The sequence below is a fragment of the Helianthus annuus genome, chromosome 14 (assembly GCF_002127325.2).
Source record: "Helianthus annuus cultivar XRQ/B chromosome 14, HanXRQr2.0-SUNRISE, whole genome shotgun sequence".
Lineage (NCBI taxonomy): Eukaryota > Viridiplantae > Streptophyta > Magnoliopsida > Asterales > Asteraceae > Helianthus > Helianthus annuus.
Genome location: NC_035446.2, coordinates 5,215,127 through 5,287,215, shown reverse-complemented (window position 1 = coordinate 5,287,215; position 72,089 = coordinate 5,215,127). Strand labels below are relative to the sequence as shown.

Sequence of the window (72,089 nt, the reverse complement as noted above, 5' to 3'; positions counted from 1 at the left end):
GCACTCCAAATGTCCGAAAGCTGTGCAACGACCTACATGTGCTAATTCTATTAGACGGATGGCCGTGCTTTAGCTTCATAGTTTAATTTTCGGGAAACAGTTAGACAACCGTTCCTTGTATATATTTGGTAGTTAATCTCCTTCCCAAGGATGGGGGAATTAATACATGTGCGTTTATAATATTAAGTCTCACTTAATATATTTTATTTCTCATTCCAAAATATAATTATTTTTCTCAAAAATAATATATTTTCTCTTCGCATAATACTTTCCAAAATAATACGTTGACAATATCCGCATTTATGAATATTTCCGTATAAAGCGTAAGTTACGTTTTGGCGATTTAGTGGTAATAATAATTACCGTTGTAACTTATATGTTTGTCGTGTAGGCGTTGGTATTATTTTGGGTTCGACAAAGTTTGTAAATATTATTTTTACTCTAAAAATAATATTTTTATATTTTCACAAAATAATCATAAACAGTGTGGTGAAAAAATATATTTATCGAATAAATATTTACCACGTTTAGTTTTGTGAAAAATCCCACCTCCGATTATTTAGTAATTAAAGTCATAGCGAAATATATTTGAAAACATCTCAAAATAGTTTAACACTTGCAAATAATTCTAAGTGTTAGATTTTAGAAAAAATTTCGCCAGAGTTTCCCCTGTAACTGGAGGTGGCCACGCTTTCAAGCGTATCATTTTCTTTTACAAAATCACTTCAACAATTTCTTTAATCAACCAATCAAGTTCCGATACTTCAAACCAGTTTTAACACATCGATCTTGTAGACTAGTATGTAAAGTCGTGTTGTTACATGAACTTGTAATTTTTCCGAAAGTCGTAATGTAGATCACTTTATATTTAGTGGATCTATGTATAAAATAGTTTAGTCTTGTAAAAACCCCGTTTTTGGAACAAATCATTCTTTACAACTTCCCGACAACTTTTGTAAAAATTGTTATTTTGTCGGATCTTTCGTTTCACAAGTGTTTATACACTTGTAGTTTGTAAAAATCATATTTGTTAACATGTCATCCAACTTTTATAAAACATGATTTTCTCGACACTTGGTTCTACGAATATACCACTTGTACATACGTAGATCGGCTCGTTTTAAATACTATTTTACAAGTCAAAATACTTTTACACAAGTTCATGTTTCTCGTGTGGTGGAGTTTCACCTTTTAACCCTTGTACCAATAGAAACAAGCGTATGTCGAGATTCGTGATCTTAACAAAGTCGGGTTAAACGATGATAAGAGCCACCACAACGTAGATCGGGCCTCAATAATCAACATATTCGAATACTACGACATTTACACATGTTATGAGCTTTTAACCAACAATATTCGATTTTTAGTAGCCTTTAAAGATTCAAAACGCATGATTCCGACTTTTAACTGTTAAGAATCATATTAACCACTTTAGATACGATCAAGAGCGAGTTTTAAACGTTATACCTCTAGCTCTGGGCTAGGGAAGATCTTTGGCGAAAATGGCGTGGATAAAAGCAAATGGGTGAGGTCCTTCAACTTCCGCTTGCTTCAAGCTTCCTTATACGTGATCCGTAAGCCTTGTATAAGCTTGGAATGGAGAGATCAAAAGCCGACAATGGAGGTGTGTGGGTGGGGAGTTACGGCCGAGAGTGGGAGAGAGCAAGAGAGAGTGTGGGTGTTGGTGAAATGGTTGTGTAAACTCTTGTGTGTTAAGTGTTGATTTTATAGACAAAAGTTTGATCATCGTCCAACGGTTTACAAGTTCTCTAGATATCCACAACATCAAATAAAATATTCAAAAGCTTGTACCCTCTTGTCCCTAGGTTTGGCCGATCTCTTTAAGGGGGGGGGGGGTATCCGGTTGGTTTTCAATCATACAGTTAGAGTTCAGTTTAGTTAAGTCGGTTAACTTTAGGGATTAACCCCGTTAGTTGCATGACGCGTTATAAAGCGGGTGTTAGGGTAATCAGGGACCCTAACTGGCTTAGAAAAAAGACTAATAATATTTCTGGCAATATTTTTATGTTCCGGGTATAGTCCGGTTGTTTGGTTGGGTAGTAATCCGTTAAAGTGCTTAAGTAATCCTTTAAGCGTCATAAATAATATTTTTAGCGACACAATTTATTCTGTAAAGTGTCAGGAATATTTCCCCATGTTTTGGCACTTTATTAATTAGCTAGAAGCTAGTGTGTTGATAAAAGTGCTGTGGTTCGTGCTCAGAGTACGTTTTAGGCACATCCAATCTCTGTATCTTATTCCTAAAGACGCAGTTTAACAACCCTTGTATCCCTACACACACTAAGGGTGTAGTAAAATATTTCTGGCTCATTCAGGCCTTTAGAGGCAGTGTCTGCCTGATGCTGGCTATATCAGCATGTTCAATAGGTTATCCGTTCAAATGCTACTGTGCTTTTGTGCATCATGTTTGTCACTAGAGTTCAGTAAGTAAATAATGTAGCGACGGAAATCAAAGTATGATGCAGATATGTACATGTATCAACAGTCAAGTAGCAGTTTATCAGAAATCTCAGTTAAGCACAGTAATTAGGCAACAATTAATAGTTAATTAACTCGTACGGATACCTGGTTTAGTGAGGGTTGTCACATTCTCCCCCGTTAAATAAATTTCGTCCCGAAATTTTAAATTCTGCTTGTAGAAACAGGGTTCTCAGGAAATAAGTGGGGGTATTTCTCTTTCATTCGGTCTTCACGCTCCCAGGTGAATTCAGGACCATGTCTAGCATTCCAACGAACTTTGACGAGCTTGACACTGCTCCGGCGGGTCTTGTTCACTTTCCAATCCGTGACCTCGACAGGTTCTTCGACGAAGTGGAGCGTGTCATCAACATGAATTTCGTCGGTAGGAATGGCAACGTTAACTTGAGTTGGACTTCTCTTTAGATTGGATACATGAAATGTATCGTGAACATTATTCAGTTCGGCAGGTAGATCCAACTTGTATGCTACGGTCCCAATTCTTTCCAAAACCTTGAAAGGACCAATGTAGCGCGGATTCAACTTCCCACGCTTCCCAAAGCGTGCCACACCCTTCCAGGGTGATACCTTCAACAAAACCATATCCCCAACCTCAAACTCCTGAGGTTTCCTTTTCAGATCTGCGTAGGTCTTCTGACGGTCACGAGCCGCATTAATGCGATCTCGGATTTGCGCAATCTTATCTGTAGTTTCCTGAACTACATCGGGACCTACCAATTGTCTGCGTCAGCCCAACAAAGCGGCGACCTGCACTTGCGCCCATATAAAGCTTCAAACGGCGCGGCACCAATACTGGTGTGGTAGCTGTTGTTGTATGAAAACTCAACCAGGGGTAAATGCTTATCCCAGCTACCGCCCAAATCCATCACACATGCTCTCAGCATGTCTTCTAACGTCTGAATCGTCCGCTCGCTTTGTCCGTCGGTCTGCGGGTGAAAAGCTGTGCTCATATTCAGCTTTGAGCCAAAAGCTTTCTGGAAGGATTGCCATATCCTCGATACGAACCTCCCGTCTCTATCAGAAATAATCGAGAGAGGTACTCCATGGCATGTAACAATCTCTCTCATGTAGATTTCAGCCAATTTGCTTGTATTATCCTTCTCGCGGATAGGTAAGAAGTGTGCTGACTTTGTTAATCGATCCACTATCACCCAGATAGTGTCATGGCCTTTTGGCGTTCTTGGCAACTTTGTAATAAAATCCATGGAGATTTGTTCCCACTTCCACTGGGGAATTTTTGGTTGCTGCAGAAGTCCCGAAGGCTTCTGGTATTCCGCCTTAACTTTGGCGCATGTCAAACATTTGCTCACGTAAATAGCAACATCGCCCTTCATCCTAGGCCACCAGTAATAATCCTTAAGATCCTGGTACATCTTATCCGCTCCAGGGTGGATAGAGCACCGCGACTTGTGAGCTTCATCAAAGATAACCTCTCTTAAACCACCAAACAGAGGAACCCAAATCCTTTTCTCAAAACACAACGTTCCTTCCCTGTTTGGCACCAATATCTTCTCCATCCCACGGAGATATTCTTCCTCAAGGTTTCCCTCCTTGAGAGCTTCCTTCTGTGCTGCACGAATGCGCGAGGAAAGGTCGGTTTGAATTATCATTTCCATAGCCCTAACCCTTATGGGCTTGATTCTCTCTTTACGACTTAGGGCATCAGCGACCACATTCGCCTTCCCTGGATGATACTTGATCTCGCAGTCGTAATCGTTCAACAACTCGACCCATCGCCTTTGCCTCATATTCAACTCCTTCTGATTGAATATATGCTGGAGGCTCTTGTGATCTGTGAAGATTGTGCACTTTGTACCGTAAAGGTAGTGTCTCCAGATCTTCAAAGCAAAAACCACTGCGCCTAGCTCCAAATCATGCGTGGTATAGTTCTTTTCATGCACCTTCAGTTGGCGTGATGCGTAGGCGATAACCTTTTGACGTTGCATCAACACACAACCCAATCCTTGACGCGATGCGTCGCAGTATACCACAAAATCGTCAGCTTGTTCAACTCTCTGTAGTCGATACACATACGGAAACTACCGTCCTTCTTCTTTACAAACAAGACCGGAGCTCCCCAAGGCGAGAAGCTTGGTCGGATAAATCCCTTGTCTAACAACTATTGAAGTTGTGTCGACAGTTCCTGCATCTCAGACGGAGCAAGTCTGTAAGGTGCCTTAGCCACAGGCGCGGCGCCTGGAACTAAGTCGATGCGAAACTCCACTTGCCTTTGAGGCGGCAAGCCAGGCAAGTCTTCAGGAAAGATTTCTGGGTATTCCCTCACGACAGGGATGTCTTCGATCTTCGGCTCAGCAGCCTTTTTATCCACAATGTGTGCCAGAAAAGCAACACATCCTTTCTGCAAACACTTCCTTGCTTTCAGGCAGCTAATCATCCTCAACGGCGTCTCACGCTTCTCCCCATGAACAACAATGGTCTCACCATCATCGGTCGGAATACGAATTATCTTCTCGTGACAAACTATCCCGGCCTTGTTACTCGATAACCAATCCATCCCTACTACCACGTCGAAGCTCCCCAACTGGACTGGTAGTAGATCAAGAGCAAACTCACGTTCTCCCAACTCTATCACGCAACCTCGAATCACCTCGTTAGCTTCTACTAACTTCCCATTTGCTAATTCGATCGAGTACGGAATATCTAACTTACTAGCGGCTAAACCAAGCATATTCTTAAATTCTAATGATACGAAGCTATAATCGGCGCCAGTATTAAATAGAATAGATGCAAAGGTTTTGGTTGTTAAAGAACATACCAGTAATCATGCCTGGATCCTGGCATGCTTCACAAACTCCGATGCTGGGTGTTCCTTCACGGTCTTGTTTCAACTTCGGGCATTCTTTCTTAAGATGTCCAATGTCCCCACAATGGAAGCATCCTAGCACTCGGCCATTTCCTTTCCTGCTTCCACCTTGAGCGTTGTTATGGTTTTCTCCCTGTCTGGGACTCTTCATCCCACAACCATCCTTGTTGTGCCCTTTTCTCCCGCTCCTAGGCTTCCGACATCCACATTCATGGTAATACTTGCACCCAGCACGTCTTGATTTAGGTTCTAAGTAAATCTTATCATTGGCCTGTCTGTTGTTAGGGCAATCTTTCTTGAAATGCCCTTTGTCTCCACAGTCAAAACAACCTCGAATAGATCTTTGTTCATCATTATTTGTTCGGGTATCTTCGGTAAGCTTCCTTTTGTTCTTTCCAGATGACTCTACCTGAGTCTCCCTATCAGGGTTTGCAAGTTTTTCTAGTCTAATGGCTTCCGTAACGAGTGCCAAACTCATCTTGCTTGCAGCAATAGTTGTTGGTGGCGTAGATGCTGCCATCAAGCTCAGGACTTGTGGTGCCAGTTCCCAGATGAACTGTCCCAATTTCCTCATTTCTGGTTCCGCTAAGTGGGGAATAACTCGTGCCAAGTCATGAAGTCTTTGCATGTATCCCAACATTTTTGGACCTTCCATTATCAGGCTCTGGAATTCCCCTTCCAACTTCTGGGTTTCCTCTTGGGAGCAATACTTCTCATGCATCATTCCCTTCAGTTCATCCCATGATAGTGCATATGCTGCGGTTTCGCCCTTCATTTGAACCTGAAGGTACCACCATAGTCGAGCTCCATCTTGAAACAACCCAGAAACGTATAGGACTTGTTGTTCTGGCGTACAACCACTCATTCGAAAGATGGTATCCATACTTTCAATCCATTTCACAAAAGCTATGGCACCTCCAGTGCCGTCGAACTTCGGAGGCTTGTAGTTGAGGAAGTGCCAGTAGGAACAACCGTTATTTTCCGAGGTACCTCTGCTAGGTTCAGAGCGTAGGGCCTCGTGTTGTGCTAGAACTGCAGCAATTATCTCTTGAAGTTCCGCCTCTGAGGTGGGCATGCGCATTTCGCGTCTTGGTGGCATCTTCTAAAAGATGTTTCACGTAGGTTAGGTCGTAGCAGGTAAAATGTACGTATGTATTCAACAATATCAGCACATAACATCTCATGCTATCAATAAATCAGTCACATAACATCTCATATCATAGAACATAAACCATAGATCAAGCATCACAAGTGATGAGAATACTGCGATTGCATTACCACAAATCGAGACCACAGTGTAAAGCGTATACGTACATAACTGTATCATACAACAATAGTGACTTAGTAAGGGACGACCCTAGGCAAGTCGTGCGATTGCTGGACATGTTAAGGAATCTCTGGTCTCTCCATTTTCAAATTCCAGAACTCCACCTTAAGCTTCTGAATTCCAGTCCTAGAACAACATTTCTTCTCAATCATTTCCTTGAGCTCGTCCTAGCTCAGTGCATAAGCAGCATTCTGTGTCAAGACTTGACCCTGATGGTCCCACCATGAGATTGTGCCACCTAGAAATGACCCCGAGGTAAAGGTATCACTCTGTTTGGGGCGAACAGTTAGTCTTTCGTAGAATGGAGTCAATCTTTTCGGGCCAACGAACAAATGCAATGGCGCTTTCTGTTTCGTCGAAGTTCAAAGGCTTGCAGCTTGGGAACTGCTTATAGGTGCGGTCAGCTAGGGATTATTTCCAATAGTGCCATTGCTGTGCTAAAAGCGGAGAGCTTCATGTCGTGCAATTGCCTGTGAGTTGCGTTTTTGCAGCTCGGCTTCTATCCTTGGCAACATACTGGTGTTTGTGTCACGCCTGGGTGGCATTCTCTTCTGCCGAAATGGCATGAAGTGGGTTAGACAAATTTCCAATTGTCTATGAGATACATAGCACCATAAGCCATCATGTACTCACCCAATTTTACACATAAATATACTCATTGTATGGGTGGGGAAATAAATTTTCTGAGCCTCCACATAGGCTTGCCAATTTGGCTTGTTGCTTGAAATAGAATGAACTCGAGGCTTCATCGCCTTGGTCATTCGTGTTCGAGTTATTTCCTGCTACATTGGTTTTCATTAGCTTGGCCCGCAGAATCCACCAGGATTTCTGTGCACTACAAGTCGTTATTACGTGGGCCCCCGTAATAATAAATTGTCTTGCACAGTTACCCCAAATTTTCTCTCGTCCAAGCAGATGATCAACCAAGGAGCGACAGCAGGTGCATTGGCATGAACAAGGTCATGCTCTAATGCGGGGTCAAGAGCAATGCCTGGCTCAGGGCCACGGCTGGCTCTGGATCAACAAACTCTATCTCAAAATCAGCTGGATCAACCATCACAGGGGGTTACAGGATCCTCCAAGGGTTGGCCTAAGCGTATGAACTCAAGGTCATGGTCTGGGTCAAAACCAGATGGGAGAACAGGATTACCCTCAATACTGTGATCAAACTCAAAGCTATGTGCGGGAACCGGTGCAGCTGATGATGCCGTATCAGGGTCGGCGTCGTGTAAATGGTGCTGCACTCCCTAAATATGCGAAAATGCGGATGTCAGAAATTCAAATGAGTCTAGGACAGGGGAATGGGCATAAGTTTCCCCTGCAGGAGCGTCCGCAAGCAGTAGGTTAATACCAGCAGCAATAGGGCTTCGCCCTCAAATGGGTCCTCTTTCTAGTAGATCGTTATCGTCGTCAGAGGCCACGTCGGGGGGCGGGGGGCATATCAACAATGGGATAAGCGGCAAGGGGTACAGGAACAGGGATCACCACGAGTGGCAAATTCCCAACAAGATGGCCATCAGTAGGCTCTACTACGACATCAGGCAGCGCAAAAGGGGCTGAAAGTCGTCATCGTCTATGCCGGTAGTATCGGAAATGTACACCTCGTGCTCCGCTGCAACTATGTCGTCTGATACTATGGCCATGGGATTCGTAGTGTCCATCCTTCTAGTACATGGTGAAAGCATGACGTTTGTAACACAAACACATATACGTATAATAATCAATCATATATTCATGTAAACATGTAAGTCAACAATAAACAATCAAATAATTCTCCTAGTCCCACTAGCCTCCCAGTCTCCTAGACTGACATTCCTAGTCCCACTAGCCAAATTCCTCCCAGTCTCTAAGACTGCTCTATCATCCACCTCGACCTCTTAGATCGAGCCTCGGCCTCCAAGACCGAGCCTCAGCCTCCAAGACTGAGCCTAAAACAACAAACATCTACCTCGATCTCTAAGATCGAGCCTCGGCCTCCAAGACCGAGCCTCAGCCTCCAAGACTGAGCCTAACATAAATAACATCTACCTCGATCTCTAAGATCGAGCCTCGGCCTCCAAGACCGAGCCTCGGTCTTCAGGACTGAGCCTAATAATGAATAAATGAAATGTGCTCAACATTTGTTTGTAAAAATGTTTTGAATCTGGACTTAAGTGGTATGCAGAAAATGTTTTCGTGAGAGCCCTAGTGATCATAGTCTAGACTCGAGAAGGAATCCTAGTTCGCTATGATCAGAGCTCTGATACCAAGCTGTCACACCCTGGCTTTGCGGAAGCGTGGTTATTTGGTGTGACTTCTCAATACCATAGCTTAATCATAACAAAGCTATATGAATTTAAAATATGCAAGATCATCCATTGATAATAAAAATCAAAACATTGTCTTAACGGGTTAACACCCAACAACCATAAACTTGTCTAACATTTCAACCACAAACATAACATAAACATGATTCAAGGACTGTGACTTGTCCAGGAAAGAGCCACATTCCCCGAACCCTGGATGACCTTGAGCCTAATGCAGCGGAAAACAAGCCATACCGCGCCAGATCGTTAGTTTCCTGAAATACATGTAAGTTGAAAAATCAACAATAATGTTGAGCGAGTTCATGCGAAAGTGAGTATATAAACCTTTATCTTTATCAAAAACCTGGTATGTAGCAAATAAGGAAAAAGAGATCACCAATGGTTTGCAAGGCCATTGATATGTGTGAAGTGCAAGTAGGAAGACTCAAACCTAGCGGATTTATGCGTCGGGCACTAAGTCACCCCGAGGTCCGTTCAGCTGGACCTGGGGCTGGGCTCGCTACACCCAGATAGATCTACCGCTCCTGTCCCTCGGTCCTACTATGAGGATTAATGGCCTCAAGTTTCCGCCTACCCACTCACATGATCTAAGTAACCAACCTCCTTACGCTAATCATACCATGTATAAACATATTCATAATCATTGTAACATGTATTTCACCCCCGCAGTTTAGAAAACTGAAAACAGTTAAGAGAAAAGGGGGACATGAACTCACAGTCAGTGCGTCGCTAAATCAAGCACTCCAAATGTCCGAAAGCTGTGCAACGACCTACATGTGCTAATTCTATTAGACGGATGGCCGTGCTTTAGCTTCATAGTTTAATTTTCGGGAAACAGTTAGAGAACCGTTCCTTGTATATATTTGGTAGTTAATCTCCTTCCCAAGGATGGGGGAATTAATACATGTGCGTTTATAATATTAAGTCTCACTTAATATATTTTATTTCTCATTCCAAAATATAATTATTTTTCTCAAAAATAATATATTTTCTCTTCGCATAATACTTTCCAAAATAATACGTTGACAATATCCGCATTTATGAATATTTCCGTATAAAGCGTAAGTTACGTTTTGGCGATTTAGTGGTAATAATAATTACCGTTGTAACTTATATGTTTGTCGTGTAGGCGTTGGTATTATTTTGGGTTCGACAAAGTTTGTAAATATTATTTTTACTCTAAAAATAATATTTTTATATTTTCACAAAATAATCATAAACAGTGTGGTGAAAAAATATATTTATCGAATAAATATTTACCACGTTTAGTTTTGTGAAAAATCCCACCTCCGATTATTTAGTAATTAAAGTCATAGCGAAATATATTTGAAAACATCTCAAAATAGTTTAACACTTGCAAATAATTCTAAGTGTTAGATTTTAGAAAAAATTTCGCCAGAGTTTCCCCTGTAACTGGAGGTGGCCACGCTTTCAAGCGTATCATTTTCTTTTACAAAATCACTTCAACAATTTCTTTAATCAACCAATCAAGTTCCGATACTTCAAACCAGTTTTAACACATCGATCTTGTAGACTAGTATGTAAAGTCGCGTTGTTACATGAACTTGTAATTTTTCCGAAAGTCGTAATGTAGATCACTTTATATTTAGTGGATCTATGTATAAAATAGTTTAGTCTTGTAAAAACCCCGTTTTTGGAACAAATCATTCTTTACAACTTCCCGACAACTTTTGTAAAAATTGTTATTTTGTCGGATCTTTCGTTTCACAAGTGTTTATACACTTGTAGTTTGTAAAAATCATATTTGTTAACATGTCATCCAACTTTTATAAAACATGATTTTCTCGACACTTGGTTCTACGAATATACCACTTGTACATACGTAGATCGGCTCGTTTTAAATACTATTTTACAAGTCAAAATACTTTTACACAAGTTCATGTTTCTCGTGTGGTGGAGTTTCACCTTTTAACCCTTGTACCAATAGAAACAAGCGTATGTCGAGATTCGTGATCTTAACAAAGTGGTTAAACGATGATAAGAGCCACCACAACGTAGATCAGGCCTCAATAATCAACATATTCGAATACTACGACATTTACACATGTTATGAGCTTTTAACCAACAATATTCGATTTTTAGTAGCCTTTAAAGATTCAAAACGCATGATTCCGACTTTTAACCGTTAAGAATCATATTAACCACTTTAGATACGATCAAGAGCGAGTTTTAAACGTTATACCTCTAGCTCGGGGCTAGGGAAGATCTTTGGCGAAAATGGCGTGGATAAAAGCAAATGGGTGAGGTCCTTCAACTTCCGCTTGCTTCAAGCTTCCTTATACGTGATCCGTAAGCCTTGTATAAGCTTGGAATGGAGAGATCAAAAGCCGACAATGGAGGTGTGTGGGTGGGGAGTTACGGCCGAGAGTGGGAGAGAGCAAGAGAGAGTGTGGGTGTTGGTGAAATGGTTGTGTAAACTCTTGTGTGTTAAGTGTTGATTTTATAGACAAAAGTTTGATCATCGTCCAACGGTTTACAAGTTCTCTAGATATCCACAACATCAAATAAAATATTCAAAAGCTTGTACCCTCTTGTCCCTAGGTTTGGCCGATCTCTTTAAAGGGGGGGGGGTATCCGGTTGGTTTTCAATCATACAGTTAGAGTTCAGTTTAGTTAAGTCGGTTAACTTTAGGGATTAACCCCGTTAGTTGCATGACGCGTTATAAAGCGGGTGTTAGGGTAATCAGGGACCCTAACTGGCTTAGAAAAAAGACTAATAATATTTCTGGCAATATTTTTATGTTTCGGGTATAGTCCGGTTGTTCGGTTGGGTAGTAATCCGTTAAAGTGCTTAAGTAATCCTTTAAGCGTCGTAAATAATATTTTTAGCGACACAATTTATTCTGTAAAGTGTCAGGAATATTTCCCCATGTTTTGGCACTTTATTAATTAGCTAGAAGCTAGTGTGTTGATAAAAGTGCTGTGGTTCGTGCTCAGAGTACGTTTTAGGCACATCCAATCTCTGTATCTTATTCCTAAAGACGCAGTTTAACAACCCTTGTATCCCTACACACACTAAGGGTGTAGTAAAATATTTCTGGCTCATTCAGGCCTTTAGAGGCGGTGTCTGCCTGATGCTGGCTATATCAGCATGTTCAATAGGTTATCCGTTCAAATGCTACTGTGCTTTTGTGCATCATGTTTGTCACTAGAGTTCAGTAAATAAATAATGTAGCGACGGAAATCAAAGTATGATGCAGATATGTACATGTATCAACAGTCAAGTAGCAGTTTATCAGAAATCTCAGTTAAGCACAGTAATTAGGCAACAATTAATAATTAATTAACTCGTACGGATACCTGGTTTAGTGAGGGTTGTCACAACAAATCCGATAAATCACACGCCATAAGCAAACATAACCTCATATCTGTATGCAACAACACCTGTTAAGAAAGATCAAACTTTCAATTACCTAATTCATCAAACCTAACTCAAAAATCAACACTAAATCCAAAAAATCTCAGTCAAACGTTCACATTCACGAGTCAATACACACGATCCGATCAATCAACGTAACATGAACAACTAATTCGATTACACTAACTCTAAAATCACTAAATCTGAAATTAACAAAAAGAAGATGTAAGTAGAAAATGATGATTTTGGCTCTGAATCTGATGAAGAAGCTTGAATCTTCATGTCTTCAATCCGTGCAATCAAACACCCGCTCTGATACCACTTGTGAATTTGAATCCTGGATCGATTCCTTAACCGTTGAATGCGTACGAACACGTAAGTTGTGTGGAATCCAAAATACGCATGTGGATCAGACACTCAGATGTAATTATAAGTTGTTTTCTATTGATACTTTGACAGTACAAAACCATGAAAACAAACGAGCAGAGCTTCGCCTCAAAGTTGCTCAAAAGTTACAAATGAACAAGATCCTAAGCCTCTATATATAGACCCGGTGCCTTCGTACGAAGCCATGAGTGCCTTCGTACGAAGCTATAATCTTCTGTTTGTACAATGTTGTTGTCCCTTCGTACGAAGCCATAGTGAGTCCCTTCGTATGAAGCTGCTCCAATGCACTCTGACCTATTCAGCACCAGTCTTGTTTCATCTGTTTAAGCTACGATATGTGATTGAAGGAAGTGATAGACATTATGCACTCACAACGATAAGTCGTGTTCTTACCTGTTTCGTCAAGTCTGTTGTTGATTCTGTTGTTTATGATCCAAAACTTTAACAGAATCAAACCCACCGGTGACTCGAGTTCAGCTGCATTGTATAGAGACAACAGAATGGTTCTGTTGATCTACGGCGTCGTTAGGTAACTGTCGTCTGATTATCAACTGTGAGGTTAATTTTGGTAACTGTTGTTTCTGATCATCAACAGTTTCAGTTTTGTGATTAAATTGTTGCAACATGTAAATGATATTACTTTTTTATGATCATCAACTGTGAGGTTGATTTTGGTTGCCTCCGATCGGTGGTGACGGTTATCTGGGTTGTTGCAGGTTAAAGAGAAAGAATCGGGAAGAAGACATGGGCTTGGGGTAGGGTGGGTTGGTGGGCCCCACTTGTATTTTTTTTTTAATATTTTAATGTTTTATTTGTTATTTTTTAATAGTAAGAGCATGATAGTCATTTCATACCAACTTAACTGAGAAAACTAACTCCCGTCCACGTCAGGGATTATCTGAGAATGAAATGCAAAAGTTGAGGACCATAGGTGTAATTTTAGAAACTTAGAGACTAAAGATGAAGATAGAACAAACCACATAAATAATCCGAACACTTTTCTCTAAAATAACTATTATCAAAATTCAAATGAAAATAGATACATTGCATCAAAATTCAGATGAAAATAGATACATTGCATATGTGGATTCATGCGAAACAATATAATAAAAATTATTAGAAAAAGTAAAAGCGAAACAATGTAATAAAAATTATTAGAATAAAGTAAAATTAAATTAAAATTTAAAATATAAAATTATCATGTGAAAGGGTTGTAGTCTTGTAGATAGGGATGGAAGTCATGGAACAATGAATTAGAACCGAAACCCGAAAATTTCCTAAAAAAAGGGGTAATTAAGTGGTATTTGATTATGGAGTGAGAATGAAATTGGTTTTAAGAATTTTCATAGACGTAGTATTAAGTGGTATTTGATCTGATTACCCAAAATGTATACCCATTTGCTTGAATCATACCGTAAACAACTTTTTTTTTAAATTTTCATTTGTCCTTGATTAACAAAATAATCTATAAATGCACTATTTTTTCATTTTTATATTTCATATTTTCTTGCATATTAAAATTATGAGTTAAGTTCACGTACAAACAGCCTTATCATACAAAATGTATGAAAGACATGAAAAAACAAAAAAAAAAAAAAAAAAAAAAAAAAAACACGGTGGAATTTTCGTAATTATTTGCTCATAGGGTAGTTATCAAAATTACTCTACAAATGATCTTGTAGGGTAATTTTGATCTTGTAGAGTAATTTTGTAAAATGTTCTTATAAGGTAATTTTGAAACTTGCAAAGTAGTTTTGACGCACTTGTAGAGTAATTATGATACTCTACAAGATCAAAATTACTATACAAGATCATTTGTAGAATAATTACGATCTTGTAAGATCAAAATTACTCTATAAGATCAAAATTACCCTACAAGAACATTTTACAAAATTACCCTATAAGATCAAAATAACCCTACAAGAACATTTTACAAAATTGCCTTACAAGATTAAAATTACCTTACAAGATCATTTGTAGTTAATTTTATTTTTGATATACTCTATGATTAAATAATTACGAAAATGTCATCACGTTTTTTTTTTTTTTCTTTTTTTTTGTATTTTCACCCTATTCATATATTTTGTATGATAAGGATATTTGTATTTGATATTTTGTCTTAAATAAACATTAAACGGTTAAAAGGTATTGTGAACTTTGAGGAGCGCTTTAGCTCTCTAACTCTCAATCCTAACATATATACGTACCCGTAGATGTATATGATACGTGACTGATAATTAATTATCCAAAAGATACAAATTACAAACTTGTTTCTATGCCTTCCGGTGTAAATGTAATTCAAATGTATTCGCACCCCTATAAAAATTATTGAGTCCGTCACTACATGTAAATCTATCAAGTTCCAAGTGAGCTAGCCCTATTAAAAAAATGCGTAAATTATTTTTTATGTCCCTGTGTATTATTGGTTTTAACTAGTTGAGTTCAAAAGCAAAAAGTTTAACGACCTGAGTCCCCATAAGCATTTTCTTTAACCATTTGAGTCCAAATTTCTAACCCAGTTAGAATTTTATTGTTAAATTTTGTTAAATGACCAAATTACCCGTATAAAACACATAAAACACAGACCCCTTTTTCCTCTACTCTTCTTCTCCAAGTTTAGAAACCCTACTTCTCAAATCCTTCTCTCTGCAATCTTATCTCCTCCATACACACACCTGCGGCCATCACTCTCGTTCTTTCCCGCCGGCGCCGGTTAACTGGCAAGCCGACACCCAAACCCTCACCTTCATATACCACCTATACCCCCCCCCCTCGATCTTTGTTACTCCAACACACACCCACCACTCACCTTCTTCCTGTATCTATAACAACCACACCACCCCAATGAGTTCCCGACGGCGGCGGCAGACGGAGAGAAAGATCAAGATAAGAGGGGAAAATAAGAGAAACGAGATGCGGAGCCGGCGAGCGCCGTTTTCCGGTAAGACATTTGATTTTGTTCCCCGATTCTTTTCGATGAAGATGATGGTGAATAATGTTGTTGTTATTGATATTGATGACGGGTGGAAGATGATTGGTGGTGGTGGTGGCCACTGTTATTGAATTGTCGAAGTCAAGAGCAGACCTATGTATAGAGTAGGCTTAGGTTAAAAAGAGAGACAGAGAAATATTTTTTTTTTTGTTTTTTAATTATAAGGGTATTTTGGACATTTAACAATAATTAACCAAAAAAATTTAACAATGTTAGAAATTTGGACTCAAATAGTTAAAAAAAATGCTTATGGGGACTCAGGTCGTTAAACTTTTTGCTTTTGAACTCAAGTATTTAAAACCCATAAAACACAGGAACTCAAAAAGTAATTTACCCTAAAAAAATATTTTACATATACATATCGAGTTTTTTTCATAAAAAAATGTGTCCCTCGAAAGATCGGGCCCTGGCCGGTGGTCCTCCCCGTCCACCCCAGGGCCGGCCATGATTATATAGTATAGATAGATGTTTACATTTTTTTAGATTAATAAGATTTTTTTAAAGGGGGCGATTGAAAATTTCAAGGGGCGCGGTTAAAAATTTTCAAGGCGTGCGGTCGAGATTTTACGCGAAATTTACCCTAAAACCTTTTTTCAAAGGGGTGCGGCCGCCCACCCACCCAAATGGGTAGGTCCGTCCCTGTGTACATGTCTCTTGGAAGGGAGTTCTCAAGTTTAAATATGAGCAAATGAGTAATTTAGATGATTATTGGTGTAAAGTAGATAGCAATAACCTTTGCCGATTAAAAAAAGATGTAATTCAAACGCTGCAAACAAAATGACCAGATTCATATACATTCCATCACTTTCGTAAACTAAAATGCAAAGCCATAGTAGGTAACGAACTCATAAAAGAGATGAATACCTGTCCTTACATCTGCAGCGCGGTGATTATGACATCCGTTTGAAGGCTCGGCTCGGGATTTAACCCGGGTTCGAGTCCAACGGAGGGTGAGGGGTTACCCATTCTATGGGGTTCCCGCGCATCAGGGGTGTGCTACGCTTTCTAGCGGTGGTCGAGTAGTCGGCCTTTAGACATATCTCCGAAAGGGTGAATTTACACATGGAAAGCAGTTAGCCGTTAAAAAAAAAGAGATGAATACCTGGTCAACAGTCCAAATGCTTAATGTCCACGTAAATTAGAGTGACAACTTAGGTTACACGGTATGGGGGTCGGCCCCGGCCCGTCGCGGGTCGGCGACGGTCCAAACACCGTGCCGCCCCCTACCGTCTCCGTCCTCTCCGTCCAAAGGTAGACGTTGGCGATGATGCATTTTTTGTGCCCCCCCCCCTGAATATGACCGTTGTAATTAAAAAAAAAAATTCCAAATTTTGAATAAAGCCAAACGGCTATATTAATAAATTATATAAATTTTACTTCCATTTTCACTATCAAACACCAAATTAACCTCAACAATTCACCTCTTTCTCATATAATTTTTACACTACTTCCACTATACTCTCAACCTTCTTCCACATAATTTTCATGGATCTGTTCAACAACCCGGAGAACCCGAACACTTCGAACAACCCGAATACTCCCAACAATCCGACCCAACCAAATGTTTTTTCGGTTCCGGGATATTATCCAACGCTAGAACCGAACCAATTCTCCCAATATTCATCGAACGCGTTTGCTTCATTCCAACAATCGCCCAACCAATTCACTCAAATCTCCCAAAATCAAGCTCTTCAACAAATGATGATGCGGGGTGCTTGGAACTTCCCACCCGTTCAACCTCAACCGATCCCCACACCCCCCGTTCAACCCCAACCGATCCCCACACCCCCCGTTCAATCCGAACCCGATGTGGAGATTGTGCCCGAAACCCAACCGCCTAAAGGGAAAGGAAAACGAAACAAAGGGAAACAAGTAGTGGGTGATCAAACGTCGAAACCGAAGGCGATTAAGTGGACCCCAATCGAAGAAGAAGCCTTAGCCAAGGCTTTCATTGGCACTTCCGACAACCCGGTAAAAGGTTCGTACTTTTTTAAAGTTTACATCTTTTTAAAGTTTACATTTTTTAAAGTTTAAATTTATAAAGTTTAAATTTTTAAATTTTGTTTTTCTTCACAGTAGGTTTATATTTAAGTTTTATAGTTTATTTTTGGTTTAAATTTATTAGTTTTTAAGTTTAGTTTTTAATTAGGTTTAACAGTTTTAAATTCTTTATTTTTTTTTCTTAACAGTAAGTTTTTTTTATTATTTTGTTTGTTTTAAGGTTTGTTTTGTTTTTTTAATTTTATTTGTTTGTTTTTTTATAGGTAATAACCAACCGGGTGACGGGTTTTGTTCCAAGGTATTGACCAAGTTTCTCGCCATGATGGACCAAGGCCCGTATAGAGATATCGACTCGGTTTCCTCGAAGTGGCGAAAATTGAACTCGACCGTTAATCTGTTTTGCGAGGAGTATAACAAATTATATACAAGTGACCGTCGTAGCGGGTGGAACGACGAAGATGTGTTCAAAATGGCATTGGAAAAGTATAAGCAAAATAATCATGGTTCCAACTTTCCTCACGTTCGCGCGTGGATGGTTCTAAAAAACGACCCAAAATGGGCGCCCATTCCTAACGAGGTGGCGATGGCGAAACGCCAAAAAACATCGGAAACGGGTAGTTTAAGCGCCGGTGGATCGGACGCGAGGTGTCACATTAACTTAAATGATGACGCCGACTATGACGAAGACGAGTATAACGTACGTGAACCCGAGCGTCCACCGAGCCGAGACAAAACAAAGAAGGAGCGGGCCAAGGGAAAAGGAAAGGAAAAGGTGGACCCGAACATGGTTGAGTTTATGGAACACCTAAAAGTGTACAACGACATCTCGGCCCAAAAGACGAAGGCGAAGGAGCGGGCCGTCGAAGAAAAAAGTCGTGCATCGGACGAAAAGTTAAAAGAGAAGGTCCGATTGTCGAATGAGAAAATCCGAATCTCCGATGAAAAAATTCGGCTTAAGGAATGGGAAATAAGGACGATGAATGTCGAGGACGAACCCGAGCCGAAACGTTCGATGTTGAAAAAATTACAACACGACATCATGAAAAAGCATCAAATTATTTAACTTTATGTTTATTTTTATTAAGTCTTTTTTTTAAGTTTATGTATTTTTTTAATATTTATGTAATGTGGGTTTAATATTAATGAAAATATTTTATTATTATATTTGTTAAATGTTAAAAAAAATAGAATACTAAAAAAATAAAAAATAAAAACATAAAAAGTGGTGGAGGACTATGACTAGGATCATCCTACCATGCCTTCTAGTTTTGGAGGATGGACCATCTTAGAGAGGAATGTGACATGGCGCCTACGTGGCGGATCATCCTCCAAGGATGGTCCATCACCATACCATGTAGTCTTACAAGCCTTACATTTTAAACGGAATAATAATAATAATTGTACTAAAAACTCTGAATAGGATAGAGGTGGATTGAAAAGTTTTTAAGCCACAAAAATATAGGCAAAAGATCAAATACAAATAATCTTAACATACTAAACATACAAATTGAAGAAAAACCCAAAAAGACAAGGTGGCATTTTTGTAATTACCACCAACTATCAAAGTTACAACCAAAATTACCTAAAAAAACACAAATTTTTTTTTAACATTTTTTATTAAAAAATCGATACATTTCGTTAGCAAAAAAAAAAAAAAAAAAAAAAAAAAATTGACTGCTACTAAAAGTAGCGATTTTTTAATAAAAAATGTTAAAAAAATAAAATAAAATAAAATAATTTGTGTGTTTTTTTTATTTTTTTAGGTTTTTTGGGGGGTTTAGTTTTTAGCATTTTAGCTTGGGTGGGTGGGGGAGGGGGGGGTTAGGTTTTTCTTAGTTTTTTTGGGGTGGGGGGGGGGGGGGGTGGGTTAGGTTTTTTTAGGTTTTTAGGGGTGGGGGGGTTAGGTTTTTTTAGGTTTTTTGGGGGGGGGGGGGGGGGGGGTGTTAGGTTTTTTTAGGTTTTTGGGGGTGGGGGGGGGGGCTAGGTTTTTTTAGGTTTTTGGGGGTGGGGGGGGGGGTTAGGTTTTTTTTAGGTTTTTGGGGGTGGGGGGTGGGGGTTTAGGTTTTTTTAGGTTTTTGGGGGTGGGAGGGGGGGTTAGGTTTTTTTTAGGTTTTTGAGGGGTGGAGGGGGGTTAGGTTTTTTTAGGTTTTTGGGGGGTGGGTGGGGGGGGGGGGTAGGTTTTTTTTAGGTTTTTGGGGGGGTGGGGGGGGGGTTAGGTTTTTTTTGGGGGTGGGGGAAGTGGTTAGGTTTTTTTAGGTATATTTGTAGAGTAACTTTGATAGTTATTGATAATTACAAAAATGCCACCTTGTCTTTTTGAGTTTTCCTTCAATTTGTATGTTTAGTATGTTAAGATTATTTGTACAAGAACTTTACCCCAAAAATATATACAGAACCTTCTGATTGTTTTTATGTAAAAAAGAATATAGACTACTAAATTATATTCCAATCTAACACATTAATTATATGAGTGTTGTTGAACGGATTCTAAATTTGTAATTTTTAATAATCAAATTTTTTAAAACAAATACCTTTTAACATATTTTTTTTCTACAGTGTAGCGCAAATTAGGGATCAGCATTTGGTACCGGGTTCCAAATTTTCCCGTTTTTCGGTACCGAAACTGGTTCGGTACCGAAATTGGTTCGGTACCGAACGGGTACCATGCTCATCCCGAGTGCAGATTGAACCTTACTAGACGTAATGTAGTTTTTTATGTTTGGATATTGTTTTTGTCATGGCACGACTTTTTTTTGTTTTTTCTTTCGGTTGTTATACCGAGTTTCGGTACCGTATTAATCCCGTTACAAAATGAAACGAATCAATAACGTTCGAATTCCCGCCGCATAGCGCGGGAAATTTCACTTGAAACTACATATGAATGGTTATTACCCTGAAGATGGTTATTACCCTTAAGATTTTAAGTTGGTCTTCGAGGTAATATATTTGGTTTAAAGGTTTGACACTTTATCACGAATTTAGTTCTTATAACATCATAGGAATTATAAATGAGTGTTAGAATGAGATAAAATATTTAATTTGAAAAAAATAAGTTCAAAAAAGAAAAACTCCCAACCCCGGTCCCACCTTATTCCCCGATCGAACGTCAAAGCTAATACCAACAACGACACTAACTTTTTAGGACATGTCATGAGAGAATGCGACTAACGGTGACTAGAGTATAGATTTTTGTGTTCTAGAATGAACGAAAGAGGTATGCTTGGGTGCACTTGACGTGTTCTAGGGTTTTTTAATGTAATTATTGTACTCACGGTGACTTTGTGAGTGACTTTTGTGTTATTGAAGGAACGGAAAAGGCATGCTTTGATGTGTTGGTCGTGTTCTAGGGTTTTTAATGTAATAAAGTTATTTTTTTAACATGGTATATGTTTTTAACGTTTATTGGTATCGGTGTGGAGGATTTGTTCCACTCACGTGCTACTATATGTCAACTCGTTAAATAATTTAATCAAACCTAGCTACCTAAACAAAAAGTTGTTTAATAAACCGGCTCAAACTCTAGCTTCATACAATGAAAGCTTCGTTAATCTTGTGAACCGAGATAAGTTTATTATTTTTATTAAATTTAAATATTATAGTACTTATATATAATTTATTATTATGTTATGTTAATAACAAAGTTGACGTTATCAACAGTAAACTTGTCCAGTGAGATTTTTCTTTTTCTAATACTAACCTTTTTAATAATAAATAATTAATACACATTTACTTTTTATTTTTTATTTATTTTTAACATTCTAGTATAGATTTTATTGAAAATAGAGTCATGTTGAAAATAAAGTATTTTTTAATATTAATAGCTTTCATGTGCATGAATTGGAAACATCAGCTTAATATAACAGCTTTTGCTACCCGAAAATAATGACGAGTAGATATTTAATATGCTTTTTTTATTTATGTTTATTCGCATGTGTTTTGATCGGACGGAATATAATTACATACTTTAACTCCCTATGACGATGTAAAGTAGATACATATATGTTTTTTATTTTACGTTTATGTCTAGTCAAATAAATTACTTTTTTTGGTATTGTAAACGATTTTGACGCGTGTTTGTATTAGTAACTTTGATGGGGTGTAATTACGTACTTCGACTACCCAGTGGCGGATCCAGGGTCGGATTTCACTGGGTTTCTTTTGGTAGTTTTTCACTAATTTTCATTATTTTTTTCCCAAATCATACAAGGTTTACACTAATTTTTTCCATGTTCTTCGAATCGGATGGGTTCCTAGGAACCCAAGGAATCATGCTAAATCCGCCCCTGCGACTACCCAACAACATTGAATAGTAGATATTTGATTTTTTTTTTTTTTGTATTTTACGTTTAAGAGGATGTTTGGTAGCCTTCGAATGATTCCATTAAGAGACTACATCTGAACCGGGAGGTAGAATGTGTTTGACACACTTAAAAGACACCATTAAATAATTCATGGATAGCCTCTTAATATGTAAGTTGTAGAAACATGCTATCCGATTTAGAGACTGCCTCTTAATCAGCCAAGCTTTTTAATGGCTCAACACAAGGTCACCAAACAACCTCTTAACTTAGGTAAATATAGTATTTAATGCAGTGGCGGACATAAGGCTTACCGGGGGGCAACCTCCACTACGGCTTGGGGCGGAAAAATTTGGAAAAATTAGTGTAAATTTTGGAAAAATTTTGACGTTTTTTCGATTACGTTACGGCTTATTTATAAAACGTTACGGCTTAGTTTCGTTTCTAGATCCGCAACTGATTTAATGTTATTTTTTCATATATGTATGCTTACGTGTGCAAAGTCGATTCAGGCTGGTTATGGAGGCTTATCCCATAACCATAACCAATAGTCAGTTAAACATGGTTAGTTAACTGTCGTTTATAAGTCATATTCGGTTAATGGGTTGGATATCACGTTCACGGTTGGTAGGTCACAACTTTAACAAAATGGTCAAAATATACTATGTTGCTTAGGGTACACTATGTGAACATACCAAATGCAAATTGGAACCAAATTACAATCCACGTGACAATCGGTAAGAAGGGTACCGCTAGAATTCGGCAAAAGTGGTCTTGTGTTTAATGATCATAGTGTGGAGAACGTGTGTAATGATAGCAGGGGCGGACCTACCCACGATAGTGGGTGGGTGGTCGTATCCCTTGAATATTTTAGTGCTAATTTTTATTGAAAATCCCAACTGCATCCCTTGAAAATTTTCAACCGCCCTCTTTAGAAAAAAATATTATAAATTTATAAAAAAAAAATTTAACACTGATTATTATGAATATATAAGTATATAACACAATTTATATTATTATTCTTTAACCACTTTATTTACTTTACTTAACCCAGTATACAATCTAATTTTATTAACCCAACTACACAAGCCCAAACCCAACCCAATCCAAAGATTTATCATTTTTTTATTGATTGTTTTTTGTTGTTTTATGTTGTGATTAAGAGAAAATATAGATTTATAAGGGTTTGATCTTTTTTATCTTTTTTTGATGTTTTTTTAGTTGTTCTAGACTTGTATTTAATGATGTTTTATTTTAAGCTTTGTTTGTTTAAATAATTAGTAATCAACATTTAAAACTAAGGCTTGAATGTTTGAAAATTAAAATTGAAAATTATGGACTATGATATTGGGTGAACATGATTGTTTATTTTGTTTAAGTGTTTAGTGTTGTTTTATGAACTTACGGAGCAAATTTTTTTGTCGGCTTGAATGATAAGAATCATGTGTAGCGAAGTTATGGCGCGATTTCTCAAGAGGAAAAGGGTTGGACCACTTTTTTGTCGGATTCTTCTAGTTAAAGACCAAGTTATGTCTTAGATAAGTTTTTTTATTGTTTTATTTAATGATTAGGAGAATAGAAGTAGATAGCATTTGAACTTTGATTGTTTTTTGTTGTTAATTTACTTACTATAAAGGTCTTTTTATGTTGTTTGGTGTTTTACATTGGTTTGTATATTTGTAAGTTAATTTATGTAAATATTTTAAGTTAATTATTTAAAAAATGGTTGTGGTAAGTTTATGAATTGGCGTATGTACATCCTCACGTATGAAAAGAAAAATATGAAATTAGTGGAATCTGATATGACGCACGTAGAAGAAAGAGATGATATAGTAAGAAATGTTTGAAGATTATGTATAGCCTCCCCTTGAAGAATGCTACGTGCAGGGGCGGATTTTAGTGGAGCCGTGGCAGGGCCACGGCCCTGGCATGTTTTTCGGCCGTAGTGCTAATTTTCCGCATTTCGATCGAAATTTTGTATATATACTATGTTCGGCCCTGGCAAGTTTTTCGGCCGTAGTGCTAATTTTAGTGTCCGTGTCTTTCGGCCCTGGCAGGTTCAACGGGCAAGATCCGCCACTGGTTACGTGAAGTTGTTTGTGGCATTTGTTCTTTTAATTTTCTGGATTTTCATTAAGGCTTGAATTCTATGTTAAGAAGATACAAATGATTATTGTTAATAACATCTTCCTTATTCTTTTATTTTATTTTTTAACCTTATCCGATCAGATCTGTTAATTTCCAGTTAGTTTTTTGGTTAATGGTTCAGTTTTCGGTTATGGTTCGGTTTTTGCTCACCCTATGTTTACGACTTTACGTGTATACAGGTTTTCCAATTCATCATGTAGGAAAAACCTCATGTTATTAAAAACAAACGACTTAACGTTGAGTTTTAGAGATAGAGCTCAAAACAAATCGTACTCTCTTATGCTAAACGAGTCAAGCTCAACCTTAATCGAACTCAACATGACTTATCAATTTGTGATAACCTAACAAGACTTTTAGAAACAACATACCAGATCTAATGCTTAAAAGACCAAATCCAAGTTCTCCACGAATTCTAGTAGTTTTTTTTCTTAATTATATTATATATACAAACCTTGAAAAATTTTGATAAATTTATTTCACATGCAATCCACCCAACACTTTGACCCATTTAAACCCATACTCAACTGAAGAGGTATGGTCCCAATTCCCTGTCTACATGGCAGGGACCACACCACTTTTTGAGCACATTTGGCAGCCACATCAGCAAAGCAATCCAGAAACTTCTAGAAACTTCTAGAAGATCTGCAGGTGGCACCAAAGATGCTCTACCAGACATAAAGGACAAAACGTGTCACCAACCGCAGGACGCCACATAGGCCTGCAGCGAATCAAGGAGCAGAACTGACGACGTCAGTACAAGGTTTCCAGCGTGGGCAAATGCAAGCGCCACGTGTACCACTACGCCTGCCACAGCAGAGCAGACCAAGAGGATATTCCCCCTGGTCGGACAGCTGGCACACACCCACAGCTGGCACAGCTGCTCCTCCCTCCTTTACCCTCCGGCTATAAATAGGACCCTTCATCATTCAGGTTCAGGATCTTTACACTCTATACTCACTCTATACACACACTGTTTATTTCTCTCAGAACAATACTTATTCTCACGCCGGAGCCTGGTTAAGAGGGAAATCCCTTTTCTCCCCCTCTTAACGAGACTGACGGTGTTTACTGTTTTGCAGATCTCGAGCCATCGATACGAGTAAGGAAAGAGGTTGAACCCCATAGACGAAATAACCCCATCGATAAACCTTGTGTTAATCGGTGTTTCATCATTGGCGCCATCCGCTTTTTGCAAAACCAATCTCATCTCTTTTCTCTATTGAAAAACACTCGTCAAAAATGGCCGAACAAAATCCCTCTCACCCATTCGACGGAGAAGTTTCTTCCTTCGAACTCGTTTCGGACACAGCACACGTCCAAAGGGGTCAAAGGAACGAAACCATCCAAGAGGGACAACTGAACAACGATTTTCCTCCTATCTTTGGGAGTGTATCCAGGGTTGTTAGCCAAACCACAACTGGACCCACTTTCCAAACCCCACCAGCAAGGATCATCACTCAAACCACAAACGGAGCCGCATTCCAAACTCCGACCGGGGTGTTGCACCAGACACCACCATCAATGCTGACACCAAGCCATGGAGCTGGCCCCTCAGCTCCATCGGAACAAGCACAACTCAATTACTCCGCACTTTTAGGGCTACCCGAAGGAAAAACTCTAGCTTCCTGGTATGTCGAACAGATGGCGTCCATAAACCTCGTTTATACGCAACTCAGCGCACAGCAAGCCCTACTCCAAGCACAAGCTAACCAGTCAGCATTTGTAACTCCACAACCAAGGTCTCTGAGTACACATACAACTCAGCAGACTAACGCGTGGAACCTACGTCCGGAGAAAGGACCAGTTCAAAATGTGAGAAGACCAAGCACGCACGACACGCGCGATACCTACGGCGAAACAGAAAGCAACTTTGTGCAAAACCCCAACTTGCAAAGAAAACCGATCCAGGCTCGTTTGACGCGCGTAATATGAACACAGAATGGGATGAAGAAGAAGACGACCCAACATACAAAGGGGAAACCACAGTGTTTAGCAAACTCCATCCAGAGCATGAAGCATACAAGCCCGCAAAGCGCGCAGGGTACAACCCAAAGGCAGAGCACGATTACACCTTAAGCTATCGTCCAGACGACATGGCCGAAGATTCGAAATTCATCAGGGAGATTGCCACAGCCGCTATAGACAAACCAAGCTACCGCACAACGTTGGCAAATACAACGGACTGACAGATCCAGATGATCATCTCCAGGTCTTCAAAGGCGCAGGAGCAACAAGTGGGTGGAACCTACCAACTTGGTGTCACCTGTTCGCACAAACATTCGTGGGCGCAGCGCGCGTCTGGTTCGACAGCTTACCAGCAGGAAAAGTTAAATCATGGGTTGACTTCAGAGAGAAGTTCCTGGCACACTTCTCTCAACAGCGGAGGCACGCCAGGGACCCAGCAGATTGTCTAAACATATGGCGTCGAGACCACGAAAGCGTGGAAGATTTTATCACAAGATATAACAAGGAATGTTTGGAGATATGGGAGAAAAAATGATGCGCGCACACTTTATGAGGGCAGTCAAGTGTGATGATCTGATCAAGCGCGTGAAAGGAAGAGACGGAGGACCCAAAGATTGGGAAACCTTCATCGAGGCCGCCAAAACAATAGCACAGACAGACAAACAGTTGACCGGTGATGACCACCGTCAACGCGCACATAACTCTAATGACCGACATGGCAGAAAAGGCAGAGGCCAGTCATGGCGGTCTTCCAGTCATAGAGAAAGAAGCCCAGCAAAAGAAGATGCGCGACACACAATCAATCAGATAGCACACAGAAAGGAAGTAAAGAAAGAAAACAGAGAAAAGCAGTGGACGCCATTAACAAAGACCCCTTCGGAGGTCTTGGCCACTGAAAATCACCAATTTAAACCACCCCTGCAAATGCGCAACAAAAGGGGTCAAGATCCCAATCTCTACTGTGAATTCCATAAGGATACAGGTCACCTAACCGATGACTGTTTTAGCCTGAAGCAAGAAATTGAAAGAGCCCTAAGAGATGGAAAGCTCACTCACCTGGTCAAAGGCGGAAAGCGAGACTACCGCCAAATCCAAAGAAGAGACGAAGGACCAGATAACAAAAAACTCAGGAAGTTGGAAACCCACATGGTGCAGGGAGGTCCACGAAGACCAAAGAAAAATTACAACAAGCGCACACAAGATGATTCATGGCGCGAAAAGCAAGTCATCTTCCCAGTTGTTAGAGGTGGCCCAAGGGAAAAACGACCAATAGTTATTCCAGGAGTGATTGGTCATTACCAGACAGACTACATCTTCATCGATCCGGGGAGCACCGCGGATATCATATACGAACAATGCTTCAATCAATTTGACCAGGAAGACAAGGCGCGCTTGGAGCCAGTAGACTACCCACTAACTGGTTTCTGCAACGAAGCCGTCTTTCCCCTGGGACAGATATCATTCCCGGTGTTACTTTCGGATGGACGAAATTCAAGAACAGAAAAAGTCACGTTCATGGTGCTGCCTACACACTCAAGACATGACATCCTCCTAGGAAGAGAATCCCAGGGAGACTTCAGTATGATTTGCTCTGCACCACATTCGGCCGTCGGATTCCCAACGGAAACAGGCATCGCACTGATATACGCAAGCAAGGAAGTCTTAGCAACATATGAAATAAGACCTACAAAAGCAAGTAAACCAGCGCCGCGCGCAGAGGCAGAAAAATGGGTGTTGAACAGCGCTCACCCAGAACAAACCGTTACCCTGGGACCAGCGATGTCCGACCTAACACGCGCAGCGCTCAAGAAGTTGTTACACGAGAATATGGACGTGTTCGCTGGACACCAGCTGACATGGTTGGTGTTCCACGACACATTGCAGAGCACCGTCTAAACGTCTCAGAGGACGCAAAGCCAGTGGTACACGCCAAACGCCACCTGGGCGATATAAAGCATTACGCCATGAAAGAGCAAGTACTAGAACTATTGAATGCAGGCATCATCAGAGAAGTCAGATACCAAACATGGGTAGCAAGCCCAGTGATGGTAAAGAAACCAAACGGCAGCTGGAGAATGTGTGTCGACTACAAAGACCTAAACAAGGCCTGCCCACGCGACTGCTACGCCTTACCAGACATAGACGAAAAAATCGATTATCTGGCAACATTCAGGTGGAAATGCTTTCTTGATTGTTACAAGGGGTATCACCAGGTTCAAATGGCTGTCCAAGATGAGGATAAAACTGCTTTCCGCACGCCAACGGGGTTGTACTGTTATACCAAGATGCCTTTCGGATTAAAGAATGCGGGTGCGACGTACCAAAGATTGATGAACGAAACGTTCAGTGATGTTATCGGCAAGTACATAGAAGTGTACATGGATGATCTGGTGATTATGAGCAAGGAAGAGAGCATGATGCTGGCGAACATCCAGAAAACTTTCAACACGCTGCGCAGCGTGAGTATCAAGCTGAACCCAGCAAAATGCTCATTCGGTATGGAGGAAGGAAAGTTCTTAGGCTTCATCGTCACAAAAGATGGCTTTAAGGTGAATCCGGAAAAAGTCCAAGCCATAGAAAGGATGCCTTCACCATCAAACATCAAAGACATGCAAAAGTTAACAGGACGACTAGCCGCGCTCAATCGTTTCCTAGCTAATCATGCTGCAAAATCTTTTCCGTTCATCAAAACCTTGCGTAATTGTATGAAGAAAAGCCAGTTTCAGTGGACTCCGGAAGCAGAGAGCGCGTTCCGCGAGATGAAAGACTGTCTCATCAAACTGCCAATATTAACCGCACCAAACAAAGGTGAACCTTTGGTACTCTACCTATCAGCTTCCGATAAGGCGGTCGGAGCAGTCTTACTCGTCGATCGTCAAGGGACTCAGACACCAGTTTACTACGTGTCACGAACCTTGACCGACCTAGAAACCCGATATGCAATCATGGAAAAGTTAGTCCTTGCACTGATTCACGCTTCAAGACGGCTGCGCAGATACTTTGCCAATCACGTCATCCACGTGCTAACAAACTACAACATCGGCAACATCCTTGCGAGGCCAGAAGTATCAGGAAGGCTAGCCAAATGGGCAATAGAACTAGGAGGTCACAACGTGGTTTTCAGACCACGACCATCAATCAAAGGCCAAGTCTTGGCAGATTTTATGACCGAAGTCCCGGGTGACAAAGAAAGAGAATGTAAAGCAATGGAAAAAGCTGAGAAAAAGCAAACAGAAGAGCCATGGTTGTTATACACCGACGGAGCGTCCAACGAAGACGGAGCAGGCGCAGGGCTAAGGCTGGTAAGCCCCGATAAACATGAATTCACGTACGCCATACGCCTGGATTTTAAAAGCACAAACAACGAAGCAGAGCACGAAGCTTTCCTGGCTGGCTTACGATTGGCAATCAAAATGGGGGTCCGACACATCGAAGCGCATGTGGACTCCATGCTGGTAGCAGGGCAAATTAACGGCCAATACGAAGCCAAAGGGGATGTCATGGCACTCTACCTCAGCCAAGCAAAAACATTGCTACAAACCTTCTACTCTTACAAGGTACACCACATAAACAGAAGCGAGAACAAGCCGGCAGACGCGTTGAGTAAGCTCGCATCAACAAGTTTCCAGCACCTAGCAAAGGATGTGCGCATAGAGGTTTTGAGCAACCCATCCGTTCCACTCAGAGAAGTAAGTGTTATCCAGACAGGAACAACATCCTGGATGACACCGATAATCATGTACTTGCAGTCAGGGATACTTCCCGAAAACAAAGCCGAGGCGCGAAAGATCCAATACAAAGCAGAACACTATCAGATGGCAGATGGGATACTGTACCGAAAGTCGTATCTCGGCCCGCTGCTGAGGCGCGTTGACGCCGACGACGCAAACTACCTAATCCGGAAAGTTCATGAAGGAATTTGTGGTATTCATGCCGGGCCTCGAATGGTGGTGGCAAAAGTGATGAATGCTGGATACTACTGGCCCGGGATGCATCTGGATGCCGTGAAAGAGTTGAGGAAGTGCAGTGGCTGTCAGAGACATGCGCCCAAAACCATGCGCCCCAAAAATGAAATAGTACTAGTCACAACCGCATGGCCTTTTCAACAATGGGGCATAGACATGGTAGGTCCTTTCCCGGAAGCACCAGGGGCGGTCAAATTCATAATAGTCGCCGTCGACTATTTCACCAAATGGGTGGAGGCGAAAGCACTTGCATCAACCACATCGGCAGTCGTCAAGCGATTCATATGGGAACAAATCATATGCCGCTTTGGCCTACCTCTCAGAATCATCACCGATAACGGAACTAACTTCGCAGCAGACGACCTCGAACGATGGTTCAAAGAATTACACATCGAACACACCTTCTCTTCGGTTGCGCACCCGCAAGGGAACGGTCAAGTAGAGGCAGTCAATAAGAGTATCGTTGATGGTATCAAACCGAGGTTAGGCGAGAAGAGAAGAGGCTGGGTGGACGAACTGCCCAGCATACTGTGGGCCTATAGGACAATGCCAAAGACAAGCAACGGTGAGACACCGTTCAGCCTAGTCTATGGGTCTGAGGCGGTCATTCCAGCAGAAATAGGGCTGCCATCCCCACGAATGCTCTCAATGAACTTAATCAACAATGAAGAAGAAAGGAGAATCGATCTGGACCTCCTAGAAGAACGGAGAGAGATGGCAGCAATCAACGAGGCCAAGTACAAAACAAAACTAGAGAAATACTACAACTCCAGAGTCCGAGTCTGCACTTTCAATTCGGGAGATTACGTCCTAAGGGACAATGAAGCTTCGAACGCAGAAAAGCCCGGAAAGCTAGCCCCCAAGTGGGAAGGCCCATATATCATCGATGCAGTACTCGGCAAAGGAGCTTATAAATTGCGCACCATCAACAACAAGGAGGTTCCGCGAACCTGGAACGCTCAGCAACTTAGGAAGTGCTACATGTAAAACAATTATGTAATCTCAAAGGCCGAATCGCCAACACATTTACTATAATACAAGAAGTGTTTGGCTACTTTTACTTCATGCAAATTTCTTGTCACAACTGCATTTATTACTTTGGGCGTACACGAAAACATCGAATGGCTCGACCATAGGAAACGTTGTAGACCTCCAAGGCTCGTCACAACCAAGTGCACAGCCGGGTCGGAAACACAACCAAAGCCTACAAAACGCCGAAACTAAAACTTCGTGCCCACATAAACACGAAAATATCGATAGCAAGGTAACTAAACATTGTAATGCTCCCAAGGCTGAACACAGCTGAGCTCACACAATAACCTGCAACTCGATCACTTCGTAAGTCACAAAATAAGCGCGCGCATCAACACGACAGAATAAAACGTTGTAGTAACACAACATCACCTGTCAGCGCCATCATTCATTCGTGACACCTAATCAAAGTAATTACACATGCACATATTATGACGATAACAAAATTCGCATAAACACAAAAACGATAACAAAATATCCATCAAGCAATTACGATCAAGTACATACGACCATAACAGGTAAAACAGAATAAAATTGTCCAAACCATCAACATTACAAGGCCAATCAAGGCCATACACGGCTCACAGGCCGGACTTCACCAATCAAGCATGGCTGGTGCCAGCACCCCCTGCCGCATCAGCATCGTCTCCAAGGGCTTTCTTCAGAAGAGCAACTCCATCCGGTTTTCGAGATAACTTTTGCGCAGCCCGGACGACAGCAAAGTCAAGGGTCGAAAACTCCTTGCGCTTAGCAGCATAAGCACCGTCACAATCTTCTTTATACAACTCAAAATGGTAATCTTTCTCCTTTTTGACAGCTGCAGCCTTGCCCTCAGCATATCCAAACTTACGACCGCTATTATAACCCGCTCGGCCCAATTCGAACATGTACGTGGCAAGTTCAGTTGAATTCAGAATGCAGTCAGGAAGCTGCATAAAATAAGGCAACCAAATAAAAGATCACAAAAATAAAAAAAAAAAGACGAAAGAGCAACACAAGACAAAAGAAATTACCAAGGATACACCACGAGAAAGCAACCATTTGGTGTCAGCAGCTGCCTCCTCAGCAAGGAGTTCAGCTGCCTGACATTCAGCAGTCTTCTCAGCAAGAAGGCGCTGTGTAGCCTCACACTCAGCCGCCTTCTGCTGGGCAAGAACCTCTAACTTATCAATTCGATCAACATATTCTTTCTCTTTCTTCTCGGACGCAACACGCGCCTGCTGAGCCTCTTCAGCAAGTTCTGATTTTTCACCGGACAACCGCACGATCGCATCACGCTGAGATTGCATCTCAACATTCGTGCGCTCGCACGCGGCTTCCCAATCTTTCTGCTTCTGAACATTCAACTGTTTTTGCTTTTCAAGTTTTTGTTCAGCATCAGCTACCCTCCACTACAAGCCTTTCTTCTCCGCATTAAATCTCTCCCTCTCTTCAGCAAACAACCTCTTTGACTCTTCAAACTCGAGCGTTTCCTCTCCCATCAACCGCCATTCACGAAGAATTTCCTGAGAAGTGGCAAAGTAATTAACCCCGGCACGAACATGGTCGTCCAACAAGGCAAATCGATTGCGGTTTTTCTGGAACATCCTCTCAGCAGGAGGGAGAGACATAGCAAAAAATTTCATGGCAATTGTTCACGTCATTCATCCTGGAACCCTGAGTAAGGTTCCAGCGAGGGGCGTGTGGTAAGTCATCACAAGCAGGATTCTAGGTACCCTAAGAATCAGCAGGATTATGTTCAAATTGCGGGCTACGCACCACACCAGAAGTAGCCCCACCTCCACCAGGAGGACGCTTGGTATAAATGGTTTGGTGGGGAGTAGTTTCACTAGATTCCACCTCCACCTCAACACCTTTACCCTTATCAGCCCCACCATAACCACCAATAACTCCAGCATCACCACCACCTTCACCCACATCTTCAGTAGCCCCTTCTCCACCCTTCTTTCCTGCCTCAACATCATCACGAGGAGGGGTCAGACCAACCGTCCTCGATGGTGGGGAAGTGGGCGGCGTGATCTGAGAAATATCCACCACACGAGGTTTCTTGCCAATCTTGACCGCTATCACAAAACAAGAATTAAAAACAACCCGAAGAAAAACGAAAGAAATATACAACTAAAAACAAGTTACCAGCAGGAGGAGCAGACGCAGCATAGATCTCCTCCAAAAGATTTCCACGACCCCCACTAAAAACACCAAGATCAACCTCAGATTCAGAAGGTGCTGGGGGGCCTCCTTATGAAGCTTCGCTTTTTTAGCAGCAAGAAGAGCAGCAGACTGCTCATCAAGCTTGCGCTTGTGATCCTCGAGGGCCTTTTTCCTCATGTGCTCAGTCAGGGTAGCACTGTCATCAGGATCCGATTCTCGACTTCTCTCACCAACCCCTAGGCCAGACAACGTGTCAGAAACTACCACATAATCTAGACAAGGAAGAGTAGAGGGTTGCTTACGAGAAGAACCAGCAGCTTTACCCTCAGCCTTTCCCTCTTTCCTCCCAGACTTATTAGTTCTTGCCTTCTTCCTCGGCTCCAACTGAGCAGAAGGATCAACAGGCACTTCTACATCATCATCACCAGCAACCTCATGCACGAGTTCGGAAGCATCACCCTGCGCGGTACCTGCACGCGCGCAACGAGAGATTAGACCTTCAAGGTTTTGGTCAGAACTCCCACTTGAAAGAACAATGACTTCCTCTCGACCCGGGTCGACAGGATCATTCCAAACATCTTCACCTAGAACCTCGCTGGCATATCTACTCAAGCTGTCATCAGTTGGATGCAAAAAACGACCCCGGATTTGGTCTAGCCACGTCGGTTTCCCATCTTCTTGAATAGCCTCAACCATAGCACCCGCCGACCTCGGATCCAAGACATTTATCAAGCTGTAACCAACTACAAAAAGGCAAGAAGATAAGAAAACACACAAAAACACAACAAACATAAGAGGAAATAACTCAGCAGTAACTTATGAAAGAAACATACATTTGCCCTGATAGCTATATACAGGTTGACCCAATGGATTCTTGGGCATCCACAATAAACTCATCCCGGCACCAACCAAAGCCATCTCCTCCAGCTGGGAAATGGCAGTCGCCTTTTGGGTTATCTTCTTGTCCAGTCCTGGGCAGCATAATCCTCCATAACGTCTACCTTTGGAATCCCTTGGCTCACCTGTCGATAGGGCATACCTATCGGAATTACACCACGACGGATGTAGAAGAATTTCTGTTTCCAGTCATGAAGGCTCTTCAAAGGCACAGAGCACACCGGAGCAACACCCGTTCGTGCTTGAAACGAATAGAAACCACTAGCATATGTAACACTATAAAACACATTAAACATCTCAAACGTAGGCTCAATACGGTAAGCCCTACAAACATACTCAAAATGAGTAATGCGTGGAAGCCCAATAGCATTAATTTGTGAGATATGAAGCCCATAACCCCTCAACACGGCAGCAGTAAACTTTGTAATAGGTAATCTGAAACTACCTTCACGAAAAAATGCAGCATATAACGTGATATGGCCCGGAGGGGCGTCCAAGGCAGTAGAACTGGCAGGAGGATACTGGGCTCCCCACTCAGGACGGAAACCCATCCCCCGCACAAGATTCATGAACTCCTCCTTCTTCCACCCAATGACTGCCTGGTCGGGACCAGGAGGAGCCCTCCCCTTATATTTCCTCTTCCGTTGAGAAGGATTCGCACCAGACATGGTGTAAATACAGAGAAGTAAGATATAAGAATTCAAGAAAAACTACTGAAACAACGGAGAATATAGAGAGAAGATAGAAGGAAAACACACTTGAAATTTGAAAAAGTGAAGAGGAACGAGTAACCGCCTCCTATTTATACCCATCGCATTTAATGCGATGGGTAGTGGACCGTCAGAGTACAGAAAAAGAAACCAATAAAGGAGTGACACGTCAGAAGAGAGAGAAGACGTTAGCTCTTTTTTCGGGAAGCATGGGTAACAGAACCGGCTGACGTGACAGAAAGTAATTGCAAAGCAACTGTTCACCTCCGATAAGACAGGGATGTCAGATAGTCACACCAAACACTTCCCCATGACCACCAAGCTTCCATCAGAAGGAAACAACAAAGACTCAAAACCCATGCGCCATGCGTCCATTTGGCTTACTGAAGAAACACTAGATAAATGGTCGGAACCGAGATATCTAGGGGGTTTGAATCCGCATAAAAGGTTAGTTCTCTCTCAATTGATTCAGTTGCAGCCGAGTTCCTTCTCCGGTGATTCTGCAAAACAGAGCACCGTTAGCCTCGTCAAGGGGAGAAGAGGGTTCTCTCCTTGACCCGACTCCGGTGTGAGAATAAGTATTGGTAACGGAGAAGATAAGTATTTGAGTAGTGAAATGTGATCTGAGTTTATACCTGAAGAGTTCTCCTATTTATAACCGGGAGTTTGGGAGGGAAAATCCGTTATTGAAAAGATAACGGAAGATGCTAACGCCGTAGCGGTTATTTTTCCTTCCGTTAAGTCCTTTTGATATTCGTTAAGTTGCTTTGATCCTGATGTGAATGCACACGGATCATCACTTGATCTTACGGCTAGGGATTTGCCACGTGGGAAGTGATCCAAGTGGGGATCACTCCTCAAGCACATGCTATCGTTGTGATTTCAGGAATGTTTGTGATGATGACACGTGTCCAGACGGTTATAACCGTCTGGGTGGTGCACGATCATATTTCTTCTAGAAGGTTACTGCTGTAATCTGGTGTGACATCTTACAGTGTGCACACAGCTGAATAGATCCCAAGTCTGGGTAAAATAATATCCAAGTTTGGATATTTGGGCGGACATATTGATCTCATTTAACCCTTTGTTAAATGGAAGGCGGCGCAAGGGTTTAGGCTTCCCTTTGGGCGCGCGACTATCGCTTGTTGGTTTCTTTCTTCCTTTTGTAAGACTAATGCGCGGCCGCGCAAGGTTAAAAAGGTTGAAAGGCCAGTTGGTGGTATGGTCTTACATCCTTTTTGTGAGGTTTTTGGGACCTTACCCCTTCAAGTCCCCCCAGTCTAGTGTTGTACTTATGTGAATAAGTGGAGCACTGGACTTAGGAGAGGGAAATGTCTTTTTGGGCGCGGAAAAAAAAATGAGAAATCTTTTGTGAGAAGATTGAATTTTGTAATGATATATATATATATATATATATATATATATATATATATTTATATATATAGAAAGGAAAAAATGTGACTTGTAATCATGCTCTGTCAGGTAATGACGTCACCTGTCAGTAAGAGTGGGTATTTTCCTCATTGGCCTTGAGATTTGTAATGGCGCTTTGTCAGGCTTCATTAATGAAGAAGTGACCCAAGTTCCTGTAGCGTCGTTTGGATGTGACAGTTCTGACAGTTAATGATGGATTTCTCTTTTCTCGAAGTTTTGAGTTCTCTTTATATATATGTACGTTTGAAACACTTGATCTTCTTAATTGATTTTTGTCAAAGAAGATGAAACGTTCTTACCACACTCGTCTCCTGCTAGATGCTCTTAGAGTGTACGATGCTGCCAAAGGTCTCGTTCTTCTTTCTCGTTCACCACCTCTCATCATTGCACCGGTGAAGAAACTGATCGAGCCTGCTGCCCCTGCAATCGCTGATTCTGACTGCAAGGTCCCTCATTACACTAACGTTACTGCTGGTGCTGGTACCGTATTGGATGTTGATGGGTTGACGACCCGGTTTCCGATGCTTCAGAGGGGGGGATGTCGGTTGGTGTACCGACGTCGGAGGATTCGTCGGAATATGCAGGTGTCCACTGTTGATGATGGTTCTGGTGCTGATTTAAATATTCAAGCCTAGGGCCTGTCTCTGTCTTTTGTTAATGCTTTTTTGTTGTAAGCTTTGGGTACTGGACAAGATTTTTGAAGATCATTGTTATGATCTTGTTAAGTGTTCATGTTACACTTTTTCTTTTGATAATGTATATTATGATATACTTTTTTGAAGATCATTGCTATGATTCGTATATGTGTGGATTACAATATGTTGCATGTGTATAATTACTTTTGAATAGGTAAGGCGAATGAGGAATGGTATTGTGCTCATGTGTGAACGTTTGTCAACAGCTTGTCTGTTTTGAGACTGTTCATGAGGTGTACAATGTTTGACCATATCGTTTTCGCGCGAACCAAAGAAATTTCATGCAATTTGTAATAAACAGTGATGTAAGCAAAGGTGATATTCGTATTGATAAGAGCGCCAGGCTCGTGATACAAGATAAGATAAGGAAATACATTGCCTGTATGTTTTTTTTTCGCTTTGTAGGCTTGGTTCACATGTAACACCTGCGCAACTGTTGTACGTTCCAGGTGCGGGGAACTAGAGTCCCATCGACCCTTTTTAGGGTATATGCCCCCTTGCCCAAGACTTCGTTAATGACATACGGTCCTTCCCACCTTGGCGCTAATTTGCCGGGTTTTTCGGCGTTTGAAGCCTCGTTGTCGCGCAAGACAAAATCTCCGGGGACAAAGGTGCAAATACGCACACGCGCGTTGTAATATTTTTCTAGATTGGATTTGTACCTTGCTTCTGCTATGGCCGCGTTCTCGCGCCTTTCTTCCAGAAGATCTAAATCCAGCCTCCGTTCTTGTTCATTGTCCTGTTTCTCCATAGCCAACATGCGCGGTGAAGGTAGGCCTATTTCAGCTGGAATGACAGCCTCTGACCCATAGACTAGACTGAACGGGGTTTCTTCGGTGCTAGTCTTTGGCATTGTTCGATGCGCCCAGAGGATGCTGGGAAGTTCGTCAACCCATCCTCTGCGCGCTGTCCCGAGTCGCGCTTTTATTCCGTCAACGATTTGTTTGTTTATGCTTTCTACCTGACCATTCGCTTGAGGATGCGCGACGGAGGCGAAGTTGTGCTCAATGTTCATTTCTTTGAACCATTTTTGAAGGTCTTCCGCGGCAAAGTTTGTACCATTGTCAGAAATAATGCGCAATGGCAACCCAAATCTGCAAATGATATGTTCCCATATAAATTTGCGGATTACCATTGCTGTTGTTGAGGCCAAAGCTTTAGCTTCCACCCATTTTGTGAAGTAATCCACCGCAACGATGATGAATTTTACTGCACCTGGCGCATCAGGAAATGGGCCAACAAGATCGATGCCCCACTGTTGGAAAGGCCAGGCGGAAGTAACGGGAATTAGCGGATTTTTGGGTCGAAGTGTCTTTGGTGCATGACGTTGACATGCTTCGCACCTTCGTAATACATCAACTGCGTCCATGTGCATTCCTGGCCAGTAGTATCCGGCGCTCATTATTTTTGCCACGACCATGCGCGGTCCTGCGTGTATCCCGCATAATCCCTCGTGGATCTCTCTGACCAGATACTGAGCGTCCGTTTTATCAACACAACGTAGTAATGGACCCATGAATGATTTCCGATAAAGGACACCATCCGCCATCTCGTAGTTTATTGCCTTGTGTTGTATTTTTCGGGCTTCTGCTTTTCCTTCCGGGAGTTTCCCGTGTTGAAGGTACAAAATAATTGGAGACATCCAGGACGGATTTCCCATCTCTATGACGCTTGCTTGCTTCAGGTGAATGGAAGGATTGGATAGTACCTCTATGCGCACTTCTTTTGCTAAGTGTTTAAAGCTAGTAGCGGCTAACTTGCTTAGCGCGTCAGCATGTTTGTTCTCGCTTCTGTTTATGTGATTGACTTTGAATGTCTGAAATTGATTGATTACCATCCGTGCTTGTTCAAGGTACAACGCCATAGCCTCGCCTTTCGCGTCATAGCGACCGTTAACTTGTTCAGCTACTAGTTTTGAGTCGACGTTAGCTTCAAGGTTTTTTGCCCCCATCTTGAGTGCTAGACGAAGACCTGCTAAAAATGCTTCGTATTCTGCTTCATTGTTGGTACTTTGGAAATCTAAGCGTATGGCATATGTGAGTTCGTGATTATCCGGGCTGACTAATCGGAGACCTGCTCCTGCTCCGTCGTCGTTGGAAGCACCTTCGGTGTGTAAGGTCCAGACTCTGTCGTCGAAAACAGGCGTTGGGTTCTGGATTGCCTTACATTCTTGTATTTTATCAACGGGAACTTCAGTGGCGAAGTCCGCTAGGACTTGCCCTTTGATTGCTGGTCTTGGTCTGTAAAAAATGTTGTAGCCTCCTAGCTCGATGGCCCATTTAGCTAATCTCCCCGCTATGTCGGGTTTTGACAAGATTTGGCCCAAATGATAATTTGTCAGTACTGTGATGACATGGCCTGAAAAATACCTGCGCAAACGTCTGGATGCGTGTACTAGCGCTAGAACCAGCTTTTCTATCATTGAGTAACGAGTTTCAGGGCCGGTGAGCATTTTGCTGATGTAGTAGATTGGGGTCTGGATATTTTCCCGTTCTACCATTAATACTGCGCCTACTGCTACCTCTGCGGCTGACAGATATAAGACTAATGGTTCTTTTTCTTTTGGCGCAGTCAGCGTTGTAACTGGATTAAATATTCTTTCATTTGCTTGAATGCTGCTTCCGCTTCAGGTGTCCATTGGAAAGGAGTTTTCTTTCCGCAGTTTCGCAGCGTACTGATAAATGGATAAGATTTTGCCGCATGATTGGCCAAAAATCTATTTAGAGCTGCTAATCGCCCAGCGAGTCTTTGCATTTCCTTGACTGTTGCCGGTGATGGCATTAGCTGAATGGTCTGCACCTTCTCTGGATTAACCTTAAAACCGTCTTTGGTAACTATGAAACTCAAAAACTTTCCTTCTTCCATGCCGAAGGAGCATTTTGTCGGGTTCAACTTTAAGTTTACGCTTCGTAAGGAATCGAATGTGCGCTGGATATTGTTGAGCATTGTCTCCTCCTCATGGCTCATGATGACGAGGTCATCCATGTATACTTCGACAGTTTTGCCAATATCCTCGCTAAAGATTGTGTCCATTAGGCGTTGATACGTTGCGCCTGCGTTGCGCAACCCAAACGGCATTTTTGTGTAGCAATAGATGCCTTTGTCTGTGCGGAATGCGGTTTTTTCTTCGTCTTCTTCTTTCATCTGGACCTGGTGATAACCCTTATAACAGTCGAGAAAACATTTCCACCTGAATGATGCTAAAGAATCGACTTTCTTGTCTATCTCTGGGAGCGCATAGCAGTCTCTGGGGCATGCTTTGTTGAGGTCTTTGAAGTCGACACACATTCTCCACCCGCCGTTATGTTTTTGTACCATGACTGGATTGGCAACCCATGTATGGTATTTCACTTTGCGCAAGATTCCCGCGTTGAGCAACTCTGTTACTTGTTCGTCCATCGCTTTTGCTTTTTCTTCGCTGAAACTGCGCCTTCCCTGAACAACCGGATCTACTGATGGTTTGATGTTTAAACAATGTTGCGCGATATCGCGTGGAACCCCAGTCATGTCTGCTGGGCACCAGGCAAATATATCTTTGTTGTTAGACAACAACCTTTTCAGCTGTACACGTATTGTTGGTGACATGGCGTGTCCTAGCAAAATGGTTTGCTCTGGGTACTCGCCGTTCAGAACCCATTTCTCTGGTTCGTTTGGTGCTGAAGCTTTGACTGCCTTTGTTGGTGGTTCATCATCTACGGACATGACTTCCTTGCTTGAATAGAGGATTGCAACTCCGGTTTCTGTCGGAAATCCACAAGCTGCGTGTGGAATGGAAGTGATCATGCTAAATTCTCTTTATGACCTTCTCCCGAGCAAAATGTCATGTCGTGATGTTGCTGGCATGACCATGAAATTTACTGTAACTGTTCGTGAGTGTTTGCCATCTGATAAGGTCACCGGGAAAGCAATTTGCCCTAACGGGAAAACAGCTTCATTACAGAATCCGGTGAGAGGAAAATCAACCGGTTCTAAACGTGCTTTATCTTCCGGATCTAGCTGTTTAAAGCACTGTTCATATATGATGTCCATCGAACTACCTGGATCTATGAACATATAGTCCGTCCGGTAATGACCAAAAATACCAGTGATAATCACTGGTCGTTCTTCCTGAGGGCCCCCAGGAACAACAGGGAACACGACTTGCTGTTCTCTCCAGTGTTGATCATAGCTTCGCTTGCTTGATCTTCGTGACAGTCCTCCTTGAACCATGTGTATTTGTTCCCGATGACTGCCATCTTTGTATTGGCTGGATTGGATGTTTCCCCGAGGTGGGGTTACTAGATCCAATTCCGTAATGTTGACTCCTTCTCCAGTTCTGATGTTTGGAGAATCAGATCTAGTGATTGTGTTCGAAGCAGTTTGGCATCTGCCAACCCTATGTTTTGGGGATCCTGCTATTTGGAAAATGTTTCCGACATTTGGTCGAGGACCAGACTGTCGGTGAGGGGATGAATTTTCTGCCATGTGCAAAAACAGAAAAATGAGATGAACTGAATCGAAACGAGATAGAAACTAGAAAAGCTGAGAAAACGGTGGGCGCCAATGAAGAAACACTAGATAAATGGTCGGAACCGAGATATCTAGGGGGTTTGAATCCGCATAAAAGGTTAGTTCTCTCTCAATTGATTCAGTTGCAGCCGAGTTCCTTCTCCGGTGATTCTGCAAAACAGAGCACCGTTAGCCTCGTCAAGGGGAGAAGAGGGTTCTCTCCTTGACCCGACTCCGGTGTGAGAATAAGTATTGGTAACGGAGAAGATAAGTATTTGAGTAGTGAAATGTGATCTGAGTTTATACCTGAAGAGTTCTCCTATTTATAACCGGGAGTTTGGGAGGGAAAATCCGTTATTGAAAAGATAACGGAAGATGCTAACGCCGTAGCGGTTATTTTTCCTTCCGTTAAGTCCTTTTGATATTCGTTAAGTTGCTTTGATCCTGATGTGAATGCACACGGATCATCACTTGATCTTACGGCTAGGGATTTGCCACGTGGGAAGTGATCCAAGTGGGGATCACTCCTCAAGCACATGCTATCGTTGTGATTTCAGGAATGTTTGTGATGATGACACGTGTCCAGACGGTTATAACCGTCTGGGTGGTGCACGATCATATTTCTTCTAGAAGGTTACTGCTGTAATCTGGTGTGACATCTTACAGTGTGCACACAGCTGAATAGATCCCAAGTCTGGGTAAAATAATATCCAAGTTTGGATATTTGGGCGGACATATTGATCTCAGGGTTTTAACCCTTTGTTAAATGGAAGGCGGCGCAAGGGTTTAGGCTTCCCTTTGGGCGCGCGACTATCGCTTGTTGGTTTCTTTCTTCCTTTTGTAAGACTAATGCGCGGCCGCGCAAGGTTAAAAAGGTTGAAAGGCCAGTTGGTGGTATGGTCTTACATCCTTTTTGTGAGGTTTTTGGGACCTTACCCCTTCAAGTCCCCCCAGTCTAGTGTTGTACTTATGTGAATAAGTGGAGCACTGGACTTAGGAGAGGGAAATGTCTTTTTGGGCGCGGAAAAAAAAATGAGAAATCTTTTGTGAGAAGATTGAATTTTGTAATGATATATATATATATATATATATATATATATATATATTTATATATATAGAAAGGAAAAAATGTGACTTGTAATCATGCTCTGTCAGGTAATGACGTCACCTGTCAGTAAGAGTGGGTATTTTCCTCATTGGCCTTGAGATTTGTAATGGCGCTTTGTCAGGCTTCATTAATGAAGAAGTGACCCAAGTTCCTGTAGCGTCGTTTGGATGTGACAGTTCTGACAGTTAATGATGGATTTCTCTTTTCTCGAAGTTTTGAGTTCTCTTTATATATATGTACGTTTGAAACACTTGATCTTCTTAATTGATTTTTGTCAAAGAAGATGAAACGTTCTTACCACACTCGTCTCCTGCTAGATGCTCTTAGAGTGTACGATGCTGCCAAAGGTCTCGTTCTTCTTTCTCGTTCACCACCTCTCATCATTGCACCAGTGAAGAAACTGATCGAGCCTGCTGCCCCTGCAATCGCTGATTCTGACTGCAAGGTCCCTCATTACACTAACGTTACTGCTGGTGCTGGTACCGTATTAGATGTTGATGGGTTGACGACCCGGTTTCCGATGCTTCAGAGGGGGGGATGTCGGTTGGTGTACCGACGTCGGAGGATTCGTCGGAATATGCAGGTGTCCACTGTTGATGATGGTTCTGGTGCTGATTTAAATATTCAAGCCTAGGGCCTGTCTCTGTCTTTTGTTAATGCTTTTTTGTTGTAAGCTTTGGGTACTGGACAAGATTTTTGAAGATCATTGTTATGATCTTGTTAAGTGTTCATGTTACACTTTTTCTTTTGATAATGTATATTATGATATACTTTTTTGAAGATCATTGCTATGATTCGTATATGTGTGGATTACAATATGTTGCATGTGTATAATTACTTTTGAATAGGTAAGGCGAATGAGGAATGGTATTGTGCTCATGTGTGAACGTTTGTCAACACCTTGTCTGTTTTGAGACTGTTCATGAGGTGTACAATGTTTGACCATATCGTTTTCGCGCGAACCAAAGAAATTTCATGCAATTTGTAATAAACAGTGATGTAAGCAAAGGTGATATTCGTATTGATAAGAGCGCCAGGCTCGTGATACAAGATAAGATAAGGAAATACATTGCCTGTATGTTTTTTTTTCGCTTTGTAGGCTTGGTTCACATGTAACACCTGCGCAACTGTTGTACGTTCCAGGTGCGGGGAACTAGAGTCCCATCGACCCTTTTTAGGGTATATGCCCCCTTGCCCAAGACTTCGTTAATGACATACGGTCCTTCCCACCTTGGCGCTAATTTGCCGGGTTTTTCGGCGTTTGAAGCCTCGTTGTCGCGCAAGACAAAATCTCCGGGGACAAAGGTGCAAATACGCACACGCGCGTTGTAATATTTTTCTAGATTGGATTTGTACCTTGCTTCTGCTATGGCCGCGTTCTCGCGCCTTTCTTCCAGAAGATCTAAATCCAGCCTCCGTTCTTGTTCATTGTCCTGTTTCTCCATAGCCAACATGCGCGGTGAAGGTAGGCCTATTTCAGCTGGAATGACAGCCTCTGACCCATAGACTAGACTGAACGGGGTTTCTTCGGTGCTAGTCTTTGGCATTGTTCGATGCGCCCAGAGGATGCTGGGAAGTTCGTCAACCCATCCTCTGCGCGCTGTCCCGAGTCGCGCTTTTATTTCGTCAACGATTTGTTTGTTTATGCTTTCTACCTGACCATTCGCTTGAGGATGCGCGACGGAGGCGAAGTTGTGCTCAATGTTCATTTCTTTGAACCATTTTTGAAGGTCTTCCGCGGCAAAGTTTGTACCATTGTCAGAAATAATGCGCAATGGCAACCCAAATCTGCAAATGATATGTTCCCATATAAATTTGCGGATTACCATTGCTGTTGTTGAGGCCAAAGCTTTAGCTTCCACCCATTTTGTGAAGTAATCCACCGCAACGATGATGAATTTTACTGCACCTGGCGCATCAGGAAATGGGCCAACAAGATCGATGCCCCACTGTTGGAAAGGCCAGGCGGAAGTAACGGGAATTAGCGGATTTTTGGGTCGAAGTGTCTTTGGTGCATGACGTTGACATGCTTCGCACCTTCGTAATACATCAACTGCGTCCATGTGCATTCCTGGCCAGTAGTATCCGGCGCTCATTATTTTTGCCACGACCATGCGCGGTCCTGCGTGTATCCCGCATAATCCCTCGTGGATCTCTCTGACCAGATACTGAGCGTCCGTTTTATCAACACAACGTAGTAATGGACCCATGAATGATTTCCGATAAAGGACACCATCCGCCATCTCGTAGTTTATTGCCTTGTGTTGTATTTTTCGGGCTTCTGCTTTTCCTTCCGGGAGTTTCCCGTGTTGAAGGTACAAAATAATTGGAGACATCCAGGACGGATTTCCCATCTCTATGACGCTTGCTTGCTTCAGGTGAATGGAAGGATTGGATAGTACCTCTATGCGCACTTCTTTTGCTAAGTGTTTAAAGCTAGTAGCGGCTAACTTGCTTAGCGCGTCAGCATGTTTGTTCTCGCTTCTGTTTATGTGATTGACTTTGAATGTCTGAAATTGATTGATTACCATCCATGCTTGTTCAAGGTACAACGCCATAGCCTCGCCTTTCGCGTCATAGCGACCGTTAACTTGTTCAGCTACTAGTTTTGAGTCGACGTTAGCTTCAAGGTTTTTTGTTCCCATCTTGAGTGCTAGACGAAGACCTGCTAAAAATGCTTCGTATTCTGCTTCATTGTTGGTACTTTGGAAATCTAAGCGTATGGCATATGTGAGTTCGTGATTATCCGGGCTGACTAATCGGAGACCTGCTCCTGCTCCGTCGTCGTTGGAAGCACCTTCGGTGTGTAAGGTCCAGACTCTGTCGTCGAAAACAGGCGTTGGGTTCTGGATTGCCTTACATTCTTGTATTTTATCAACGGGAACTTCAGTGGCGAAGTCCGCTAGGACTTGCCCTTTGATTGCTGGTCTTGGTCTATAAAAAATGTTGTAGCCTCCTAGCTCGATGGCCCATTTAGCTAATCTCCCCGCTATGTCGGGTTTTGACAAGATTTGGCCCAAATGATAATTTGTCAGTACTGTGATGACATGGCCTGAAAAATACCTGCGCAAACGTCTGGATGCGTGTACTAGCGCTAGAACCAGCTTTTCTATCATTGAGTAACGAGTTTCAGGGCCGGTGAGCATTTTGCTGATGTAGTAGATTGGGGTCTGGATATTTTCCCGTTCTACCATTAATACTGCGCCTACTGCTACCTCTGCGGCTGACAGATATAAGACTAATGGTTCTTTTTCTTTTGGCGCAGTCAGCGTTGTAACTGGATTAAATATTCTTTCATTTGCTTGAATGCTGCTTCCGCTTCAGGTGTCCATTGGAAAGGAGTTTTCTTTCCGCAGTTTCGCAGCGTACTGATAAATGGATAAGATTTTGCCGCATGATTGGCCAAAAATCTATTTAGAGCTGCTAATCGCCTAGCGAGTCTTTGCATTTCCTTGACTGTTGCCGGTGATGGCATTAGCTGAATGGTCTGCACCTTCTCTGGATTAACCTTAAAACCGTCTTTGGTAACTATGAAACCCAAAAACTTTCATTCTTCCATGCCGAAGGAGCATTTTGTCGGGTTCAACTTTAAGTTTACGCTTCGTAAGGAATCGAATGTGCGCTGGATATTGTTGAGCATTGTCTCCTCCTCATGGCTCATGATGACGAGGTCATCCATGTATACTTCGACAGTTTTGCCAATATCCTCGCTAAAGATTGTGTCCATTAGGCGTTGATACGTTGCGCCTGCGTTGCGCAACCCAAACGGCATTTTTGTGTAGCAATAGATGCCTTTGTCTGTGCGGAATGCGGTTTTTTCTTCGTCTTCTTCTTTCATCTGGACCTGGTGATAACCCTTATAACAGTCGAGAAAACATTTCCACCTGAATGATGCTAAAGAATCGACTTTCTTGTCTATCTCTGGGAGCGCATAGCAGTCTCTGGGGCATGCTTTGTTGAGGTCTTTGAAGTCGACACACATTCTCCACCCGCCGTTATGTTTTTGTACCATGACTGGATTGGCAACCCATGTATGGTATTTCACTTTGCGCAAGATTCCCGCGTTGAGCAACTCTGTTACTTGTTCGTCCATCGCTTTTGCTTTTTCTTCGCTGAAACTGCGCCTTCCCTGAACAACCGGATCTACTGATGGTTTGATGTTTAAACAATGTTGCGCGATATCGCGTGGAACCCCAGTCATGTCTGCTGGGCACCAGGCAAATATATCTTTGTTGTTAGACAACAACCTTTTCAGCTGTACACGTATTGTTGGTGACATGGCGTGTCCTAGCAAAATGGTTTGCTCTGGGTACTCGCCGTTCAGAACCCATTTCTCTGGTTCGTTTGGTGCTGAAGCTTTGACTGCCTTTGTTGGTGGTTCATCATCTACGGACATGACTTCCTTGCTTGAATAGAGGATTGCAACTCCGGTTTCTGTCGGAAATCCACAAGCTGCGTGTGGAATGGAAGTGATCATGCTAAATTCTCTTTATGACCTTCTCCCGAGCAAAATGTCATGTCGTGATGTTGCTGGCATGACCATGAAATTTACTGTAACTGTTCGTGAGTGTTTGCCATCTGATAAGGTCACCGGGAAAGCAATTTGCCCTAACGGGAAAACAGCTTCATTACAGAATCCGGTGAGAGGAAAATCAACCGGTTCTAAACGTGCTTTATCTTCCGGATCTAGCTGTTTAAAGCACTGTTCATATATGATGTCCATCGAACTACCTGGATCTATGAACATATAGTCCGTCCGGTAATGACCAAAAATACCAGTGATAATCACTGGTCGTTCTTCCTGAGGGCCCCCAGGAACAACAGGGAACACGACTTGCTGTTCTCTCCAGTGTTGATCATAGCTTCGCTTGCTTGATCTTCGTGACAGTCCTCCTTGAACCATGTGTATTTGTTCCCGATGACTGCCATCTTTGTATTGGCTGGATTGGATGTTTCCCCGAGGTGGGGTTACTAGATCCAATTCCGTAATGTTGACTCCTTCTCCAGTTCTGATGTTTGGAGAATCAGATCTAGTGATTGTGTTCGAAGCAGTTTGGCATCTGCCAACCCTATGTTTTGAGGATCCTGCTATTTGGAAACTGTTTCCGACATTTGGTCGAGGACCAGACTGTCGGTGAGGGGATGAATTTTCTGCCATGTGCAAAAACAGAAAAATGAGATGAACTGAATCGAAACGAGATAGAAACTAGAAAAGCTGAGAAAACGGTGGGCGCCAATGAAGAAACACTAGATAAATGGTCGGAACCGAGATATCTAGGGGGTTTGAATCCGCATAAAAGGTTAGTTCTCTCTCAATTGATTCAGTTGCAGCCGAGTTCCTTCTCCGGTGATTCTGCAAAACAGAGCACCGTTAGCCTCGTCAAGGGGAGAAGAGGGTTCTCTCCTTGACCCGACTCCGGTGTGAGAATAAGTATTGGTAACGGAGAAGATAAGTATTTGAGTAGTGAAATGTGATCTGAGTTTATACCTGAAGAGTTCTCCTATTTATAACCGGGAGTTTGGGAGGGAAAATCCGTTATTGAAAAGATAACGGAAGATGCTAACGCCGTAGCGGTTATTTTTCCTTCCGTTAAGTCCTTTTGATATTCGTTAAGTTGCTTTGATCCTGATGTGAATGCACACGGATCATCACTTGATCTTACGGCTAGGGATTTGCCACGTGGGAAGTGATCCAAGTGGGGATCACTCCTCAAGCACATGCTATCGTTGTGATTTCAGGAATGTTTGTGATGATGACACGTGTCCAGACGGTTATAACCGTCTGGGTGGTGCACGATCATATTTCTTCTAGAAGGTTACTGCTGTAATCTGGTGTGACATCTTACAGTGTGCACACAGCTGAATAGATCCCAAGTCTGGGTAAAATAATATCCAAGTTTGGATATTTGGGCGGACATATTGATCTCAGGGTTTTAACCCTTTGTTAAATGGAAGGCGGCGCAAGGGTTTAGGCTTCCCTTTGGGCGCGCGACTATCGCTTGTTGGTTTCTTTCTTCCTTTTGTAAGACTAATGCGCGGCCGCGCAAGGTTAAAAAGGTTGAAAGGCCAGTTGGTGGTATGGTCTTACATCCTTTTTGTGAGGTTTTTGGGACCTTACCCCTTCACTTACTTTTTTATAAAGTACCAAAACCCATGCGTCATGCGTCCATTTGGCTCACCTTTTTATAAAGAGCCAAAACCCATGCGCCATGCGTCCATTTGGCTCACCTTTTTATAAAGGGCCAAAACGCATGCGCCATGCGTCCATTTGGCTCACCTTTTTATAAAGGGCCAAAACCCATGCGCCATGCGTCCATTTGGCTCATTCTTTAACAAGGAGCCAAGACCCACGCGCCACACGTCCATTTGGCTCATTTTTTTATAAAGTACCAAGACCCATGCGCGGCGCGTATGTTTGGTTCAAATCTATCTTCCAAATCACCAAACTCCACGCGCCTTAAAAACCACTATTCTTATAAGTCCAGAATCCCTCCTAGACAATCAACTCAAATAGAAGACACACTGGACTGGGGGGACTTGAAGAGGTATGGTCCCAATTCCCTACCTACATGGCAGGGACCACACCACTTTTTGAGCACACTTGGCAGCCACATCAGCAAAGCAATCCAGAAGCTTCTAGAAACTTCTAGAAGATCTGCAGATGACACCAAAGATGCTCTACCAGACATAAAGGACAAAACGTGTCACCAACCGCAGGACGCCACATAGGCCTGCAACGAATCAAGGAGCAGAACTGACGACGTCAGTACAAGGTTTCCAGCGTGGGCAAATGCAAGCGCGCCACGTGTACCACTACGCCTGCCACAGCAGAGCAGACCAAGAGGATATTCCCCCTGGTCGGACAGCTGGCACACGCCCACAGCTGGCACAGCTGCTCCTCCCTCCTTTACCCTCCGGCTATAAATAGGACCCTTCATCATTCAGGTTCAGGATCTTTACACTCTATACTCACTCTATACACACACTGTTTATTTCTCTCAGAACAGTACTTATTCTCACGCCGGAGCCTGGTTAAGAGGGAAATCCCTTTTCTCCCCCTCTTAACGAGACTGACGGTGTTTACTATTTTGCAGATCTCGAGCCATCGATACGAGTAAGGAAAGAGGTTGAACCCCATAGACGAAATAACCCCATCGATAAACCTTGTGTTAATCGGTGTTTCATCATCAACCCTGAGCGCTTATTCGGCCTCATCTAGAACCCTATAACCTTCAAAACTTTAGTTCAGATCTTATCAATATATTTCTTGGGTAATGACATAATTTAGTTATAAATCTCTAAAACGTAATCCAAGCCCTAATCCGAATTCTAACCAAAATGCAAAAGAAAATTGTTAAAATTTACAAGAGTCTTAATACTTCCAATGACCATAAAAGCCCACCATCGAACCAATTTTAAGCAGAAAAAGAAAAAAAAAAAAAATCACATAAACACTTGTACACAATATTTGTCAAAATATTACTTGAGGGATAAAGAGAGGTGGTTACACAACAGTTATATGTATCACAGTTAAAGCAATATGTACGTTTTTATATACAAGGTTAAAAGCTCAAGTATTAACCAACCATATAGTGGGCGTTCATTTTAGAACCAATATTATGTTGAAAACCGTATAGCGCTTCAATGAAAGGGTAAAGGAAAATTGGTTTTTAATAAACCAACCTTTGTCCCGTTGGTAAATAATAATCTTACCTACGTAATTGGTATACAATAATCCTACCTATCAACATGTTGGTACTCAATGAACTTCCGTTAATTTTTTTTAACTGAAGTTATTTTTTAAGTTTTATTTATTACACAAAAAGTCCCTGTAGTTGTAATTTACTAGTTTTAACTATTTTATAAAACAAAAAAACCTCAAGGGACTGTAATTTACTAGTTTTTAAATAGTTAAAACTAGTAAATTACAACTACAGGGACTGTTTGTGTAATAAATAAAACTTAAAAACTAACTTCAGTTAAAAAAAAATTAACGGAAGTTCATTGAGTACCAACATGTTGATAGGTAGAATTATTGTATACCAATTACGTAGGTAAGATTATTATTTACCAACCGGACAAAGATTGGTTTATTAAAAACCAATTTTCCAAGGGTAAAACAGAAAAAAAAAAAAAAAAAAAAGATAAAAAAAGGTTTATTTCTTTCTTCTTATTCTTTCTTTGATTTTATACTCTACTGAATTCTTGTAAAAATGTACACAAATGCATATACATGTGCATTCAGCATATATGTACATGTGAATTTAAGCAAAAGACTATCACTGCCATATTTTGTAAAAATAAATCTATACATCATTCTCGTTAACATACACACACACATATATATATTAAATAGTACAAGGGTTCTTGGTTTTAAAAAGCCATAGGCACACAAAAGCGACGAATTCTACAATTGAGGCCCGAAAAGCGTAAAAGCGATGGGCTTTTTGTACACGAGACACAAGGTGATTATATAATTTTTTATATATATCCCATAGGTTTTTAGCTTCCTTCACCCAAAATGTAGCTATAAATAATGTTTTATACCATTTTACCTACATGTACAAGCCAAAAACCCAAAGGTTCAACATTTTTCTACATAAAAACGCCTCAGATACATGAGGTGCGCGCCTCAGGCCAAAAAGCCCCAAAAAAAAACCCTAAAATTTGCGCCTTTTGTGCGCTCCTTGTATTTACTCTAGGCGCTGAGCGAAAAAACCCCCCAACGCGTTGAGGCGCACTTTTTTAAAACCAGGCAAGGGTTAAAGCAGTTCTTGCAAGTTTCAACATATTATTGAATCTGTAATGAACGATTCTAGACAATTTTATATAATATATATCTTCAAATCAACTGTTGATTCTCCTATAAGAACAACCAAAACCACATGCAACACATTTATCTTAAACAAATCAAGAACACCAAACTATAATTACATATTTAGATACAAATGACAATAAATTTACTTGAAAATACCTGCTGGCTGCTCATACAAAATGAAATCTTTACCCTTTTACCTGTATAACAATATTCTACCTACTCACAAAATACATGGTGTTTGACTTTTATACCCATCCCAGCACAAGCATCAACCCTGCAGCACCATACTAAATGAGGTCATACCGGTAATTTTACTCATTGGTAGGAATAGATAGTGTTTTTTGTAATATGAGATACCCACAACAAAAGGGGCTGCATACCTTATGATTTAAAATAGTGTGAATCCTATTTGCAAATAATGAATCTTTCAGTAACTAAAATCTCAGCAATGCGACATTTCGGTTCATCTTGCAGGGGCAATATGGTCATTATCTATCTTTGAGGGTGATGGGTGAGAATTTTCAGAAAATTCAGCTTGAGATGCTAAGTACTCGAGAGCAACAACAATATCACCAATCAATGGACGGAAGTTTGCTTGCTCTTGAAGACACATTGCAGTTATGGCAACCGCATGGTGCATACAACGCGCTGGGAACCGATCTTGCAGTAACGGATCAGCTAACTGAACAAACTTCTTCCTGTCTTTCAAAAACGGGCGCGCCTGTACAAAACGTCAAGTTGGGTTCAACTTGTATCAATAACAAATAAAACGAGCAAAAAGTTCTACAAAAACAATAGATTAAACAGAAACAAACAAAAAGAGTTCACCATCATCATCATAGTCGGTAAATCCCACCAATAGCAAAGCTTAGGTAGGGTCTCTGGAGGGTAAGATGTAGACAGCCTTACCTCTACCCCGTAGGAATAGAGAGGCTGCTTCCAGTGAGACCCCCGGCTCGATGGTAGTTTTTCATCAAACCTTGGACATAAGGCACATAACACTCGGCAAGTAAGACAAAGGCCAATTAGTGCATGTACTCCCTTGTCTTTCAGCTATCAACGCTACCACATGATGCATGATTAACCATCCCCCTCTTTTAACATTATTTTCACGAAATTAGTAAAATATCGTTAAAATTAGTGCACTTTCACTTTTGCCCCCCGAGCGCTCACACATATATACATTATATGTGAATACCGCAAGCGGCGCGTAAACAAACAAAAAGAGTTGTACAGTATAAACATAGATGGCAGAATGAGCGGGTTGGGTAACGGGTTTCGGTTGAAACGGGTCAATTTTATTAAGGATCATAACAGCTCTGTACAAGATGGATTAGGTTAACTTTAAAGTCTTAATTTATCTTTTTTTTTTCACAAAAAAATTTATAATTAAATATTGTGTTGATTATGAGCACAACAACAATGTAAATGGTTTGCAACTTAACTTAATTCATGATCTTTACCGTTTGAGATAAAACACAACCTAAATTGACCCGTTCACAAATAAATATTACAATATTGCCATCTCGTATTCCAATACCACCCAAACTATACACAAGTGTCTACAACCTCTTAAATTGCTTTACTCAAAAGAATTGGATAAATATTTTTAATAATAATTTCATTATCATATTTAACACAAAAACTTATACAAAAAAGTAAAAAAAAAAAGAGAGAGAGAGAGAATTAACAATATGTTTGCATATCCACCTAGGGTTGCAAATGAACCGAACGTCCAGTGAACAGTTCGTGGATCGTTTGGCTGGAAGTTCAGTTGTGTTCTTTAGTTTAATAAATGAACGAACACGAACAATAAATTATGTCCATGTAGTTAAATGAACGAACATGAACAGAGGCCTCGTTCGTTCATTTATGTTCGTTGTTCAGTAACGTGTTTATAGGGCTGTAAACGAACCGAACGTTCAGCGAACGGTTCGTGAACCGTTTGGCAGGAAGTTCGTTTATGTTCGTTCGATTAGCTTAACGAATGAACAAGAACAAAAAAAAATTTGTCCGGTTAGCTTAGCGAACGGACACGAACAAAGGTCGCATTCGTTTGACTGCGTCCGTGAACGTTCGGTAATATGTTCAATGACGTTCGTGTTCGTTTAATTATATTAAAAAAAGTAATAAATAATAAACCTTTTATCTAAACATATTGAAAACTTGAAACTCTATTTTTTTCTAAGTTAGCTACAAATACAATTTGGACATTCAAGACATTTTTTGGGATAATTATGTCTAAGTTAGTTAAACTTTCAATAATTATGTCTAAGTAATTTTGGATAATTATGTCTAAGTTAGTTACTTGTTCATCGTTTGGTGATTGTAGTAGACTTCTAGTGTTTTGATTTATCATTTGATGCTTGTATTTAACTACTTATGGCAAATATTTAAGGTTAATAATGTTTTTATTTTTTATTTTCAAGTTAAATGTTGTTTACGTTCGTTTTTATTCGTTTGCATTCGTTTGTGTTCGAGACCAGTGTTCACGAACAATTCGTGAACAACTGAATTTCCTTAACGAACAGAGACGAACAAAAACTTATGTTCGGTATGCGTTCGTGAACAGTTTGCGAACATGTTAACTTCCTTAACGAACGAACATGAACATGAACATGGACTTGTTCGTGTTCGTTCGGTTCGATTTGATTACAGCCCTACGTGTTTGTTTATGTTCGTTTGTGTTTGATAGTTATTAGTGTTTTTAGTTTGTATATTTTATTTAAATACTTCAAAATTCCAAAAAATAAAATATTTAATAAGTATCAGCTTATTATATATTCTACTAGGTTATAACCCCGTGTATTACACGGGGTTGAATAAATAAATTTTATATACTAAATAATAAAAATGATATATCTTTAAAAACCTTATTTATTGTAAGGGTTGAATACATATAAATTTATATATTAAATAATAAAAAGTTATATCTGTAAGAACCATATTGTACGGGTTGAATGAATGTAACTTTATATACCAAATAAAAAATTTATATCTTTAAAACCACATGTATTACACGGGTTGAATAAAGGTAATATTGTTTACCAAATAATAAAATAATACATCTTTAAAAAACCTCATATATGACACGGGTTGAATAAATATAATTTTATATACCAAATAATAAAAAAAAAATACATCTTTAAAAGTATGTGAATTACACGGTTTGAATAAATATAATTTTCCTGTACTAAATAATAAAAAATATATATCCTTGAAAAACCCCGTGTATTGTACGAATTGAATAAATCTAATTTTATATATCAAATAATAAAAAGTTATGTTTTAAAAAACCTCATGTATTACATGGGTCGAGTAAATGTAATTTTGTATAGTGAAAATAAAAATAGTTAATATATTAATACAAAGTTTGGTTTTCGTGATAAAAATAGATTATTCTGTTGTTGCAAAATTTGTTAACGAAGTCTCAATAAATTTAACCCTTTATTTAAAACTCCGTAAATGTATAAATGATAAATAATATTAGTTAATTTTATTTTAAGTTTCGTAAACACACTTTTGATTTATCGGTATGAAATGTATAAATTTAGGTTCGTAGTTCATCTCCTGTTTATTCTAGACCCAAAAATCAAATTAAATACATGTATTATCATAGACATCAAGTCTTCTTCCGTTACTCTTTTCTATTAGTTAATTTTATTTTCCGTTTAGTTTAATCTCTTCAAATTAATTATAAGATAACCCTTCTACTAAATATTATTTATTTTAATAATATTTAGTAAGAGGATTATCTATAATATAAGATATTAAAATAAATAATATATTTTATAATTAATTTGAATAGATTAAACTAAAATTATAATTATCTATAAGAGATTGGCTAATATGATGACAAGTGTCCCTAAAGTGGTTTCTTTTATTATATAGTATAGATTCATGAACATTTGTTTGTGTTCCTTTTTTTCCATTTGTGTTCATGGACATTAGTTTGTGTTCATGGACATTAGTTTGTGTTTATGAACATTCGTTTGCGTTCTTTGCCTAAAATTAACAAATGAACACGAACACGAACTCGTTCATTTCTTTAACAAACATGAACATAAAATCTCATTCGGTAAGTGTTCATGAACAGTTTGTGAACACATATATTCCTTAACAAACGGTGTTCGTTCAATTCGTTTGCAGCCCTATATCCACCCAATCCGACCTTTTTTGACAGGTTCTAAGACTTAACCCATTTGACCCAATCTTTTTTCAACCACTAAGCAACCCGCCCATTTTGCCACCTACACTTGTTATGATGAAAGAAAAATAAACATACGAAGGCGAGAGAAGTTACCCATGAAACTAAATTCTGTTCTCCAGCTTTTTTACTCATATCAATTGCTTTACGACCGGTAATGAGCTCAAGCAGCACAACACCAAAGCTGTAAATATCAGACTTTATAGTAAGTTTACCGCTCATTGCATAATCGGGAGCACAGTAACCATATGTACCCATAACTCGAGTTGACACATGGGTGTGGTCACCTACAGGGCCCAATTTAGCAAGCCCAAAGTCCGAAAGCTTTGGATTGAAGTCACGGTCCAATAATATGTTTGATGATTTCAAATCACGATAAATTACGGGCGGGTTTGCTTTGCAGTGTAGATATTCAAGACCGCGAGCTGCACCGACCGCAATCTTTAGTCTTGTTTGCCAATCCAACGGCTCCTGGTAAGGCTCTAGATCTGAAAAAAAAAATACATCCACTCAAGTATAAAGGTGCTAAATGGTAGGCTTTATTACAGCAATCGAAACGGGCCAACTTGAGTTGTATTTTATTGATAACTAGTGGGTTACCACCCGCACTCCACAGCGGATTCGAAACTTAGATAAAAAATAAGCAAACAGCGAGAGTTAAAGTTGTTTGATGTAGTTAAGGCGCTAAACATGTCATTATCAAAGTTGAGGGGCTAAACATGTCATTATTAAAGTTGAGGGGCTAAAGTTGTTTATTATTAAAGTTGAGGGACTAAAGTTGTTTGATGTAGTTAAAGGGCTAAACATGTCATTACTAAAGGTGAGGGGCTAAAGTTGTTTATTACTAAAGTTGAGAGGATAAATTTGTTTTAGTTTAGGGGCTAAACATGTCATTATTAAAGTTGAGGAACTAAAGTTGGTTAATGTCAAAGTTGAGGGGCCAAAGTTGGTTGATGAGACAAAATAGCATATTTATAGTATGTATAATGGATGAAGCTCGTAAATATATGAAAAAATACTTGATAAAGAAAGTAATAAGAGAAAAAAAGAATGAAAATTTACCGAAAAGATGACTTTCGAGGCTACCGAGTGGCATATACTCATAAACCAAAAGTCTCTGGTCGCCATCTGTGCAGTAACCGATCAATGTGACAAGGTTTGAGTGGCGAAGAAGACTTAACATAAGAACCTCCACTATGAATTCTTGGTTCCCTTGAGATCCATTCAAGTTAAGCTTTTTTACGGCTACTAGCTGTTCGTATAGTTCAATTATCAATTCCACAATAATAATCAGATGTTTGAAATTACAAGTACAAATGAACAAGTTTTACCTTTCCGGATTCCAAACGGCCCTTATAAACACTTCCAAATCCGCCTTCTCCGATTAAATTTGCAGCGCGGAAGTTCTGTGTGGATGCAGCAAGCTCACGAAAAGTAAAGCTTCTAGCCACATTAGCCCTCTGATTAGACAATGCAGCACCTTTTCCTCTCATAGAATCTACACACCAAACACAAGAAAACCAACAAAACCCCAAATTTTTCAAAACATTAAACTCCCCAAAATGAATATATAAATAGTTATGCTAAGCGTACCCCACTCCATTATTATTACTGAATGTACCCATCTCCATACTAAACCAGTCATTTCATCCCTCTACTTTCACTATATTAAACCAAAAAGACCAAACCATGACAGGAAAAACTGAACCAAAATCATCATCATCATCATAGTCAGTAAATCCCACCAATAGCAAAGCTAAGGTAGGGTCTGAGGAGGGTAGATGTAGACAGCCTTACCTCTACCCCGTAGGAATAGAGAGGCTGCTTCCAGTGATTGTAGTTTTGTATCAAGCCTTGGACCTAAGACACATAACACTCAAACAATCAGGACAAAGACTGATTGGTGCACGTACCCCGTGTCTTTCAGCTATCAGCGTCACCACAAGATGCATGACTAACCATCCGCTGCTTTTAACGTTATTTTCACGAAATTAGTAAAATAACGTTAAAGTTAGTACCATTTCACTTTTGCCCCCTGAGCGCCCACACTATATACATTATATGTGCACACCGCAAGCGGGGAAAGTTACAAAATATTAATCAAAACCTTATTCGATTCGGTTTTCAGTTACAAAAATTAAAAAATCAAAACCGAATAAACTGTTAACCGAACCAATCAACACCCTACTTTTAAGTACGTTTAGCATGCAAGGGGTACATTTAACCAAACAAAACCTCTACAAATCTTGACAATCTTACAAGTAACCGTACAATCCTTATATCTCCTTCCCATATCCATACTAATTCAGTCATTTCATATTTTCAGCCCTCTACTTTTACTAATTAAAGTAAACCAAAAAACTGAACCGAATAATCAATCAAAACCATATTTGATTATCGGGTTCGGTTTTCATCCATTATAATTAACAATTATAAAGTTCCAACCAAAACCACCAAGTACAATAAAGTGGCAGGTAACAAGCTGCGCTGCAACCCCTTTTTGGATCCCAAAACCGATCCTGCTAAAGCCAGAGCTATAAGACTTAGGGGTCGAGAAATTACTATGCACGGCCGATCAAAAATCAAAACCGAATCCGTTCCTTCATTTAAGTATTTAACCATAACCTCTATATATAAATGTTGATAATCTTACCAGTAACAGTAACATCCTTGTATGTCCTCCTTCCCTTTCCATGACCACCTGCAATGGCATAAACGTAATAAAATCAAACACAATGCCTAAAAAGTAAACAAAATTACTGCAATTTAACTCACCATCACAGTTGTTAACATCTTCAGAGTGATATTTCAAGCAAGAAAAACAAGTCATCTGTAACAGAATAACGGTAATTTCAACAGACTCACAAATTCATATATCCAATGGATAAGGTTTCTTCTCTCTCTAACAGATTTCAGAAACCCTAAGTCAGAGAAAATTTGGGGGAATTGCACACAGTTAACGAAATCTAACGCTAGATCTACCGAATCAACACGGCATTGAATGAAATCAAAACAAAATGTTGAATCAACCAATGGATTTACAGGAAAATTGAGATTAAATTAAGGCAAATTGTGATAGAAAAGAAGAAAAATCTGAGATGAAAATGAAATGAAAGACTATGGGATATTTTTGGGATCTAGTGTAGAGAAATAGTGTCAGTAAAACGTCTGCTGTTGCTTCAGTTTGTCCGCTTTTAGCGGCAATGGCTACTGTCTCTATACATTTTATTATTATTTATTATTTGTTCTAACGAATATTCATTTTTCTAAGAGTAAATTACAAAAATCTTCTATGTATGTCACCTTATTGTAAATTGGGTTTTTTATCTTTAATAATTATAGAAAACGTACTCGATGTTTGCAAACCCTTGCAATTTATGTCCTTTAGCCCTAACTCAGTTAGTTTTTTATGGTTAAATCTGACCAAATGGACCCCATATGAGGGTATTTTGGTCATTTTACTCTCATGTGGGGTCCATTTGGTCAGATTTAACCACAAAAATACTCTCCTGTGAGGTCCATTTGGTCAGATTTAACCACAATAAACTAACTGAGTTAGGGCTAAAGGACATAACTTGCAAGGGTTTGCAAACATCGAATACGTTTTCTGTAATTACTAAAGACAAAGGACACAGTTTGCAATAAGTGACATACATAAATGATAATTTTGTAATTTGCTCTTTTTCTAATCACTAATAAGATTATTTTTACCATGTGATGAACCAAGAAAAAAATATTCAGCGTGATAAATCCAGAAAGAATATATTTATGGTATTTTAAAAAAATGTTTTTACCTTACATTCAAAGGACGGAGAAAATAAGTATTTTACCGTACATTCAAAGTAGTAAGTTGAATGGTATCCCAGCAACCATGAATTCATGTGGTGTTTAAGTTGAGTAAGTGTCTACATAATTAGGCAATATAGTGTAGATTAAAGAGTTTTTATTGATTCAATCCTTAGTTTAATGTTGGTTTTAGTATGTTTATGATGATATTGGTGATTATATGTCGTGACAAAACTTACCAAGCGAATCTTGTTTTTTTTCTGCACATGTACTAAAACAATCGGTAGATAGTTTTTTTTTGTTTTTTTTTTTAACGACAAATTTGGATTACTGACGGACCATTAAAGTATTATTGTGCCATCAGCGCAACCAAACTTCAGATCCAAATCAAACTTCACACCCACGACCCCACCACCCGATCCTTTTCTCAACTTCAGATCCAAATCAAATTTCTTCATATTCTAATATTTTTAACAAATTTCAATTCCATTAAAAGAATTTGCGAACCAAACTTTATGTATTAACTATAATACTTATCTTATGGTGTACAATAGACGAAATTATTTTTACAGTTTTATCTACATATTAATTTTTGGTCTTTGTATAAACTTTAACTATTAAAGTTGTTTTCTTTTAGTACCTCTTATATTATGTCCATCCTAATTTTGTTATATAATTACGTGTCGTGTCGTATCTATCATACAACTAGTGAAATTTTCAACTTTAGCAATTGTATTTGTTATAGCATTCTCCATTTTCTATTAACTCTATTAACCTAAGTAAAAACATGTATCGTGATAAAATCACTAATCAAGATATGCATGTATGCCGTTCAAAAAAAAAAAAAAAAAAAAGATATGCATGTATGTTGTATATCTCTTGAGAGTGTTTGAATGAATAAGGAAACATGTTTTCTTGCCCTTCTCGGTGTGTTTGGTTGCAGGTTAGGCACACTTCCCTAATGAGGCAATACTAAAACCAATAAACCTCGACCATACATGGACGAAATGATTGGTCCTTATGAATACAATGATGTCATAAAATACTCATGAGACAAGTTCGTGAGAAGTGGTATTTGTTTAACTCTTTGATTTATTTCACGATTGTTAAAATCGATACTCTAAATTTTATTAAATGATGGTTATGCAATCGTGGTGGCATATATGCTTAGGAGGCCCATGCCTATGAATTAAGTTGGTGGGAGATCGTTATCCTGGGAATGTTATGTAAAGTGCCATGATGTATGTTGGGAATCGCATGCTTTGTTCTAGTGGACCAACACCAACCCAAAGGAGGGATCATGGGTGGGTGTTAAAGAAGAGCAACGAAGCGGTTTAGGGGAGATGGTTGCTACACGCTGCGATCGCATGTTGTAAAACGTCCTTTTAGCCATGAATCTAACCAATCTTTCAAAGGTGTTGTCAAGGAAGAATGAAGAGTAGCCATGCATGAGGGTATGCATGAATTTGGTGATGGAAGAATGTGATGAGCTATATGTTTGGGAATCAGGTCTACTCAATACGTGCTTAAGCGTGTGGGATATTGATCATCATTGCATATTTATTAGGAGAGTTTCAACAATTAAGGAAAGGTGCATGCCCTAAGTTTTTTTTTATAATTTAAATCTGAACAACATTTTCTTACACCTACATACTACCTAACGTTTCACTTACAGGAATTTATGTTGACGCCACTTTTGTAAGGAGCAAGCACCATACCACTAAACCACTAGTTCATAAGTATGTATGCTTTAAGTACATACTATCTAGGAGTTGGGGCCATTTCCCTAACAAGTCAACGGAATGAAGAAGCCGATATATATTATAGTTAATCCTAGGGGTGACAAAATTGATGGGTTGGGCAAGTTTTGGTATGGGTTAGGATGGGTATAGGTTAGGAAGGGTTTGGGTTAGGATGAGTTTTTTAAGAAAAAGGTTAGGATGAGTCTGGGTAAAGATGGATTTATTAAAGGTTAACATGAGTTTGGTTAAATATTGGTTCGACTTTCGATGATGACAGACAAAAAATAAAACATAAAAATTAATGAAAAAAAATTAAAAAGTAAAAAAAAAACAAATTAGAAAAAATAAAAAAATTCAAAAACATAAAAAATCATAAAAATAAAAGAAATAAAAAAAATACCAAAGACAGTTTTTTTAAATGTAAAAAAATAAAAAAAAATGTTAAAATAAATAAAAAAAGTAAAAAAAATCCAACAAACCAAAATAATTTAAAAAAGTAAAAATACCAAAAAAATAAAAAAAAAATCAGAAAAATAAAAAAAACTAAAAGAAAACTTAAAAAATGCAAAAAGTCAAAAAATAAGAAAAAAATCAAAAAAATCAAAAAATTTTAAAAATTAAAATTCCCAAAAAACTCAGAAAAATAAAAAAACTTGAAATAAAAATATAAAAAATTAAAAATTAAAAAAACTAAAAACCAAAAAAAACAAAAAAAAATCCAATTTTTTTTGGATATTTTGATTTTTCAAACTTTTTTTATGTTTTTGATTTTTTTAATTTTCTGAATTTTTTATTTTTTTTGGGATTTTTATTTTTTTAAATTTTTTACCTTTTTTTGATTTTTTTATTTTTAAAGTTTTTATTTTTTTTATTTTTTTGTGTTTTTTATTTTTCTTATTTTTTTTGGAATTATTTTTTTTTTATTTTTATTTTTTGGATTTTTAAAAAAATTTTTAATTTCTGATTTTTTTGAATTTTTAATTTTTTCTGCTTTTTTTTTTTTCTGGTTTTTTTAGAGTAAATTGCCAAAATCGGCCCTGAGGTTTTGGCATGTTTACCATTTTCATCCGAACACAACTTTTTTATACAATTTAGCACTTCACTTTTGAGATTTTTTGCCATTTTCATCCAAATATCTAATTTGCTTTGTTTTTTCTATCAAACATTTGGATGAAAATGGAAAAAATTCCCAAATCTTAGGAACGATTTTGGCAAAAAAGTCAGACGTTTCGATGAAAATTGGAAAAAAAAATCCCAAAAGTAAAGGACTATATGTCACACCCCGGCCGCGGTAAAACAACGAAAGCCGCGGCGGAAACGTCGGGGAGTGAGGTGACAGAATTATTGTTTCAACAACCATGGCAATTAAAATTATGTATTATTAAAATTAAAGTTGCATTGTCTTTGAGTTCAACTAAAACTACATAATAACTGTCTTTTAAGTCACTAAGGCCCGTGTCCGCCTAAGTGAAGCACACACATCATGCATCAGCACCTGAAAACACATGTAAAAGTAGGTATGTCAGCATAAAAATGCCTGTGAGATACATAGGTTTTGTTTATGCAGATTCATGACTTGTTTTTGAAAGAAGTGTTTAAATAAAATGATGTCATGAATCTTGTAAAATGTTTTCCTTTGTAAAACCATATGAAAATCGATATGAAAATCAAATGATAATGAATGAACAATGCATGGTTAAATAAATAATCAAGTGAAAATGAGTTTGTATAAAAATGTGTAATTTGTAAGACAATGTCATGTTTTTGTATAAAATGTTTCATGTCTCGCCCCAAGTGATTTAGATAACGCAACGATGTATGATACGATAAAAGCACTTATATATAGGAAGTACCAGCGGCGTATCCACCATGCTTTTATCATATAACACATAGCCCCGTTACATAAGTCACTTATCAATAACCAACCAAAATGTAATGTTCAATGTCACACCCCAACCGATGGCGGAATCATCGGGGCGCGGCACTGAGCGAAACAGATTGTTCAGAAGTTTCCACAACAACTATCATACAATTCAGTTATATAACACGTCCCATACCGTGTCCCAAATAATAACAAGTTATCACAGAAATCAACTAAACAATATGGGAACTGTTCCGACAACTCAAATTCTTAATTATTACAGACCAAATGTAAATATTGTTTTAAGACCTCTAGACGGCTATCCGTAAATCTTACTGACTACAGGTGCCAGTACAAGATCTACAGATAATTATGGCCCTGGGGCAGGTACGTGGACACTGTCCTAAGGTCACAGGCTCCTAGAAGCTTATTATTGCCTCGCTTCCCTAGCACGCTAGTAGCTTAAACACCTGTCACATACGTTAAAATAAAAGTCAATACATATAATGTAAAGGTGAGTACACAAGTTTGATATAGCATATAGAGTTCGAATAGTTTACGCATAACCAAGCACGTACACAAGGGAAAACGATGCATGTAAATTATCAACATGGGACCATCGATACCAACGACTTCGGGTTGACTGTCCGAGACAGTTCGCAATACATGATTACCACCGTAATCCATGCAAGAAATTGTCCTTAGCAACCCCCGTGTGAACGGGTGCTGAGTCCAAACTATAGTACTACGTTGCTAAAGCAGGTAGATAGCACTCCACGTGTAAACATAATAAACAGCAATCATTTAGACAAGTAATACATGCAAGTAGGTTAGCGTTCAAATAGTTTGTGTAGTTTGTGAATTTGATAGATTACGTATGTAACACCCAAAAGTGCTGAAAGCAAAAAGGGATCGAGTATACTCACAGTGGTTGGTTGTGGATTGAAGGGAGCACTGAGAATAGGTTAGCCTGAATAGTTCGATAACACAACGATGAGTAACGCGGAAAAAGTAAACGATGTACTTGGATCGGGTAGGCCATTCGATCGGACAGCAGTTCGATCGAGTGGGCTGTTCGATTGGTTTGAAAGTCCGTTCGAACATCCATTCGATCGGCCGGCTGGCTCGATCGGCTGGTTTCTTCAAGTGGATTGTTTCTTCCTTTGATGTGAAGGATGTGTTTGTGTATGATGGTTTGTACTACCTTTCAAGTTGGCCGATCGAACAGCTGTTCGATCGGTTAGCCCAACCGATCGGCTAGCACTTCATTGTTTTCAAATATGTCATTCGATCGGCTGGCATGCTCGATCGGGTGACATTCCAATGTTTCGAAAAGTCTAAGTGTTTTGAAGTATAGTATCTCATGATTCGAGCAGTAATGATTACAATCGAGTGGCGTAGTCGATCGAACAGAACCCTTGTCAATACTACACTTCATGAGTTTGTGGGGCTAAGTGCTAGTCGATCGGTTAGCCTAGCCGATCGGCTGGCGTAGTCGTTCGGTTGGGCTGTTCGATCGAACAGCCTAGCCGTTCGGCCAGCTTCTCGATTCGGTTAACCTATCACTTACACTTGGTTATTCCCGTTAATAATTTGGTGTTTTAGAGATATTTTGACTACGAGTTGAACCACAAAACTGAAGTCCCCACTTAGCCTACTGACTCGAGCAGGAATCACCCAAGCTCGGCCAGAGGCGGTTTGGAACCTAAGTTTAACGTTTAACCCGGAATCGGTATATCTCTAGGTAGAACCCGAATCTTGAACCATGTGTTCGTTTAGATTGGTTTATAAATCGGTTCAAGCTTCGTTTTCACCGGTTTGAGTGTAAAAGAGTTGAAAGATAGATGAAAACCCATCTTCCAATCCTTTCCCACCGTGAAATGTTAAGATCTTTGGAAGATTTTAGGTTATTGATGTGGAAATCGGTTAGATCTAGCTAATTCATGGTTGAATGAAGTCAAGAACATGAAGTTCTTGATGAACACCAAGAACACCATGATGACATCACTCAAGAACACCTAGATCTTGGTGATTTCATGGATGAAATCCAAGTTTTGAAAGATAGAAAGATGGAGAATCGATTAATGAACAAAAACGTACAAGGATTAGAGCGAAATACTTACCGGTTTGAGAGAAATTTGAGATTTAGTGAGAAGAAGAGGCTGGTCGGTCAGAGCTTTTCCAAAAGTGGAAAGCTTGACAAAGACAGCCCTATTTATAGGCTTCCAAAAGAGGAAAGGGTCAGCTGATCGAACAGCATCCCTGATCGAGCAGCTGCTCGATCGAACAGCCTGTTCGATCGGCTAGCCTGTTCGATCAGGTTGCCCTGTTCGATCGGCTAGCCTGTTCGATCAGGTTGCCCTGTTCGAACGGCTTGCCTAGTTTTGAGTGTTTCGCGACGGTTTCTGATATTTCGAGTTCGATGAACGATGATTTGAGAATGATAGAATTCCTAATCAAATTACTTTAGTCCTAACTACTATATCTAACATACAAGCATCCTTACAACCATTTCGGGTTCGATTTCCATTGAGTTTGATTCACCTTTGAGTCTTGATTGATTTGATTGATTCACCACACACTTAAACATAAAAGTAAACATGCACAAGTAACACATAAGGCACACACACACACGTATAAAAGCATTAAAAATCCTCACACTTGAGCTTGCTGATTGATTTGATTTGCTTGATTATTGATTGACTAGCTTTATTGCGTTGTTACTTCCTATTATTCACAGTCGATCGTTGATTCACAGTTCGATTATCGGTCGATTAGTTTGATTATACAACACTTACTCCAAATAATACGAAAATCAAAATGAAACTAAAATGAAATTAATCTTTATTAATCTTTAATTCCAATAACAGTCAACACTTGACTTTGACTTTGACTTTTGGAAAACACGGGGTGTTACAGTCTCCCCTCCTTTAGGGAATTTCGTCCCGAAATTAGGCCGAGAACCGTACATCGCCGTGTGATTTTACCAATTTTGATGCTTCAGATCTACCTGAACAACTGCGGGTACTTGGCCTTCATGTCACTTTCGAGTTCCCAAGTGAACTCCGCGCCTCGTTTGCCTTCCCACCGTACTTTTACAATAGGAATGCGAGAGCGTCTGAGTTGCTTGGTCTGTCGGTCCATGATTTCAACAGGCTTTTCCACGAAGTGCAGCGTCTCATTGACCTGAAGATCGTCGAGTGGTATTATTGCGTCGTGGTCGGCTACGCATTTCCGAAGGTTTGAAATATGGAAAGTCGGGTGGACATTGCTGAGTTCCTCCGGTAATTCGAGTTTGTAGGCAACTTTACCGATCCTTTCCAGAATCTTAAAAGGTCCAACAAATCGAGGCGCAAGTTTCCCTCTTTTGCCGAATCGGACTACTCCCTTCCAAGGTGATACCTTTAGGAGCACGTAGTCGCCAACTGCAAATTCGCGGGGCCTGCGTCGTTTATCGGCGTACATCTTTTGTCTGTCCCGGGCCTTTACCAAATTTTCCCTTACCTGGTGGATCTTGTCAGTCGTTTCTTGCAGAATCTCGGGCCCAGTCAATTGTGAATGACCGACCTCGTGCCATACAATAGGCGAGCGACATCTCCTACCATACAAGGCTTCGAAAGGTGCCATTTCGATGCTGGAGTGATAGCTATTATTGTACGAAAATTCGACCAACGGTAGGTGTTTGCTCCAACTACCACCAAAATCGATAACACACGCACGGAGCATGTCTTCAATAGTACGAATCGTTCTTTCAGTCTGCCCGTCGGTTTGCGGGTGGAATGCGGTACTCAAATTCAGCGTCGTACCAAGAGCTGCTTGAAAAGTTTCCCACAATCTCGATGTAAACCGAGCATCGCGATCAGAAATGATGTCTCGAGGCGTACCATGATTCTTAATGATCTCGTCGGTGTAGATTTGGGCTAGCTTGGCCACCTTATAGTCTTCTCGTATTGGCAGAAAGTGGGCTGATTTGGTTAGACGGTCGACTATAACCCAAATACTGTCGTGACCTGATGGCGTGGTCGGAAGCTTAGTTATGAAATCCATAGCTATGCTTTCCCACTTCCATACGGGTATCGGCGGTTGTTCGAGTAAGCCTGAAGGTCTTTGGTGTTCAGCCTTGACTCTTGCACAAGTTAAACAGCTACCAACATATAGAGCAATATCCCTTTTCATCCCAGGCCACCAGTACTTGTAGCGAAGGTCCTGGTACATTTTGTCCGCACCGGGATGAATGGAATATCGGGATTTGTGGGCTTCGTTCATGATGATCTTTCGCAAATCTGTCCTCCTCGGAACCCAGATTCGGTCCAGATAGTAGAATATCCCGTTGGCTTTGCTCACGAGCTGAGTTCCATCATGATAGATTCGTTCTTTCTTCAACGTACGCTCGTTAAAGCAAGCGTGTTGTGCTTCGCGGATGAGAGCTTCGAGGTTATACTGAGCCTGGATGTTTCGAACACCTATCACGTAATTCTTTCTGCTGAGGGCGTCTGCAACTACATTCGCCTTGCCTGGGTGATAACGGATCTCACAGTCGTAATCGTTGAGAAGTTCTACCCATCGGCGTTGACGCATATTGAGTTCTCTCTGGTTAAAGATATGTTGTAGACTCTTGTGATCGGTGAAGATCGTACACCTTGTACCATACAGGTAGTGTCGCCAAATCTTTAAGGCAAAGACAACTGCGCCTAGCTCGAGGTCATGAGTTGTATAGTTCTTCTCGTGGATTTTGAGCTGTCGAGATGCGTAAGCTATAACCTTGTCTCGTTGCATGAGAACACAGCCAAGTCCAAGGTTTGAAGCATCACAATAGACAACGAAGTCATCGCTTCCGTCCGGCAGTGTAAGAACTGGTGCATGGCACAGCATGTGTTTGAGGGTTTGGAAAGCAGTCTCCTGCGCGGTTCCCCACACAAAAGGCTTGTCTTTATGAGTAAGGGAGGTAAGCGGTAAAGCAATCTTTGAGAATCCTTCGATGAATCGCCGGTAGTAACCTGCTAATCCGAGAAAAGAGCGAACTTCTGACGGATTCTTTGGCGTAACCCATCCCTTGACTGCCTCAATCTTTGCAGGATCAACGTGTATACCCCGACTATTCACAATGTGACCCAGAAATTGAACCTCCTCCAACCAGAACTCACACTTGGAGAATTTGGCGTAGAGTTGGTTTCCCTGAAGCAACTCGAGAACCAATCGCAAATGCTGCGCATGTTCGGCCCTCGATCTGGAATAGATCAGGACATCGTCGATGAATACAATGACGAAACGGTCTAAGAACGGTTTACACACGCGATTCATCAGATCCATGAAGACCGCGGGTGCGTTGGTCAACCCAAAAGGCATGACAACAAATTCGTAGTGGCCGTATCGGGTTCGAAAAGCGGTTTTGGGTATGTCTTCCTCTTGAATCCGCAACTGATGGTAGCCTGAACGTAGATCAATCTTGGAGAAACACTGAGCACCTTGTAGTTGGTCAAACAGATCATCGATTCTTGGTAAGGGGTATCGGTTCTTGATGGTCAGCTTGTTCAATTCCCGGTAATCGATGCACATTCGGAACGACCCGTCCTTCTTTTTGACAAAAAGGACTGGTGCGCCCCATGGAGAAGTGCTCGGGCGAATGAAGCCTTTTTCAAGTAACTCTTGGAGTTGGTTTGAGAGTTCTCGCATCTCAGAAGGAGCGAGTCGATACGGAGCTTTGGCCACTGGGTTGGCTCCTGGAATAAGGTCGATTCGAAAGTCGATATCACGACTTGGAGGTAATCCAGGAAGATCATCAGGGAACACCTGAGGAAATTCTCGGACAACAGGAACATCCTTGACTTCAACTTTCCTTTTCTTGTCCGTCTCTGCTACAACAATGTTGGCCAAGAAGGCTCGATATTCCTTGCGGAGATATTTGCGAGCTTGAAGACAGGACATGAGCTTGAGATCTTTTGCAGTAGTTTCACCATAAACACATAGAATATCACCACTAGCTAGCACAAAACGAATCATCTTATCGGCACACACAACTTCAGCATGGTTTTCACGAAGAAAGTCCATGCCTACTATGACATCGAAACTTCCGAGCTGCATTGGAATGAGATTAATCGGGAATATATGATTGTTGAGCTCGAGAGTACAATCACGGAGCACAGAATTGACAGCAATGGTTCTTCCGGTAGCGATTTCTACTTCGAAGGGTGTCGAAAGATAAGAGCGCTTACGTCTAAGAAGCTTCTCAAATTCAAATGACACAAAGCAGTTATCGGCTCCAGTATCAAACAAACATGATGCATATATACCATTCACAAGGAACGTACCATTGACCACGTTGTTATCAGCTTGAGCCTGGCGTGCGTTGATGTTGAAAGTTCTGGCGTGAGCGGCTTGTTGTTGAGGCTGTTGTTGTTGTTGCTGGGGCTGTTGGGCTTCTTGTTTCACCACCCTGTTCGGGCACCGGTTTGCGAAGTGGTTAGGGTCACCACATGCAAAGCAGGTCCGAACATTGTTTGCCGGGGCCTGTGCAGCTTGAGGAGCTTGAGGAGCAGGTAGCAGGGCTTGGTTGACAGCGGCTTGAGCTTGCGTTTGACGAGGACCATAGCGACAACTCGCAGTGAAATGCCCGTAGACGTTACAGTGAGCGCAGAATCGGCAAGCCACACCCGCTGGGTGATGATAAGAACATGTAGCACAGAGTGGGTGGGGGCCGGTGTACGCACGCTTCGCTGGCGGCGCATTGATCACTGGCGCTGAACGCTGTGGCTGTTGCTGCTGGGCTGGTACAGACTGTAGTGGAGCAGCAGTGGTTGCGGCAGCGCAACTTTTGTTCTTCTTTCTTCTTCTCGAAGACTTGGAGGCTTGAGTGGTGGTGTTGTCGGTTGATGCGGCGGTGACTTGATGCAGGGGCTTGACTTGCTTATCCCAGAAACCAGCCTTCACCCGCTTGTCATTAATCTCAGCGGCGAGCAGGTAGGTCTCCTCAATCGTTGCGGGCTTTGAAGCTAGGACAAAATCCGCTACACAGTCAGGAAGAGCGCGGATGTACTTTTTGATGGTCATGTCGGGAGTCTTGACCTGGTCTGGACAGATGATGCTTAACTGCTTGAAGCGAGCAGTGAGACCGGCGTTGTCACCTTTGTCTTGTTTAATACCCCAGAATTCATCCTCCAACTTATGACGCTCATGGGAGGGACAGTATTCTTCGATCATGATTTCCTTCAGCTTCTTCCATGACAGAGCATAGGCTGCGTCGTTTCCGCGCTTGTTTCTTTCAGCAGTCCACCAGTCCAAAGCACGGGACTGGAAGACGCCAGTAGCATTGAGAGTCCGGAGATTATCTGGGCATCCACTTTGACGAAAGGTGACTTCTATCGAGTCAAACCAGTGAAACATAGCCGTTGGACCATCCTCGCCGGTGAACTCTTTTGGCCCACATGCCTTAAACTGCTTGAAGCTAAAAGCAGTCTTGCTGGATTCTTTCGGAGCATCAGCTTGTGACATCTCAGATGATTTGCTGGCGTTCTCATAAACCTCACTCACGGCCTTCGCCACGGTCTTAGAGATGATAGCAGCCAGACGTCGATCTCTTTTCTCCTGGCGGGTAAGACGCGAGCGTGATCTAGGTTGTCCAGATGACGACATGGTCTGCAATAGACATCGCCACAGGCTCAACACAACGAATTCGAGTCTCACACGTTCTTAGATCTCTAAAGCTTAGAATCACGTCGCATCTCTCGTCACGTAACACATATAATCACATAAGCACATAATCATAGAGGCACATAAGCACAGAAGCAATTAGAGCACATAAGCAATTAAGCAAATAGAGCACTTAATTTCCTAACACGTACGCATTTTTATCACAGAGGCGGTCAGAAAACAGAAACCTATAACCACAAGTCGAGTGTCGTTCGTTTTGCGTATCGGATAACATCACATTGTATCGTCTAACTTAGTCGTATATCGTAGCATAGCACACTGGTTTCGTTTAGATCACATCAACAGGGGTTCGAATCGAGATGGGATAGCAACAAAGGTCACGCGGATTGATAACAAATGGAGTAACCAACGAATCTTTAAAACACGTAAACAGGTAAATCATATAAAATCAACAAAGCTACACTCAAAATCGGAAAATGGATTGTCTGCGGCTACTAGACTTTGACTAACCATGGCAATTTAACTATTCACAGTTGACTCGTCGTCACTTTCGACTCTAGGGGACATGTTTCTGCCTCGATTCTTGGGCATTATGCATGCACATTCTAGGTCATACTCGTGAGTTCAGGTCGTTGGAGTCCGTCAATTGCCTTGGCGAGATAAAATAAAGTTGGAATAACTGCCAAGGTTAGGGTTTCACCCCTAGCTCAGCAATTTCTTCCTTGTTTTAAGAAAATCTAGTGGAAAGTTTTCATCAAATTATGGGTTTCAGCCCTGATTTGGTATGATTCTCCCCCGTTTGTTGATAGAAATTCACACAAAATAATTGGCAAAAATTTGTAATTTAGGCAGGAATTGGCGGATTTCACTCCTAATCCCGTCCAAATTACGAAATTTGGCTCGGAGTTCGGATGTAATGATAGAATAGAAGGAAACAACATAAAATAAGCACATAAACTTGGTCTCTTGGTTCCTAACTATAGTCTAGGTCTCTAAGACAGCGATCCGGACTAGATCGTGTCTAATCTAATTCCCTATAGTTATGGCTCTGATACCAAATCTGTCACACCCCAACCGATGGCGGAATCATCGGGGCGCGGCACTGAGCGAAACAGATTGTTCAGAAGTTTCCACAACAACTATCATACAATTCAGTTATATAACACGTCCCATACCGTGTCCCAAATAATAACAAGTTATCACAGAAATCAACTAAACAATATGGGAACTGTTCCGACAACTCAAATTCTTAATTATTACAGACCAAATGTAAATATTGTTTTAAGACCTCTAGACGGCTATCCGTAAATCTTACTGACTACAGGTGCCAGTACAAGATCTACAGATAATTATGGCCCTGGGGCAGGTACGTGGACACTGTCCTAAGGTCACAGGCTCCTAGAAGCTTATTATTGCCTCGCT

At 40.7% G+C, this 72,089-nt stretch overlaps 4 protein-coding genes across 4 annotated transcripts; 1 reads left to right on the top strand and 3 right to left on the bottom strand.

The window, feature by feature from the left end:
- Positions 1–28,090: 28,090 nt before the first annotated feature.
- LOC110906334 lies at positions 28,091–31,078 on the top strand. Its single transcript, XM_022151484.1, has 2 exons — positions 28,091–30,656; positions 30,930–31,078. The coding sequence occupies exons 1-2, from the start codon at positions 28,091–28,093 to the stop codon at positions 31,076–31,078; spliced, it is 2,715 nt and encodes a 904-aa protein (XP_022007176.1).
- A 6,344-nt stretch (positions 31,079–37,422) lies between these two features.
- Positions 37,423–39,510, bottom strand: LOC110906333. The gene is made up of 2 exons (XM_022151483.1): positions 38,354–39,510; positions 37,423–38,104 (listed from the first exon to the last, which is right to left on the bottom strand). Exons 1-2 carry the CDS (start codon positions 39,508–39,510, stop codon positions 37,423–37,425), a joined length of 1,839 nt encoding a protein of 612 aa, XP_022007175.1.
- A 4,202-nt stretch (positions 39,511–43,712) lies between these two features.
- On the bottom strand, positions 43,713–45,800 carry LOC110906332. The gene is made up of 2 exons (XM_022151482.1): positions 44,644–45,800; positions 43,713–44,394 (listed from the first exon to the last, which is right to left on the bottom strand). The coding sequence occupies exons 1-2, from the start codon at positions 45,798–45,800 to the stop codon at positions 43,713–43,715; spliced, it is 1,839 nt and encodes a 612-aa protein (XP_022007174.1).
- Positions 45,801–51,485: 5,685 nt separating this feature from the next.
- LOC110907963 (probable serine/threonine-protein kinase PBL21) lies at positions 51,486–58,842 on the bottom strand. Its single transcript, XM_022152879.2, has 7 exons — positions 58,407–58,842; positions 58,285–58,332; positions 56,963–57,129; positions 56,694–56,883; positions 55,728–56,119; positions 51,805–52,145; positions 51,486–51,698 (listed from the first exon to the last, which is right to left on the bottom strand). The coding sequence occupies exons 1-6, from the start codon at positions 58,459–58,461 to the stop codon at positions 51,888–51,890; spliced, it is 1,110 nt and encodes a 369-aa protein (XP_022008571.1). The 5' UTR covers positions 58,462–58,842; the 3' UTR covers positions 51,486–51,698; positions 51,805–51,887.
- Positions 58,843–72,089: the final 13,247 nt, after the last annotated feature.

What these genes read in the sequence shown, in the direction of transcription:
- LOC110906332 (XM_022151482.1), bottom strand. Translation starts at nt 45,800, where the DNA reads ATGGTAGAACGGGAAAATATCCAGACCCCAATCTACTACATCAGCAAA. An exon ending in GCAGTTGATGTATTACGAAG is followed by an intron (nt 44,395 to 44,643) that starts GTGCGAAGCATG and finishes TATCATTTGCAG; the next exon opens with ATTTGGGTTGCCATTGCGCA.
- LOC110906334 (XM_022151484.1), top strand. Translation starts at nt 28,091, where the DNA reads ATGAAAGAGCAAGTACTAGAACTATTGAATGCAGGCATCATCAGAGAA. An exon ending in AATGCCAAAGACAAGCAACG is followed by an intron (nt 30,657 to 30,929) that starts GTGAGACACCGT and finishes CTTCGAACGCAG; the next exon opens with AAAAGCCCGGAAAGCTAGCC.
- LOC110907963 (XM_022152879.2), bottom strand. Translation starts at nt 58,461, where the DNA reads ATGACTTGTTTTTCTTGCTTGAAATATCACTCTGAAGATGTTAACAAC. An exon ending in CAAGGATGTTACTGTTACTG is followed by an intron (nt 57,130 to 58,284) that starts GTAAGATTATCA and finishes TTTGGTGTGTAG; the next exon opens with ATTCTATGAGAGGAAAAGGT. An exon ending in CCTCGAAAGTCATCTTTTCG is followed by an intron (nt 56,120 to 56,693) that starts GTAAATTTTCAT and finishes TTTTTTTTTCAG; the next exon opens with ATCTAGAGCCTTACCAGGAG.
- LOC110906333 (XM_022151483.1), bottom strand. Translation starts at nt 39,510, where the DNA reads ATGGTAGAACGGGAAAATATCCAGACCCCAATCTACTACATCAGCAAA. An exon ending in GCAGTTGATGTATTACGAAG is followed by an intron (nt 38,105 to 38,353) that starts GTGCGAAGCATG and finishes TATCATTTGCAG; the next exon opens with ATTTGGGTTGCCATTGCGCA.